Source organism: Haliotis cracherodii, unplaced genomic scaffold (genome assembly GCF_022045235.1).
Source record: "Haliotis cracherodii isolate W230 unplaced genomic scaffold, xgHalCrac1.p SCAF_13, whole genome shotgun sequence".
In the NCBI taxonomy this organism is placed as follows: Eukaryota; Metazoa; Mollusca; class Gastropoda; order Lepetellida; family Haliotidae; genus Haliotis; species Haliotis cracherodii.
This window is the reverse complement of record NW_027266268.1, coordinates 8,191,598-8,263,686: the sequence shown is the minus strand read 5'-3', so window position 1 is coordinate 8,263,686 and position 72,089 is coordinate 8,191,598. Positions and strand designations below refer to the sequence as shown.

The 72,089-nt window shown below is 39.9% G+C and overlaps 3 protein-coding genes across 3 annotated transcripts in view; 2 read left to right on the top strand and 1 right to left on the bottom strand.

Moving 5' to 3' along the window:
• The window catches only part of LOC139459436 (probable glutamate receptor), a 14,780-nt gene extending 9,860 nt beyond the window's left edge, over positions 1–4,920 (top strand). The window contains exons 6-9 of the mRNA XM_071240883.1: positions 1,613–1,700; positions 2,283–2,616; positions 2,910–3,127; positions 4,579–4,920. Of these exons, the coding sequence (XP_071096984.1) occupies positions 1,613–1,700; positions 2,283–2,616; positions 2,910–3,127; positions 4,579–4,920 (982 nt within the window). The remainder of the gene's footprint in view (positions 1–1,612; positions 1,701–2,282; positions 2,617–2,909; positions 3,128–4,578) is intronic.
• Positions 4,921–24,962: 20,042 nt separating this feature from the next.
• Positions 24,963–37,492, top strand: LOC139458832 (probable glutamate receptor). The gene is made up of 9 exons (XM_071240260.1): positions 24,963–25,029; positions 28,393–28,574; positions 30,367–30,518; positions 32,689–32,854; positions 33,623–33,723; positions 34,508–34,595; positions 35,085–35,424; positions 36,787–37,004; positions 37,163–37,492. The coding sequence occupies exons 1-9, from the start codon at positions 24,963–24,965 to the stop codon at positions 37,490–37,492; spliced, it is 1,644 nt and encodes a 547-aa protein (XP_071096361.1).
• Positions 37,493–42,948: 5,456 nt separating this feature from the next.
• LOC139458831 (U4/U6 small nuclear ribonucleoprotein Prp4-like) lies at positions 42,949–60,529 on the bottom strand. The gene is made up of 16 exons (XM_071240259.1): positions 60,363–60,529; positions 59,680–59,855; positions 59,007–59,083; positions 57,782–57,854; positions 57,201–57,325; positions 55,838–55,917; positions 54,674–54,767; positions 53,153–53,247; positions 52,054–52,112; positions 51,190–51,313; positions 50,562–50,654; positions 49,822–49,944; positions 49,239–49,346; positions 47,254–47,372; positions 45,777–45,826; positions 42,949–44,568 (listed from the first exon to the last, which is right to left on the bottom strand). Exons 2-16 carry the CDS (start codon positions 59,849–59,851, stop codon positions 44,410–44,412), a joined length of 1,551 nt encoding a protein of 516 aa, XP_071096360.1. The 5' UTR covers positions 59,852–59,855; positions 60,363–60,529; the 3' UTR covers positions 42,949–44,409.
• Positions 60,530–72,089: the final 11,560 nt, after the last annotated feature.

The following is a 72,089-nucleotide window of genomic DNA, read 5'->3' as shown; positions in this document are numbered from 1 at the left end:
CGGTTCGATGCTAAAAAGGTGCGATTGTAGGGTGTGTAAGAAACAGATTACTGCACTCGTGCCTGTCAGATACCATTGATCTTACAACTCGTTGTTACAAAGTGTATCTAAATCGCTTTCGCTCGTTAGATACGTTTTGAAACAACTCATTGTAAGATCAATGGTATCTGAGTGGCACGAGTGCAGTAATCTCTATTTCACGGATGCGTCAGATTTGGAATTTTTCACCACATGCCTACTATAGAACTTTTTTAAAGGTTTAGAAAGGCCTTGAATGGAGTAACCTTGATCAAACAATTTTTGAGCAAGGGTATGTATGTTGCTCTTTGAAGGCTTCGAAGAAAGGGCTTGCTCGCTTGTCCCTCAAAAGTTGTGAAAAGATGTACACACCAAAGGCTTGAGCTGCTGTAATAGTGTAAAGCATATTTTCGAAAGTTGAAGTCCTCTCTCTTGTCATACAGTCAAGTAGAGAGTTGTTTGTCACTCTGGCAAAAGATTCGCACTGACCACCACAACACATTAAGTTGATTTGTTTTGTACACAAATTGCTCTTGGTCTCAGAGTTATATTTTGAAAGTAACAAGATGAACTAAATTATTAACCAAGTGGTGAAACATATCGGTGCATATAATTCTGATTTTTGGACAGTGTGCGCATATCACTTTTCAGTTACACTATACACTTGATCGGCTGATTGTTGACATTCATTCGTTCATATTTCGATCACAAGAATACATTTATTGTATATGCTGGGAATGCAACCAAACAAAGGGAAGAAATTGAAGTAATTTTAATTTGTAATTGTATTATTATCTCATTCTGAAGTACTTTAGCAGAAAATCAATATCTCATTGTATATCTTAAATATACATATGCAGATGATAACATTTTCCCTCAAGGAAAATATCTGCCAGTCCACATGGTTCAGGATGACCGAAGGGATGTCGCTACACAGTTGGACTATTTCCCCTCAAATGGCATTATTGAAATTACAAACCATAAAACTGCAAAGAAAACAAACTGTGCATCAAACTCTCCTGAAGAGTACTGAAGTAAAGGTGACATGTTTGTATCAAGGACTGACACGCTTGAAATACAGTTTTTCACCACGCTTTGTTGTGTTAACACTTTCAGCATATGTAGTCCGTGATCTTTAAATGAAATGATTGAAGTCTAACTAGAAGTTGTCTGCTGCATATGTCTAATCTACCAAGCATTTGTGCTTAGACAAGGTACTAGTTCATAGAGTGAAATTAACGAGAGAATACGATCAATTTAATTTGTTGAATTAGCATTTTGTCAGTTATAATAAGGCGTTAATGTATTGTTAAAACAATAATACGGCATTTTAATGGGACAACAACATAGCATTTAATCGTTTACCTGTACTTGAAAAACAACAAGAATTTATCTTTTATAGCTAACATTATACCCTTGAGGGATCTTTCAGTTGCTTTAAAGACATCATTGTTTGTTTTTCTTCATTCATCTTCACATCACATCTGTGGTAATAAACAGAATAGTATACTCGCGTCAATTTAACGTTACTTTTGATTATTAAAAGCATGTCAAGTTTTATCACAAAACATCATAAGATGCATTTATTTTCAAGTTACAGAGTTATATCTCCAAGAGAAGATGACTGGGGCAAGAACATCAATGGTTCTTGGACAGGACTCTTAGGGATGCTGCAGAGAAGGGTAAGGAGTGGTGCAGATTAACAAAGTACAGCTCCGAACAAAATAGATCAGACAAATTAAGATCAGCTGATTTGAATGTGTGGCTTGTTGAGTTTGTATCATTGTAACCCCATGACATGGATGGTTACTTGTGCTGTACAGACTTAATTAACTACAGGCAGCTGTGATATATCCAACACATTTCCCACTCTCTGAGAGTAAAGGACAGGAGCAGATAGACAGCGATGCTGTTCAGTGAAGTTTTATTTATTTGCTAAAGTATTTAATCATAAACGCAATAAACTCAGGACAATATTACCTGATGTTCCTATCAAATGTCGCCAGGTGTTTCACAATGTGCAACTGTGTCTGAACACAAAGGTGTGGTATAAATCATCTGGAACATTTTCCGTTTCTTAGACTGATAGAATATCATTTTTATTCGTGAAATAATGATTATGATATGGAAGCACTCACTCTCGCAATCTCCTCCTTAATACTTTGAAAATCATAACAAGCCAACTGGTTTTAATAGTTTCATAAATGAAAATATAATGAAAACAATGTGTTCATTGCTGCTTGTAGAACACTTGATTGTTGTAGGAGGCTGACCTGGCATCGGACATCTTAACTATCCACATTGACCGCACTGCAGTTGCTGATTACCTCCTGCCTCCAATCGCTGAAACCAAACAAGCGATCATGTACAAGAAAGAGGACGATGTTGACGAGGACACATTCCTTCTCCGGCCGTTCCAACCTTTTGTCTTCATTATGTTTGGCGTGTCTCTGATTACATGTATGATCTTCCTGTCTTTCTTAATCTTAGTTCATGATAAGGACGAATTCCATTCCAGAAAGTGTCGAACAGGCGCCTGGACAATACAGACCATTACACAAACAACATTTGAAATTCTTGGGGCCACTTTAAAGCAAGGTGAGAAAAAAGTGTTCATATTGTCAGGTGAATTTTTTCAGATTCTGATCACCATTTTGACTAAATTGTCTATAGCCTGTGTTTATTATATATTGCATTGACCACGGTTTAGTGAATCCATATTAATCGGAACGGTACCGTTTCCACTGAAATCATCCAAAAAAACACATTTAATGATCAAAGACTCACGAATTAAAGATAATTGTATTAAATCAAACCAACAGGAATCTCCCCGCTGGTGGGGGTTTCACTGTGTGATACGAAGGGTGTTTTATGTACTATTTTGCATACAGGATCAACTGCAAGGTCATCACATACCTCAGAGAAGATCCTCGTGTGGGCATGGTGGATGTTTACAATTATTATCTCTGCTGTCTACTGTGGGACCATCATGACTACATTTGCTGTAAAATTAGAAACCCAACCGTTTTCTAACATGGCTGAGTTGGCAGCCAGAGAAGACTACAAAATAGGCTACGATGCATCAAGCATCACTGAAAACATTTTTCAGGTAAGCTGATCTACAAGGACAATGAAGTAAGACGAGTTCTATGGATGAACAACTTCTTTATTACAATTAGTGCAACTAGGTTGCTGAGTTTATTGATGGCTGAGACAAGGACAATGTTTCGAAATTTAAAGCTGTACCAATGAAAACATCAACGATCGAGGTGTAGTCATGTTTGCATATACCTTCTGTACTATTTCTTGTACACAATAATATATGCGAATCTGTAAGAAAATCCAGGGTTTTGATAAGCGTATGCCTGAAGAAATAGAGAGAGACACAATAGGTGTTATATCAGTTCAAGGATACACTGATCAACAAAAGCTTTTGCTCCTTGGTAAGCTATGTAATTCAAACCTAATGTATATTTTCAAACAAATGTTTCTAGTCCGACTTGGACAGTTTAGATATAAAGCAACACTAGTTAATAAGAACAAGTGGGACACACCAAATCACCTATCTTTAGCATGCTACATCTTGTCTCTAAATATAATTTGTCTGACGAGGTTAATGATTATATAGTGTGTTCAAATTTCATCAAGAAACGATTATGGTCACAACTCGTGAAAGAAAAGATTCACCTACACGAAAAACAATTACTAAACAATGCTCTTCTGAGCAGATTATCTCTGTCTAGATATCTAACAATACGATCTGGACGAGAACATAGGTTATGGAAACTTGCTCTCGATAGACCAGAATATTGTACTTCCTTAGCTAGAATAGTTCTCTCCGGTTCAATGCCACTAGAATCAAAAGGAATGTATTTGTGGAACAGTTGCGAATGATATAGTGAAACACGTTTTCATGTCATGTCAAAAGAATTTAAAAGAACGAAATAACATATTTGATAAAATCATTGATTTGCTTGATGTTAAAATATTTGTGAGACGATGATACCTTTCTGACTTTTCTGCTTGGCGGTTTACATAAACAACTTGAAGATGAATTAGAATACAATGTATGGGCAGAGAGCATGATAAATATTGGTGGTGCAGTTAAAAAGTGGGATGAAGTCATCCGAAGCTGCTTATACTAAACGATGTATATATTGTAAGCAAGTGTACATTTGTAAATAGCACATGCTAATTGTCCATATAATAACACCAATAATCAATATGTTACATATGTATATGAACTTCTTCTGACATATATGTAACATACATATGTGTGTGTGTGTGTGTGTGTGTGTGTGTGTGTGTGTGTGTGTGTGTGTGTGTGTGTGAATGTGTGTGTTTGTGTGTGTGTGCGCACGCACACTTACACTGTAGGTGTCTTTTTTTCACTGTATACCTTGTACTCTTCATGAAATGGAGGAAATAAAGAATATTTATTTGTCTGTCTGTCTGTCTGTCTGTATGTATGTCTGTCTGTCTGTAGTCATGTTTGCATACTTTGTGTACTATTTCTGGCACACAATAATGTATGCGAATCTTCTTTACCATTATTTTCAGAATTCACATCAGTCAGTTGTCATGGCAATCAAACAAAGAGTTCAAGATTTATCTGCCAGAGACCCTGATGTATTCAGCAGCAACGGCACCAAGCACCTGCAAAAAGTATGGGAGGGAAAATATGCTTATATACAAGACTCATTACTTATAGCTTTAAGTAATGCCAATTGCAAACTTAAAGTTATTGAAACCATATATGGAAGGGGTTTCGTGGCTTTCTATCTTCCAAAGTGGTCCCCTTTTAAACAAGATTTCCGAAACAGGTTTGTGTCTATAGATATATCTATTTGTGAAAAATACGACTGGAACGAATCAATCGTAGTCAGACTATCAAGGAAATAGTGTTGTAGATATTGTTCTGAATATATTAATATAGTGTTTTGGAGTGACTAAACGCCATCGTTTAATTGTATTTTAAACAGAAATGTAAACGCTTGAAACCCCAAACACCAGAAAATCTGAAAGCAAAGTTAAAATATACTGTATACTGGCAGATACAAGTGCTGAACATAAAGTTCAATAAATATATATATTTATTCAGAAATTAAGAAAAACAAATGTCTTTCAAGAGATATTCATGAAGACATTTCCTTGACTTTTACGTCGTGATTCCCAATTTGCACGTGCATATTCATGCACGGCACACAATTTGGATGTTTGCGTGTTTGCTTGCTGCAAGCACGATAGTAACACACGATTGTGTTCTTTAACGTGAACAGAACACAATGATAATTTAGCTATCAAGTACTCAAAAAACACTTTACTTTCATCGCAATAAGCACTTACGCAATGCCACAGTTTGCTGAAAATCAACGTCTACTTGCAAACCGGAAGGACGCAAATGGATTTTGCCAGACGTTTTATATTCATTGAAATACAATCTCATCTCTTTGGAGACGTTATCCACCAACATCATTTGTCACGGGAGGGCGTGCACGTGTGACCTCACACCAAACAAGAAAACCGTATTCGGTTGTTGCATCTCCTTTAATCGATACCAAACTGCCACATGATCAGCTCGGACAATTACTGGGTAGAGAACAATTAACGGCAGAACCGTACGCAACCGTTTGAGGTAGCCGAGATACGCCCAATTTAATTCCACGGCGTCGTCAGGCATCCCTAATTTTGTGTAGAAAGCATCTGAGAAGACACGACTGGGACAGAATATTAATTGGAGAACACAAGTCATCGTTAATGATGATTTGAATCGCGTACGTCTCGTTCTACTCTTTGTGCAAATGCAAATACGTAACGTCACATTGCAACATAATGCCCGTCCACATGTTGCACGTGTTGCAACAGAACATGTCTGGGATGAGATGGATCGACGCCTACGACAAGACCAGAACCACCCGGTAACGCTGGCGCTTTGGTTGACATTTGGAACAACATCCCCAGGCTATTTTCAATCATGTGGTGTCTATGCACCGCCGCTGTCTCACCTATATAAAATCAGTAACTGGTCACACTGGCTATTGACATTGTCACACCCCTGCTTTAAGGCGTGTCGCATTGTCTCGCGTTATCACGTATGCGTTGTGTCACTAAATTTGTTAGAATTTGACAAAACATTGTTCAGACGAATGACCAAATATCATGTTGTTATTTGTTACTTAACATTTACACAACTCTATATAAAGCACAGTTACATTTCACTGTTGGTATATTTTGGTCGATAGTATCCTCCTGTTGAATTAAAATGTTTGATCTTACCATCAGCATGTCCCTTCTCAGCGACCATGGCATCCTGCAGCGAACCTTTCAAGACTGGTTTCCATCCACTGCAGATAACGGATGTCCAGTAGAGGCTCACCCTAAACCCATGTCACTGATCAAGATCCAGAGTATCTTCTTTGCAGTGGGAGCGGGACTGGTCTGTAGTTCCATGATCCTGGTGGCAGAGATTGTTTGGTACAAGATGAAACAAAAACTATGTCAAAGATAAATGGGTTTGCATGCAGCAGTCATCTTTTTGTCAAAGTGGTTGAAGGGAAAGGGGAAAGCAATAAATTAGTTACAGATGAAGGTAATGTCAGGGTCATCAACTTGGAAGATCCGGGTTACAATTCGTCGTCAACAACCAATGCTGTTCTTTAAGAGGCGACTATACTTGTTGTAAGAGGCGACTAACGGGATCGGGTGGTCAGCCTCGCTGACTTGGTTGATGCATGACATCGTATGCAAATTGCGTAGATCGATGCTCATGGTGTTAAACACTGGATTGTCTGACCCAGATTCGATTATATACAGACACCCGTCATATAGCTGGAATATTGCCGAATGCGGCGTTAAACAAAAAACAAACGACGTCTACGACCTTCATCCCTGAAGACTCTCTTTGGTTCAAAGGTCACGCTTGCTGAAAACGTTCACAACATTTTCATAAATACGTTGGATAGAGATTTCGGTGTCAAGATCATATTTTATACATTTCTTATAAGTTAGTTTGACTGTGTGTATTACAGTGTGGTTTTAATCGTATGTTAGCCGTGAGCTGTCAACATATTATGTATTATTGTTTGGGTCAGGAGTGGACGTCTACTGTTGTATGAGCTGTGTTCTTGAATAGGGATTTAAGAAGGCTGTAAACGTTAAGACAGTCAATGAGAAATCTAACCTTGGTTGGACGGGATTTTTTTTATTTTTTTTATTTTTTTCTTATCTCATGGCGTGAGTTGCATTTGATTCAAATATTGTTTATGGTCCTATGGAATTCCTGTAGACTGAACATAGACCATGTATGTATTATCTGTAATGTTACATGGGAATATGTTTAGTAATATAACAGTATACTGGTGTATGAATATATGTGTTTTAGTATATAGTGGTCGCAAATGAAGTTATTATAATCTTAAATATCTCACACAAAGTCTTGATTTGGCCGTATTTTGACAGTCGTATTTAAAACAACCACAATCATATCATTGTGTACATTTACTTTTGATATTTAAATTGGTTATTCTGAGTAGTACTTGCTCAATGTATGTTGAATAACCGTGAGTAATTATTTTTTCTTTGCATGCTCCCATGCTATACATTGAATAACTGTTAGGGCAAAGACATCGATGTTGTGAAGATGTTGAGTGAGTGAGTAAGTAAGTGAGTGAGTATGGTGTAACGCCGCTTTAAGCCATATTATCACGGCGGGGGACACCCAAAACCGAAATGGGCTTCACACATCGTACCAATGTAGGAAATCGAACCCGGATCGTCGGCGTGACGAGCGAACGTTTAACAACTAGGCTACCAGACCACCGGATGATGTTGTGAAGCCTGACCCCAGAACAAAATACGGCCAAATGCGTGTAGTGGTGAAATCTACATTTGCGATCATATGTTGGAGGCTCACGTGAACAATGTACAGTGTACAGTGTACAGTACAGTGATGATGGACAGGAGGAAGTGACTTTGTGTTTATGGTGTTGATAATATTGTGTACACGTGATATTATAGATCGTTGACATACACCATACCTTGCGTTTGAGGTCTTGATGTACTGAAGTACTGATGTATTGATGTTTTGAAGTATTGATGTAATCATGGTGATGCATTAATGTATTGGCGTATTGAGGTCTTGATGTACTGAAGTACTGATGTATTGATGTTTTGAAGTATTGATGTAATCATGGTGATGCATTAATGTATTGACGTATTGGTGAACTAGTAGGATTAGTAGGTTTATAAGTATAGATTTATTGTATAAGTCACTGGGGTTAAGTAACCTTAAGTATTTTGAGAGTGATAAAGTAACAGAACTAGTGTGTGAAATTAGGTGACAATTGGAAGCTACCTGAGTTGGTGAGAGTGATAAAGTGACAGAACTAGTGTGTGAAATAAGGTGACAGTTGGAAGCTACCTGAGTTCGTGAGAGTGATAGAGTTACAGAACTAGTGTGTGAAATTAGGTGACAATTGGAAGCTACCTGAGTTCGTGAGAGTGATAAAGTGACAGAACTAGTGTGTGAAATAAGGTGACAGTTGGAAGCTATCTGAGTTGGTGAGAGTGATAGAGTTACAGAACTAGTGTGTGAAATAAGGTGATAAGTGGAAGCTACCTGAGTTCGTGAGAGTGATAGAACTAGTGTGTGAAATTAGGTGACAATTGGAAGCTGCCTCAGTTCGTGAGAGTGATAGAGTGACAGAAGTAGTGTGAAGTGTATGAAACAGGGTGACAGTTAGTTTGAAGGTAGCTAAATGGGTATGAATATGTAAGTTGTTACCTTATATAAAAATATATATCTTAACTTTATCTGATAACTTTATTCTTACTCCATATTAGATTGCGTTATTACTCCGTTAATACTTGATATATTTGTCAATGTATGGTCTGCTTTTATTAAATTTATGACACCACATGTTGTGTTTTATAAACCTTTCATCATGACTGTAGTAAAATCTTCGATAGACATTGAGAATGAATACATGCAACGTTTAGATAACAACGTAATTGTTCCCAAAATGAAGACCAATGTTAAAGTGAATTTCAGCGTTTCTGCTGAATACTTTTTGTCAAAACTCCTGTTGTGACATATGATTTAGCAAGAGAGATTCGAGCGTTTTATGCAGTTTTAAAACATTTTAATGTTTTGTTATTTATTGTGTGTGTATATATATTACAAACACGGAGAATCAAGATTTATGTCCAAACAAGGCTGCGGTTGTTCACAGATTACACGTCTTTAATATGATCCTTACAATGGTTGGGCATTCAGAAAAAAATGGCAACACTATCATGATCATATTCCATAACAAAAGCTAGAAAAATACATGTGGAAAAGGGATTATGGTCTATGGACATGAGACGTTAGCATTTAAAATAATGAATCCATAAATGTTCCTGATGAAACTATGGCAATACAGATATCTCTACAACAAAAATACATGATTAAGTGATAAAATAAAGTCATAAATAATGTGTTGTGTGTCCAGACCCGAGTACAATTAGAATAATTTCTGGAATCGCTTAAACGACAGTATTGATAATGCACACGATAGTACATGCGATTCAGTGATTGTCGGAAACATTAATGACTTTCTGCGATGGAACTTCAAGTTAATGATTTGTTTGGAAAAACATACGCAATTTGATAAATGAACTTTCGCGGTTTTCCAAAATAATGGGAAATTTACTAAGTTCGATTATTGTGAGTGAAAATGTTTTTTTATCGATCATTCTGGAGTGATTGATTTTCATGATTTGATTCGCTATCACAGGGGCACATATATGCCAGTGAAAAGACATTTATCAACCACATCGTCAATTATTAGAGATATATGTTGTAAAAGAAGAGGTGAATATGATAAATTCAACAACTATGTTTGAATCAACTGATTGGACTGTCCTTTTCAACAAAAGTAAAGATATTGATGAATCTATTGAACGTTTTTACTAAAATAATTTATCACTATATCCAAATTTGTGTTCCATTTAAAAAGTTGTGAATAATCAACCTGATGATAAACCAAGGCTTTATTCTGACTTAAGGAATAAGGAAAGGAAACAGGTTACTTATATTGCAACAACACGAAACAAACATAAAAACAGAACATTGTACCGAAAGCAAAGAAATAAAGTAAATTCTATAAAATAAATATTATGAAATGGAATTGTTTTATTCAAACCTAGAATAATTCTTTTCAGAATTATGCACAGAAATTAAATCTGCTTATGTTCTAATTCGTCTAACTTTTATCAACAATACAATACTTCATTGGGTGGGTCTACTGCAACCTACAGGCGACAGGTATATCTAAGGCTAGGATGTACAGTAGTGTCATCGTGGTAATTTTTTATTCATAGGTTTCGGCTATGAGAGCCGTTCCAGTTTCCACATATCAGAGGTGTACACAAAGTACGTGATCTAGACTACAGGTTGTCGAACTTTCATTGTTGTTGATGTCTCGGTGGCATTGTGGGACAGATCGCCGATTTTGTGTACTTGCGATTAGATGCCTTACTCTGGGAAGTGTGAGCTCGAATCCCGGATGGGACGCAACTCCAAAACGTACTAGAATTTGTACTTTGCTAAGAAAATGTTATCCCATTTATAGCATATATACCACTCAATGGTTTCAAAGGATCGGGTTTCATGATAAATCATCCAACAAATAAACATAGAAATATCCCAGTATTGGGATTACGTAACCACAGAGCCGTCAGTCACGGTCACGAGGTTCCTGATAACCTGTGTTTGGATGTATCATGACAGAATCGTTGCACATCATTATTCGAGAGCACAACAACGTTTGCTATTGAGGATTGACGATCAAAGGCATGCTTGAAACTGGCTCAACACTACGCCATATTGCAAACATCTTTGGTGTTAGCCAAAGTGTGATTAGCTGGGCATTTAATTGATACCAGATGTTTGGATCAGCTACCCAGTGACATGCAGGTGGTCGACAGGTTTCTCCTCACTGCGGCAAGATGTCATCAGTTCGTGACTGTCACCACACTCAGAAATAACCCGCGGAACGCCAGTGGTGTTAACGTTTCTATTCAGACACTGCACAATAGTCTCCGTGAGGCTGGTCTACCGTCACTGAGGGCAGGCATTATACTGACCCAACGTCATAGGTAGGCACGTTTCGGTTGCAGTGATGATGAAGTCAATTGGACAGACCAGGACTGGGCTCCAATACTTTTCACTGATGAATTGAGATACTGTCGAGACTTCACAGATCGTCGAGCCCGTGTATAGACAAATGTTTCCGAATTCCAACGCAGCCAAACATAACTGCTATGAAGGAGTGCCCAATCATGATTTGGTGTGGGATTAGTAGAGCTTGAAGAACTTATCTCTATGTCCTATAGTGAGACACATGTGGAATGAGCTGCGGATCACCCTCTCACAACAATCTGTTCTTCCGGCAACACAACTATACTGAAAATATAATACAATATAAACATGTATAGAAATAAAAATAATTTATTGCAATAACCTAAACTGACGAGGAAAAGAAACGTTACCGTCCAACATTGTTTGTTCCTAAAAACAGAACAGGACCAATTGTCAGGGAAGATACTTCTATTGTCAAAAGACATAAATTAATAACACCATTACAAGTTATGCCATGAGAATCAAGTTGGCCAAAAATGTACACTATTGCAGTTTGAGATGCATCAGTTGTGTGGATGAAGGGTTTGTTTTGGTTGAAAAGTGCAAGGATGGGGGCTATTGTGAAGGCTTGCTTTAGCTTTTCTGGTGCCTGTTGTCAATTGTTGAGCCATTCTTTCAGAAGGTTGTATAAAGGGAAGGCGACGCCAGAAAAGTTTGGTACAAATCTGTGACAACACAAGGTCAAACCTAAGCAATGACACACGTCATGGAGATTTTTAGGGGTTGGGACCTGTGTGACTGAATCTGGTTTTGAAGGATCGAATTGGATGCCATCATTGCTGAAGATATGACCTAAGTAGGTGACTTGTTTTGACGCGAATTTACCTTTGCTTGGTTTTAGAGTGAATCCTGCTTCTTTGATCTTTTGGAATACTGCCTTCAGGTGATTTAAGTATACTAGAAAATAGTATGATGTCATCTACATATATAAGAATGTAACGCCAAACACAGAGCAAAACACGCCCTTGGACAGTACCGACGAAGGATGACCCGTCAACAATGAAAATGGCTGCTGTCTTTTTAAACTTCACCCAACCGAGGGCAAAACACGCCATTGGAGGTAGTGACACAGTCTTCTGAACACTGTCCAGTGACTGGCAGGATGACTGTCGCAGTTGATGATGTCACCGTGATAATGCAATTCCTCAGATAGAGGATGCGTATGTAACATTTTCCTGGTTGGTGGTGACAGGATGTTTGGTAATGTTTCTTTTGTTCGTCAGTTTACATCAAAAGTTATGCTGTTTATGTTCATCGTTCACAATCTTAGTAAATGAAAAGTACATTCTTACAGTAGATGTGAATACAAACATATCAAGTTGACCAGTTCTCTGTCAATGGGAAGAAAACTCCACACTTGGATTGGCTACAGATTTTGTTGTACAAAATAGTTTCTTATTAGAAATAAATTGCTCTGTTTTAAAATCACGTACATTTGTACAGTTATTTTGTTTGAATGAACAGTGAGAAAATTGTAACATTCTTTCCATTGTGAAATGTGCCTTAAAAAGACATTCAGCTCTGTTTTAAAAAGAATAAAATGCCCCAAAACCCGCCCACCCCCTCTCATCCGAAATATCAAATGGTCCGTCTAAAAGTCCATGTTTCTGTATTTCTTATGTATCCACCATTTCTGAAAAAAATACATGACATGTCTTGGTTAACTTCTAGGCCCAAATTGTTACAATAACATTTTAACTCATCAAGTTTTCCTTAGGCCTATTACACCGTCATCAATATTACGTCATCTGCAAATAACAGCAGCATGATATTGTTTAGTCCATCACCAAAATACTTCTCAGTCCACATTTCATCATTTCATCTTCTAGCTCATTTTAAAAAATATATAAATAAAACAGAACTCAACATACATCCTTGGCAGACATTTTCCCATGATGCCTTTCATAAGAAGTACATACAATAGCTTATACCAATACCTTCCGAAAATCTATGATATCTGCATATAATTTGTGTTTTGGATTTCTCAAACACATTTTACATAAAGATTGAAGGACAAATACATATACATAAGTAAATCTTTAAAATCGATAAACCATTTCTCTCACGAGACATGCAGTAGTGCTTTTATTTTAACCCAAAACTTCTTACAATCGCCATCTGCAACTGCTGTACGTATATCGTCAGCGATCGCATTGTTGAAATGTTGGCACTTCTCTTTATGCAAAAGAGGGCAGTGTTTCTTAGGCTGAATATACCAAGTCAAATTTTCCTCTGTCGACATCTACGCAACATATTTAGATGCCATAAAAGTGTTCTTTTTGTGAGCTTACATTGATGATCAAACCATTTAGGTTGTTCATGCCTTTAACCATGTCGACAGTTAACTTTTAATATAATTCCTCATATGTTGCAAGAGCTACACTAGCATTTCAGTGGCAGCATTTACATTGAAATGTACTAATTATAGAAATTCATACACAAGTTTTGCTCGATACTTCAGATATTTCAGCTTCATTGAATTGTCCACGTCCAAAATCAACACATTTATATTTCAACAAATCGTCTCATATTACACCCTCATTATTTACAACAATGACAGCACTTGAATTTGATTACATTTGTAGAATCCAAGATACTGGAACATGGTCCGAGTCCGTTCTGGAATGAACAACGATATTTATGACAGATTGAAAGTTAGAAGTTAGTATTTGCTAGTACATAGTCAACCAGGCTTGACCCATTACTTGTAATACGCGTGGCTGAACCAGCTTCATCTCCTTTTCTCCTACAATTTACATCGTTTATTCTCCTCAACTTGCATACTTCCGATAGAGCTTAACCATACTTATTCACTACAGTCTTGTGTAGATCCATTCTCGTTAAAATCATCACAGCTAAATACAAATCTCTTAGAGGAAAGTAATTAATCGTCTTCCATCACAAGCCTCCTCCGTGGTCATGTGGTAGAGCGTCCGCCCAGAGAGTGGAAGGTCTGGGGTTCGATCCCCGGCCGCGTCATACCAAAAGACGTTAAAAAATGGTACTTGTTGTTACCCTGTCTTGCGCTCAGCATTAAGGGGCTAAAACAAGGACTGGTTGGCTCGGAGTCAGTATACTGTGTCTTAGTGGGGTATTCATGTTAAACTGCGGCATGGTATCTCAGTGGGCTAGCACTATAAATCGGCATCAGTCCGGACTAGTACAAGCAGCAACAAACACACACACACACACTCACACACACACACACACACACACACACACACACACACACACACACACACACACACACACACACACGTGCATGCACACCGCTATATAAGTGCAATAATCTTGGACCAATTTCACCTCACCTCACCTTCAATCACAAAACCGTCATTCGATCTAACTCTAGCATTGAGATCCCTCTAATAATAGGCTAGGATTCCAACTCCTCAATACCATCAGTGTCAAGGTCCGCGTATGACGGAGACTTTTCAGGGAGTATGAAACCCAATGATGAAATTATCCAAAACTTTTAAAAACACACAATTTTGCCATTCTGAGAATAGTCGCTCAAGTGTTCAAATGTCTTGCGTATACCGTATTCTCTTTGATGTGACATTAATAATCAGAAAACAGATTGACTGGTGTCACTCTGATGAGCAGTGCAGATGTCGTCATGTATCGGTCTTTGAATCTGGGTCACGGTCATCTTCCTAGGCTGTAACAGGCGACCCCTGGGTACTTCCGCAGCAGCTCCCCCTGGGCCCTCTAAGAGGCATCCCTCGCTAGGCCCCATGATGATCCCTGGTAGGTGGTAGTGAGCCGATTACTGCTCTTTCTGATATAATCATTTTCAAGGACATAGATTTCGCCATTTATCAATAGCATGTCATATGAGAGGTAAGCAGTCTCATCTTTTTTTTGTGCATCCACCAAATAAGGGATAAGCCCCGATCTCATCTTTCTGACTCTCTCCGTATAGTCGTACGCTACATATAACAACTCGTTTCCTTTAATTTTTTTCTCTGGCAAGTTCAGTGATGCTTACCTTGTCCTTTTCGGACAGGCACTTCTCAATAATGAACTTCTGTCTTCCTTGACTTCTCAGACGATGAGCTCGCACGATATCCATAGTGTCAGCATTGTCCATACTAAGGTTATCATGTAGAAAATCGCTCACTATAGCTAGTTTCTCAGTCTCCGCCCACTTTTCTCCAACGACACTCTCTATGCCATGAGTAATAAGATTGTTCCCCCGACTATGGGCCCTTCTTTATCGACAAGAGTTTCTAGTTTGGACATTTTTGTTTTAGTTAAACATTTTCAGACATCAACTTCGAAAATTCATCTCCAATTTCATTTCTGACTGTATCACGCTTTCTATTCGGTTTACCAATGTCCGATCGGATACGTTTCAAAACGTCAGTGGTGTCATCCACGTATTTGTCGAAATCGCTGTTGTTTGAATTAAAATCACTCGTGAACGCTAGAGTAGACTTACCAGTTGCCTTACTTTGAGCACTCCTACCCGCATTGCCCCGACCCCACGGGCCTGGGTTCATCGCCACGTCCGAGCATATTTGTAAGAGTCATGGTATGTATGGGGCACGGTCTACATACAGACATAAACATTGTCAGTGTCACCAACAACACATGACATCTTCCACATTGTCTTGTCAAACTGACTGGTGTACATTTCACCATGATCAGACAAAAACATCACTTGTAGAAACAAATTCAACATGAGCAATATCTTCAAATGTCTTGACAAAAAAAGATTCCGATATTCTTGGTTCTTTCAATAATCGACGTGAATTGCATCTACATGGTGTAAAACACCCGATACGGCCTCGCCAACATTTAAGTGAGTCTACCATGTTGCAAGTGAAATCAGTGTTTATCACGGGTGACAGGTGCGTGACAGCGATTGACAAGCGATTACCTTCTGATGATATGAGACTATTTCTTCTCCAAAATACATTAAATTGTAGTTGATCTAAACATACTCGTCACATGTGTACGCACATATGTTCTGTGAATCCCACACCGCGTGTTCGTTGTTATTGTTGGTTCGTATTATTCCATTTTGAACTATTTTCACCAGCTCGACGTGAACACGTCCGATCACGCCTCACACATGCGCACCTGTTGTGGCTCTTAGGCTTAACGAAACAAACAGCTGGAAGATGCGCGCAATTAGTGCAAATGGGAATGGCGACTTCTTGCCTAATTGTCCCATCTCTAAATTTAAACGCAAATGTTATCTATGAGGAAGTCCGCTTTTCACAAAATCTTTTCTCAATAAGAAAATTATTTTTTTCATTAAGTTAGCCATGTGTCGGCGACTGTTTTTAGGCAAGTAATGTGTTGATGATTTTGTATTTTTAGGTCAAATCCAGCCTTCAAGTGTATACTTTCTGTTGCCTGGCAGTTTATTTATATAATGACACCCATTCCTAGGGACAGTCACCATGGTACAATTTTTCCATATCTTATCATTGTTACGTGCATCCACCATATAAGGGATAAGCCCCGCTTTAATCTTTCTGACTCGCTCCGTATAATCGTTTGCTACATGTAACAACTCGTTTCCTTGTAATTTCCTTCTGGCAAGTTCAGTGACGCTTACCTTGTCCTTGTAGGACAGAAACTTCACAATAATGGGCTTCTGCCCTCCTTGACTTCACCTGTTGTGGCTCTTAATAATCTAATTAGGCATAACGGAAAAAAACAGCTGGAAAGGGAGAATCATTGGTGCCAATGGGAATGCCTACTTCTCGCCTAAATGTCCCATCCCCAAATGTAAACACAAATGTTCTCTCTGAGGAAGTCCGCATTTCACAAATGTTTTCTCAGTAAGAAATGATTTTTTCATTTAGCTTGCCATGTGTCGGCGACTGTTTTCAGCCCAGTAATGTTTTGAGGATTTTGAAATTGTTTTGTAAAATCCAGCTTTCAAGTGTTTACTTTTGTTGCCCGGCATTTATATAATGACTCTCATTCCTAGGGACAGTCACTATGATACCATTTTTAATATTTTGACAAACTTCCACACTTTTTAAACACAACTTTCTTTTCTTTTGTTATCAAGTTTTACACTTAGTAAATACCTACTACACAAACTGTTTGTTCCCGAACACATAACTCTTCTGATTCTCATTTCGTTTAATCAATCAGGCACACACTCATGTTATATTCTCTATTCTCTATGTCATGGCAAATGGTTATTTACAATTTCATTACAACTATAGAGATACCCCAACATAACGTTGAAGACTGACGCATGACTCCATAACGTGTCTTGGCATGATATCTATCAGTTGACTTGAATTAACATCTGGCTTGAATTGCAAGATGATGAAACCTTCAGATTATTTAAACCCCATTTCAGGCTTTGTTCTCACTCAATCCCCGTATAGCAGCATCAATAAACATTGTATTAATTGTTTATCAATCAAACTAAGTAATTGTAGATGGAATCTAATTGATGCCATTACAGCATCACATTCATCGACACTGCATGAGCTTTTTTCTTCTTCTACATTTTAAAAAGCAATATGGTAATATCTCCCATTTCATAAAAAAAATGTTGAGTGTGTAGATACGTACATGACTCGATGATGAAGGTTTATGGGAATTTAACAAGTTCTCCGATACGGTGTACCACACCAAACACACTGATTCTTAATACCCCCAAAGTCATATGGTGAAGTGTTTACAAGCCAAAAAAAATATATTGTAGCGAGTAATCCAATACCATTTATCAAGTAAATAATCTTCGGTAACCAGGCAACCGATTCTTCGTACAAGACAGTTGGAGTGTTTCGTTAATACAGATATTAGGTAAATGCAATGTAATCATTGAATATTAATTGGAAATCATTATCATCATAGTCTTTGTCAATACTTTTAACTTTGAATCAGCGCCAGTGATAACCTACTGCATACTCATATGTCTAATTATGTCCTGTTAAAACAAGACAAGTAAACATGTATAACGAAAATGGCACAACACAAGATTTGGAATACATACAATGTCAAGATCGTATTTGCGTTGTTAATGCATTGTTAAACGATCAAATTGATTGTTCATATGTGTGGTGTTCTCTGTCTTTCCTCAATGGTAAGAACGTATTTGCTTTTCTAGTGTATTGTTCAGCGATCAAATTTATAATATATATACTACTCAAAAGAGGTTAAAGAACACCCCCAATTGGGAGGCAGTGTGTTGCAATACGCACCAGCCATGACAGATTAACTGTATTCATGTGAACAAATTGGGTGTTCCTTAACTTCTTTTGAGTAGTATATGTTGTATTCTCTGCCTTTCCTCCATGGTAAAACTATTCAGAAGTTTTCAATCACTGAGGACAGGAAAAACACAACGCCATGCTGGTGCATCTTCTGATTTATCTGAACTGGCAGTCCGTTCTTGTCTTACGTGAGCAGGAGCCAGGTGAGTCATTTGATGCAAATGCAAATTATAAAGAAATGTCAAAGTAAGCTTGGTATCATACTGCTTCATTGTGGTATTAGATATATAACACCACTGTGAAGCAATATAACTTTTTTTGCGATCGCAAACCTTGCACATTTTGGCAGCATCTACCAAGAACTCACTGAATATTACCTTCGCTTGTCCACTTGGAGCACGATGCTATCCCATGCTATGACCTTGACATGGACTTTTCAGTCTTCCTCACACTGGCAGCTACTTTTGTTATAATAGAATGAAAACTGTGTGAGTGGTGGGGGCCACGGATAGAGCAGTCACATGCTTATCCTTGTGCCATCACTGACGTGTGACCACTTTGGCGAGCAAAAGATCAACTTTATTTGAATTCGAATACGAAATGATGTTCCCAAATCATGTAAAATTAATTGTAGAAATGAAAAGTAGAACTGGAATATCGTTACTAAGTTCACAGAATTCCGTGTAAAACGGTGTCATCACTGACTTCATAACACTGGCGAGTTAAAGAAACTGTATCAAAACCAACGTTATTAGAATTTAGGTTTTACTCCGCTTTCAGCAATATTCCAGCAATATCACGGCGGGAGACACCAGACATGAGGTGCACACATTATACCCATGTCGGGAATCGAACCAGGGTCTTAGGCGTCACGAGCGAACGCTTAACCACTTGTATACCCGACCGCCCCAAATGACCATCTGTCATTATGTTTCCCTGTCAATGTGGAACGAACATAACTAGTAACTCAACATTTTGTGTATGGACTACACACTTTCGGTAAGGGGGGGGGGGGGGGGGGGGGGGGGGGATAACTGTTTAAAGACAATTGTTCCGTCAAAGCGTCATGTTCACTGCAGTGAAATATCAGGTGTTTTGTACTCTGCATTGATAAGATGACCTTTCTCAAATTTAGAATTCTCAGTCCTTCACCCTGAAATATACCCAAAAAATATTATATTTCTGAACTGTAGCACATAACAACTGAGATCCATGTGATAGATAAGTTCCAACTAAACTAAAAGAAAATTCAGGAGCATGCATGTGTCGTCTGAATGTGTCAATTGATGGGTAGGAATTACCATATTGTAACACAATTCTATGCTACGTGTTAACGTTCACAAGGCCACTTCTGGAACGCCCCAGAAACCTTTTCAATCCATGCATGTAGTATAAGTGGTATTATTCATTTTCTACATACTTAGGATGTTTCATGTATTTCAGACTTACACTTCAGCCACTCGTTGGAGACATCAGGTATTTCCAGTATGGACTATGACATCAGCTCCTTCACAGAAGAGCACCTGCTGACAATCCTGGGAGATGTGGAGAAGCTGCTCCAGCCTCGCCTCAATGTAAATCTCCTCTGTGACGTCACTGCCACTGTTTCCGTCTTACGTCAATTGGTACGTCAAACAATATGTATATGTATACGAATCCTTAAGAAAATAGATTTCCGGCAACATGTCCACGCAAATGTTTCAACAGGTGAGTGAGTTGTGTTCGACGCCGCAGATGTGTGTCGCAGCCCTGATCCAGAATCCATTGTCCTAAGGTTGTGTTTCATGTTCATTTCAATGTTTGTTTGTATCACGTTCGTAAGGTATACTTAAACATCTATGCAAAACAACACATTTGGCTGACAGCCCACCAGTGCTCCTTGGTTTCGTATTCAGTAATGTCAGTACACTATTTAGATTACCATTTGCTAACAAAAAGGTAAGTGAGTGAATGTTGGTTTATCAGACAAACGGGAATATTTTAGTCCCTTGGCTCAGATCAAGCAGTGCATGGTGGCATAAAGATATGATATCAGTACCATGGGAAAGATTGGCAGGGGTGGATTCTACTGGAATGTCCTTCGTCAATAAGTATTATGCTAGCCCCTTGGCTCAGATCAAACAGTGCATGGTGGCATGAAGATACGATATCAGTACCATTGGAAAGATTGGCAGGCGTGGATTCTACTGGAATGTCCTTCGTCAATAAGTATTATGCTAGCCCCTTGGCTCAGATCAAACAGTGCATGGTGGCATGAAGATACGATATCAGTACCATTGGAAAGATTGGCAGGGGTGGATTCTTCTGCAATGTGGAAACAAAACTATTGTTCTATGTTCCGGCAATGTGAAAAAAACTATATAACGGCGTATGTAAGACCCCCGATTGGTATATCTGGACACAACTCTGTCCATCGCATGCCTGCCTACAGATAACAACTTAATACAGTGAAACTTATTGTTAGAAACTCATGGACCAATTAATCGTTAGGACAATTGAAGAGGTGTTTTACTTATGTAGACTTGGCAGAACTGATCACAGTGAGTACAGATTATTTGACCTTTTGAGTTGACACTTTTGTGCCTGTGAAGACAGTCAAGATCTATCCTGACAACAAGCACTGGATTACAAAGGAGTTCAAATCTTTGCTAAAAAATAAGAAGCGACGATCGGGAAAAAGTTAAATGTGTTCAGAAAACAACTGTGCGTGAAACTATCAGATGTAAATCTTGTAAAGCTAAAGTTGAGAAACAGTTCGCTCTGCTCGGAGTTATGTGAAAGCTATTACAGGCACAAACAAAAATGGTAATCTAATGATGTACCTGATAATGAACTGAACACCTTTCATACACGCTTTGATAAGTTTGATTCTACAGAGGAAATTGAAAATGCGCATCAACCACTACCTAACTATGATAATCAGGTCCTAACAAAAAATGATGTTTTTAGTTCTTTTTGCCAACTCAATGTTTGCAAAGCCCTTGGCCCTGATAATCTGTGCTGGTTTTGTTTTGAAAGTGTGAGAGAAAAGTTTTGGGTTTTTTTAAAAACAATTTATGTACTTCCTGTTAACAATCAATCAATCCCTCTTCTCTGGAATACACTAAATGTCATACCCATTCAAAAGAAAACATCTGTTCAGAATATATATCTCCTGCTGCCTTGACCTCGGCTTCCATGAAATGGGTGGAACGTATAATTTAAAAAAAATTACTAACATAGGTCGAACATATTTCAGACCCTCTTCAGCTTGCTAACAGTGTACAAGACGCGCATCCTTCCTTCTTGCACAATATCTATGTAACCAATATGTCAGGATGTTGTTTGTAGATTCTTCATCTGGTTTTAATACCACTCAACCTCATCTGTTTCTGAAAACACTTGTTGATACTAACGTAAACTCGAACATTATTTAATGGTTGAATTCATTTATTGTTAACAGACCACAGTTTGTTAGTGTAAATGGGGCACGTTGATCCACAGTGATGACATCTACTGGGGTACCACAGGGCTGAACGTTTTCGCTAATTTTATTTATTCTGCAAACAAATGATTGTTTTGGTGCTTCTGACAACTGTTTACAATTAAGTTTGCTGACGACGCAGTTCTCTGTGGCCTTATTAGAGATTAAAAAATTAATTAGCAATTCTACAACGGGGTGCGAGGAAATGTGTCAAAAATGTGGCTTAAAATGTATCCAAAACAAAGGAAGTGATAAATAACTTCAGCAAAAGTAAATCTCCTGTAACATTCAGAATAAACATGTAGAAGTCTTTGAGGAATATAAATACCTTGGCACTATTCTTGATTCAAAATTTATTTTTAATTCAAATACAGATATAATCTATAAGAGGGGTTTAACGTCGCGTCCAAGATTATTGCACCTAAATAGCGACGTACATGCACGTGTTTGTGTAGCTGCTTGTACCAGTCCGGACTAATGCCAATTTTATGGTGCTAGCTCACTGAGATACCATGCCGCAGTTTAACATGAATACCCCACTCAGACACAGTATACTGACTCCGAGCCGACCAGTCCTTGTTTTAGCCGCTTAATGCCGAGTGCCAGACAGGGTAACAAGTACCATCTTTTAACGTCTATTGGTATGACGTGGCCAGGGGATCGAACACTGGACCTTCGCTATCCGGGCGGATTCTTTGCCACTAGACCACCGAGCCGGTCTTATCTATAAGAAAGGCCAGCAGAGACGGCATTTCTTTCACTGCTTTAGGCATTTTTACATAGATAAGACTCTTGTGAAGTTGTTTACAAAACATTTAACTTTCTTGGCTGGTGTCAAGTCTGTTCGCAATAATAACAAAATATTCTAAATCATAAAAACTGCTCATAAAATCATTGGCTATCTATCTGACGACATCGACAGTTTTTACGAGCATCAAATTCTTAGAAAGTGAGAAAAATATTAAATGTTTTATTTTTACATTATGAATATCTCCCTCAATGAAAACATAAAGGGCTCGGCTATCTTCCATACGAGCCTGCATTCGTTTGTACAGCAGTTTCAGAAAAGTAATGTATCATGTCCCCCCATTTACTTTCGTAACTTCTTCACTTAGCAAGTGGGGGGGGCACAGGTGTCCCAGTCGTGTAAGGCGCCGCGATTCGCTGTGCAGAGTTGCGTCCCTTGGGCACGCCAGAAACATATGATTGTGGGTTCGAATCTCGGTTCGCTCCGATTATGTTTCTAGGTTTGTCAACACCATACCCGTGCTCGTTGGTTTCACCAAAGTGGTAAACGTCACTTCGGGCTTTCTGTCATTGAAACATTGTTTGTAGGCATTTGTCTTTATGCCTATATGATAGTTACGCCAGTGTCTTGAAATGTTTAGGTGTCGTTTGTGAGAGATGGGAATACCTTTTTCGACGATAGAATTTAAGAATGACAATTTATGATCAGAGGTTATTACGCCGGTATATTTGTAAATGTAAATATACTATATGAGGAATAAACACAATGTATTTAGCTCACTAAGTTTCTCTAAAAAGATATTTATTCCTAAAACATGCCATATAACATTCCCAAAACACGTGATAAACTCTATTTCCTTGCCAGTCTCAATTCCTTGGAACAAGATCCAACTCATCGGTGGACGTCTGTAACGTGTCACGGGTTCTAGGGGTCGGGACATCAGATGATTTACCTGTACTCCTGGACAGCAACATTCAGGTGGAGAACGTGGCGCTGCTGGAACTTCAGTCATGTCAGGTGAGCTATAGTTTCAACGTTTCTTTGGTGGACAATAACCTCAAAATATGGAATGTAGACAACACAATACATAAATTCAGAGTTATCGAGACATTATTATATAACATTGGACACCGTTGGGATTCTGGGCACAACATATCCCCCCATATCCCATTCTTGTTGAAAGCAAATGAGTATAGGGTATAACATTGTGTGAGCTGCTTAATAGTGCGTTTTGCCAGTGATGTTTGCCTGGTCCCTAGTATTTAACAAGCATGAAATACTCAAATCCCCCGCCCATATGACATGTCCGCTTGTGTGCAATGTATAAGCTCCTGTGAACTATGTTCACTGGACCTTTTTGTAAATGGTCTAATTGCAGCACTAAAAAGGTTATTACTGGTTTATGGTAGAATAAGTAACTGTATTTGTAGTGAGCTGTGTTATTACTTAAACAATTATGAGAGAAGTGAGGGAGTTCTTACTTTACTTAGAAGATCATTGAGAGCAGGGGTCACCATGAGGTGTACAGAGAAGTAGAGCACCAATCATCTGATGATCTGAGTAGTATACTGGAGTCTGAATGCTACAGCACTGGCATGATCAGTAACTAAGTCCAGTGTAGCTCCAACACAGTCAGCTGGAGAGTGAATCAGATTAGTCATTTTCCGCACATTAAAGAAATATTCAAGTTACAGTTTTTCACTCAGATTACAGTTGAAATCCCCAGTAACTAGGACATGTTCACATGCATGCACTGGCATGATCAGTAAACAACAAGTCCAGTGTAGCTCCAACACAGTGTGTAGATAAGTACATTACGCATTGATGAAGGTTCATGTGATCAACCAGTTTTCCGATGTAGTTTATCAACATCAAACAGTAGTTCTGAGTACCCCCTAAGCCACAATGTGCATTGTTTACTAGCACAAACATTTCGCAGTGATCCTTCCAATACCATAGCATTTATCAAGTAAATAATCTTCGGTGACAAGGTAACCTCTTTTGCCTCCGAGACAGTTGGAGTGAGTTGTCAATACAGTTATTATGTAAGTGCAACATAAATCAATATTTTCATTTATTTGTTAAAAAGATAACATTGATTCCATGTCGACCAGAACATTAAATCCACTCTTCTGCCCAAGCATGTCATGTTAAAACAGAGACAAATAATCATACATAGCGAAAATTATGCTAAACGAGATTTTAATTACATCCAATGTTCAGAACGTATTTGCTTTGCTAATGCATTGTTAAACAATAAAATTGTTATTTAAATATATAGTGTTTTCCTTCTGTCCTCAATAGTGAAACTATTCAGAAGTTTACCATCGTCGGGGGCAGGAACAACACGACATCATGCTGGTGCACTTTCTGATTTCTCTCAACTGGCAGTCCGTTCTCGTCTTACGTGAGCAGGAGCTAGGTGAGTCATTTTTATATGTTTTTGCATATTTGAAATTACATGTCAAAGTAAACTTGGTATTATATGGCTTCATTCTGGTATTAGATATATAACACCACTGTACTATAACATGATTTTGCGATTGCAAACCTTTCACATTTTGGTAGTATCAACCTTCAGCGCACTAAATATCAATGTTTTCTCATCAACATTGCGAAACATGTTATACGTCAAATTTTAATGTCTGAAACACATTTGTCCAGAAAATCTCTGTGTTGTGGCCAGTCAAAGGTGTTTACAAAACTCAACATGCTTTTTTCATGGATATTTACGAATGAAGGAAAAATGAAAAACAATTGTTTCAAAACTGAAAGTTTAACTCTGTCGCCTGTTGGAGATTATATTTTGTTGGCTCAATACTCATAATTTTTTGTTTTGCAAATACATAAAGGTGTGTCTACAAATGTCATGGGTCATTTTAACTTAATTAATGTTGGTAGTATCAACCTACAGTGCACCAAATGGCAATGTCCATTTGTTTTGCTCAATAAACCTGGGGAGCAGAATATATTCCAGTTGAAGTCAAATGTGATCTTCTGGATACTGATAAATATGATGACGTGTGAAGATGATCAAATAATGATTGTAGGACTGATTGGCATCCCTCTGCTTCATAATAATACTTGCTTCCTACTGATGTTAACATAATTGTTTGCAAATTGTATGAATGGGTCAAACTTATGTCTACAATTTCACAAGTGAGAAACATGTTCAGTGTCTTATTTGGATCTATGGATAGAAATGCAAAATGACGGCAGACTCTGTGCCAATCTGTACGACAACGTGGAAGATTTCGACTTTCCAATCGTGGATTTTCCCTTCATGTCGAGGAACACACCATCCGCTCTTGCTTAAGGGGTAAACATTTCTCATTTGTTTAGGTACCTCCCATGCAGCATGTACTTTGGGTTCAAAGACACATTAGGCTCACAATTATGCTTTCAATCAAGGTTCCATAATCAGAGGCCTGGTTACGTCATTTTAAAATTGTTTATGATAGACATTCAGAGGAAATTAGTAATAATGTCCCTTTTCAACTTGAGGCACATTGCTATCCCATGCAGGGACCTTGATATGGACCTTTCACTCTTCCTCACACTATCTGTTACTTTAACTTTGTAATGACAAATATGAGAGTGGTAGGTGCTATCGGTAGAGCAGACACATGGTTATCCTTTTCGCCAACACATGACTTCATGTCATCACTTCTTATACACTGGCAAGCAAAAGGAACTTCATCGTTTATCAGAATAAAATTTATTAGAATTCGGATTCGAATATGAAGTAATGTTATTAATCATGTAAAACCAACAGTAGAAATGAAACGGGTGAAGATAAAAAATCGTAAATTAAACTGAATTCCATGTGAAATTACTTTTAACGTTATAATAAAAAGGGACGGGAAGACTGATTACAGGATGCATGTGGGTATAAAAACAGCTAACAACATTCGTCAATGCATAATGAGTCCAGAACTCAACAGTAGCATAACATGTTTATCGGCAGAACGGTGGTCACTTTGGTTACACTCGTGCAAAAATCACCAGGTTGCTCTCAGACAGGGCAGACAGTAGATCTTATGAGTACAGACAGACCACGTGTCTCCTTACCCATCGATAAACGTTATTTTCATATTGTTGTAAGCCTGTTTACTGTATCCAGAACCCTGCGTCACAATGGTATTCGGGCCAATAGACCTTTCCAATGCATACGTCAACATCAACGTCAAAGAAAGGGAATACGGTTGAAAGTCGTGTGTGTGTTTTTTATGAAAACAGGTTCCAGTCTTCCGAGTAAATAGTAGAGTACGGGTGTATAGACGTCGGAAGAAAGCTCTTTCGTTGTTGTACCATCTGGAGGAGGCAACATTATGATATCTGCTGGATTTGTGTTCAGGAAAAACTGAAACTTGTGGTGATGACTCGTCTCACAGCACATCGTTACATCGACTCAGTATTGCGTCCAGTTGTGCTTCCACTCTCACGACAGAACCCACGGATCCTGTTTCAACATGACCAAATACAACATGAACGTCTTGCTCCGTCGCTTTCAAAAACCGTGTCCTGGCATGTCACAAATTGAACACCTCTGGGGACAACTTTATCGTCAATCTAACCCTTCTGCAAACACATGCGACTTAATACAGGGACTCTAGAAAGAATGACGCCAAATAAAGCATGACGAAATCCAAAGGCTAACGAACTCATCTCGTCTTTTTTGTCAAACCTGACATGTAGTTTGGTACAGCTTCTTTTGCTGATCAGTGTATTTTTCATCACTCTTTTGCATTTTACGACATATCGAATCTGTTTCAGTATGATTCAGCATGATAATTATGTTGCTATGAAGTTTCGAATAATTGTATTTATGGCCCATATGGTACAGTTACATACTATTGGTACAAAAAAGGTATCCTATCTTGCTGGCTTTCAAATGGCGAATACTTGCCTTTTCTGCGATTGAATGCTCAGACATGTATTTGACGGAATGTTTGAATTTACTACTGTTAGTAGCAAGAAACCTTCATTTTAGGGGGAGAATATAGACAATCAATATATACTATATATAGAAACAACCAATCTAATATCAGCCCAGCCAAACCTTTGTTAGATATCAGATTTAGTGTTCATGTGTGTATCTGGTAACGTTTCGTTAATTATATAATGTTTACAAAACTGTTACATATCACTGTAACATCGTGTCGGGTGCAATGTCGATATTATATTTCAGAACTCTAGGACATCATAATGGAGGTCAGTGTAATGTATAAGTTCCAATTAAACTATCTGAACCTTGTATATTTTGAAAAGTGTCACTTTTACTACTAGTGAATTCAGGAAATGCATGTGTGTGAATTTGCCAATTGATGGATAGGAACTACGATATTATAACACACTTAAATGTTATGTATATGTTATGTTCGTCAGGCCAATTCTGGGGCAAAGGTGGCGCTGTCGTCTACGGCGCCGCAATTCGCTTTGTACAGTTGCCTCCCTTGGTGCACACCAGAATCCTATGATTGGAGGTTTGAATCCTGGTTTGCCCCGATTATATTTCTAGGTTTTTCACCACCATACCCGTGCTCGTGGCCTTCACCAAAGTGGTAAATGTCTGAGACCTGCGTAACTTTGTGCTTTCCTCCCACATTAAGCTGACACGCCGTGCCATAACTGGACTGTTGTTCACCGAGTCGTTTACCCAAACTCGCTCATTCACAAGACCATTTCTGGAACGTCCCAGATACCTTGATACCAGAAATCCATGCATGTGCTGTGAGTGGTGTTATTCATGCCCTACATACTTAGCTTGCATTATGTGTTTCAGACATACACTTCGGCCACTCGTTGGAAACATCAGGTATAACCAGCATGGACTATGATACCAGCTCCTTCACAGAAGAGCACCTGCTGACAATCCTGGGAGATGTGGAGAAGCTGCTCAAGCCTCGCCTCAATGTACTTCTCCTCTGTGACGTCACTGCCACTGTTTCTGTCTTACGTCAGTTGGTACGTCAAACAACATACACAGTTACGTTTCCTTTAGAAAATATTTTTCCAGGAAGATGTCCACGCTAATGGTTGAAAAGTTGAGTAAGTTGTGTTTGACGCCGAAGATGTGTGTCTCATCCCCGATCGAGAATCCATTGCCCATGGGTTCTATTTCAGGTTCGTCTTGCTATTTGTTGTTTGTCAGCACCATGTTCATGGGTTTCACCAAAGGTAAACTTGAACATCTATGATCAGAATCACTGTTGGCTTTCCACCCACATGAAGCTGACCCGATGTACTAAATTGTGAAAAAGGATTTGTGTTGTGTTATCTTTTACTTTACTCTATTAGATGACCATATCTATCAATGAGAGAACATGATATTTTATATGTTCTATGTGACATACATTAATTTCACCACTGCGGTGTATATTCAAGATTCTCCTTTCGAATTCAGTGATGTCTGAACACTATCTAGGTCACCATTAGCTTTCACAAAAGTAAGTAAGTGAATGAGTTGATTTACAAGGCAAACAGAAATACACCAGTCCTCTGGCCTAGAGCAATCAGTGCATGGTGGTATGACGGCCATATGTACGTAGCATGGGAAAAATTGGCAGGTATGAAATGTACTGTAATGTCATTCCTCAAAACCCCTATTACTTTAATAAGGTTAAATGTAACGTTATCACAAAAGAGGAAAAAATGAGGTACCAAAAAGTTGTGGGTACTGTGATCATTATATTTTGACACTCACAAACGTAAGGTAAGAACTATTACAGTTGGTAAAACGTGGTCGTCTATGTGTTTTCTTTTAATATATAAGTTTCTTGGCACGATAAAGCCATTTACGGATAAATATGCAAATACAAAAGTTCAGGAGGTACAACTGTCGTTTATCCGCCGATTGAGTCGCATTGAGACAAATTACCGGATAATTGTTACCATTATCAAAATAATACCGGATCAGTTTCTAACAAGGATGTAGCTGAGATATTTTACACTTTGGAAACAGTGCAAAAACCAAAGTTAGTGGGAACGCTAGTAGGATCAGTTTCCATGTGTGTAGGCTTCATCGGCTCGTGGTCTGTTCAAGAATTCAACAGTTGGATTTGGCCGAAATATTTTATCTTGTTTTATTTTGTCACTGTGCGGGACATTTGACTGCAAATGGTAAGACTATGAAGGTCACGCAGACGCTAAACACACGTTGTGATGACTCGCGCAGCTTCGCTTTGGCAAAGGCAATAACTATGGTGGGCTGACCAACTGGTCTCTGACACTGAAACATTGTGTGTGGACAATTGTCTCTTTTTGGGGCACGGGTGGCCCAGTCGTCTAATGCGCCGCGATTCGCTGTGCAGAGTTGCGTCCCTTGGGCACGCCAGAAACCTATGATTGTGAGTTCGAATCCCGGTTCGCCCCGATTATGTGTCTAGGTTTATTAGCACCATACCCCTGCTCGTGGGTTTCACCGAAGTGGTAAACGTCTAAGACCTGCATCACTTTGAGCTTTCCTCCCACATTAAGCTGACACGCCGCAATATAACTGGAATACTGTTTAAAGCGGCGTTAAACCCAACTCACTCACTCAATTGTCTTTTCGCCTTTATGGTAGTTACGCCAGTGTCTAACAAACTTTCCATGTCAATGTACCGCTTGTAAGATATGACAATACTTGCTTGTGTGTTTTGGAATTGTACACATCCTATATTAGGAATGAACTCTAAGTCTCGCTAAATACTATGGTTCTTCCTAATACAGGCTATTTACCATCCCTTAAACACGTGATAAACCTTTTTTTCGCCAGTCTCGATTCTGTGGAACAAGATCAAACACATCGGTCGACTTGTGTCACGTTTCACGGGTTCTGGTGGTCGGGAAATCAGATGACTTACTTGTACTCCTGGACAGCAACATTCAGTTGGAGAACGTGGCGTTGCTGGAACTGCCTTCACGTCAGGTGAGTTACAGTTTCAACATGTTTGTTTGATGGACCATTACCTCAATACTTAGAATGTTGACAACAAAACGTTATTTCAGAGCTGTTAAGCCATTATTATATAACATTGGACACCGTTGGGATTCTGGGCACAACATATCCCCCCCATATCCCATTCTTGTTGAAAGCAAATGAGTATAGGGTATAACATTGTGTGAGCTGCTTAATTTTGTGTCATCGTGCCTCAACGACCCAGAGCTTTGCCAGTGATGTTTGCCTGGTCCCTAGTATTTAACAAGCATGAAATACTCAAATCCCCCGCCCATATGACATGTCCGCTTGTGTGCAATGTATAAGCTCCTGTGAACTATGTTCACTGGACCTTTTTGTAAATGGTCTAATTGCAGCACTAAAAAGGTTATTACTGGTTTATGGTAGAATAAGTAACTGTATTTGTAGTGAGCTGTGTTATTACTTAAACAATTATGAGAGAAGTGAGGGAGTTCTTACTTTACTTAGAGGTCATTGAGAGCAGGGGTCACCATGAGGTGTACAGAGAAGTAGAGCACCAATCATCTGATGATCTGAGTAGTAGACTGGAGTCTGAATGCTACAGCACTGGCATGATCAGTAACTCAGTCCAGTGTAGCTCCAACACAGTCAGCTGGAGAGTGAATCAGATTAGTCATTTTCCGCACATCAAAGAAATATTCAAGTTACAGTTTTTCACTCAGATTACAGTTGAAATCCCCAGTAACTAGGACATGTTCACATGCATGTTGCTTGGAGAGATCCTGAAGTTTCTGCATGAAATCAGTAAGTGAATGCGACAACCGTGACACTTTTGGGGGAACATACACACAAGCAATGCAGAACTTGCCAACAAGCAAGGAAATGTATTCAATACTGATGACATAACATCACATAGCTGGATACTGTTCTTGAAACATGTTGAAACATACCATGGGTAGTGTCTCCTGGATAGACTTGATATCCTGGCAGGTCTCTTTCTTTGTAATCATGAACCACTCCAACAAACTTATCCTTCTTCACATCTTCGAAATGAGCATTGAGGGATCGAACAATCAAGTGAGCTACCTTGAGTCCATCACCATGAATGTTCTCTTCAGGGTATGTCCAGGTGGACAGTCTTTCATTCCGCAATCTAGTCATCTCATCAAGTGCTTTTTTGTTTTCTACTATTTATGTGCCAAGTTTGGTGAAGAAATATTTTACGGTTTCAAGATGTGCTCTGGAAAACGAGGACTGCTGCCATTTTCAGTCTAAGTCAAAGTGCCAGGGAAACTCGAAAAATATTTTTTTCAAAAAGCCTACATAATCAAATGCACCAGTTTTCCACTAGACCTATTCATGTGCCAAGTTTGGTTAAGATATCTCTATTGCTTTTTGTGTTTTACTCCGGAAAACGAGGACTACCGACATTTTCAGTCTAAGTCAAAGTCGTTGCCAGGGAAACTCAAATTTTGTTTTTTAAATCCCAAAGTATTAAAAGGCACCAGTTTTCCACTAGACCTATTTATATGCCAAGAAGTGAAGAAATATTGTACGGTTTACAAGATCTGCTCTGGAAACGATGACTACTGCCATTTTCAGTCTAAGTCAAAGTCGTTGCCAGGGAAGATCGAAAAAAAATTTTTTTTCAAAATCCCAAAGTATCAAAAGGCACCAGGTTCCCACCAGACCTATCTATGTGCCAAGTTTGGTTGAGATATGTCTCATGGTGTTTTGTGTTCTGCTCCGGAAAACGAGGACTACTGCCATTTTCAGTCTAAGTCAAAGTCGTTGCCAGGGAAACTTTTTTCAAAAATTCCAAACTATCAAAAGGCACTAGTTCACCATTAGACCTATCTATGTGCCAAGTTTCATTAGGATATCTCTCATGGGTTTTTTTGTTCTGCTCCGGAAACGAAATGTGACGGACGGACCGACGGAAGGAAGGAAGGAAGGACGGACGGCACCCATTCCTATATCCACCTTCCACTTTGTGGCGGGGGATAATAAAGCCTGGAGTAGCTACAGAACCACAAAAAGTCAGTGGTTGAACTACGCCATGAGGAGTCAGATGACACAAAATCTCTAATGTTACATATGAAGGGTTTTTTTTCTGGAATCTCAAACAATTTTCATCTTAATTAAGTCAATGTTAAACTCATGCATGTCTGTTTGATCCCAGGGACATTCTTCAAAGGCAAGGTTGTGGACACTGATGTTTCAACATAATGGACGTGCTTTCACAGACGTGGCTCTCTCCAATGAGACAGTGACAAATCCTATGGACGTGTTCCCCAATGTGAAGTTCGGTTACAATGGTCGGCAACTTACTGTCGTCATGAAGGTAGGTAGCTACAAATATTATTTCCTAAGTAAATGGAAATTAAATTTAATGTCAGTGGCATTTACTGGATGTTAGTAATGAAAGAACCATGTTTCACAAGGCAAACAATACAGAAGAGCACACATTGCCATGTACCACCTATCTGTAGTCCGAAGTTCTTCCGTCATGTGTTAAGCTGCATGAACGGGAGTAATCCACAAGCAATATACGTTTGCTTGCTCTTTTTATTGAAGACATATTTCCAAATAAGAGATATAGTTGCAATACGTTTACCTTAGTCTATCCCTCACCTATAAAATAGTTAAATGTGTACATGTTTAAACATGCTTAAATAAGTATGACTGTAACATCTAACCACCTCTCCATCAAATCGTCTTCTCCGGATCATAGTGTGTGATTTGTTAAAACGTGCCCCTTAGGTCATACAATTTACTGACCCGTGATGAGCCGGGGTAGAATATGTCTTCAGCAACCCATGCTTGCCGTAAAAGGTGACTATGCTTGTCCTAAAAGGCGACTAACGGGATCGGGTGGTCAGGCTCGCTGACTTGGTTGATGCATGTCATCGATCCCACTTGCGTGGATCGATGCTCATGATATCAATCACTTGAATGTTTGGTCCAGACTCGATTATTTACAGACCGCCGTCATATAGCTGGAATATTGCTGAGTGCGGCGTTAAACAACCAACCAACCAACCAACCAATCATACAATTTACTAGTACCTGTCATTTCTGATGTGAACGTGCCCGACCATTGTAATTGCAGGACAACAGCTTTGGCTATGGCTACATAACAGTGAATAAGCGGAAGGTGTTTGGGTTTCCATTTAGTGTACTGAACCTGCTGGCAGAAGCTATGAACTTCAGGTGAGTTTATGACTGATGTATAATTATTGAAACCTCTGTTGCACATAGCAAATGACATCTGCAGCATAAAAATGTCAAAGCTGGTCCCCTCACCTATAAAAATGTTAATTTTTAAATAAAATGCTTAAACAATTAGGATTGTAACACCGGACCACCTCTCCATCGAACCATCTCCTCTGGATCATCGTCATGATTCTATGTGATTTGTTACAACGTGCTCGTCAGTTGTTATGATGTACCTGTCATTTCTGTGTGTGAGATAAAATTTAACGTCACATCGGCAATAGTTCAGCCATTTAGTGACAAGAGAAAGTTAAGCATTAAAAACAAATATGTTGAGACTGTCGCCGAAGGACAGTAGACATAACTAGATTATCACAGATTGTATCTAAAAGTAGTCTATGAGTATGTAAAAGAATAAACTATGATTCAACAAAACAATATGAAAACGGGCAAAAGGTCGCCAGCAAACAAAGTTTGGCCCCCATACTAAAGTACGGTCGGAAATGCTGTTTACCATTATAAAAGAATAAAAATGTTCACAGACTGTTACTATTGAAATATCGAGTAATCATCCTCTTATTACTTCTGTAGTAAAAAAAGGAATATAACATTCGCTTCCATTTGATATGTAGTTTTGTCTTAAGTTTGGTATTAAAGTGAAACTTGTGTAATGTCCTATAGTTATCATTTACCCATGTATCTAAATACTTTAACGTTACTTTTGATTATCAAAAAGCATGTAACGTTTTATCACAAAATATAAGGTGCATTTATTTAAAAGTTACAGGGTTATACCACCGAGAGAGGATGAATGGGGCCAGAACATCAACGGCTCGTGGACAGGACTCTTAGGGATGCTGCAGAGAAGGGTAAGGGTTGGCACATAGTAACAGACTCCAGGTCTGGACGGAATAGATCCCTAGTTTCCCAACAAATAAATTCAGTTCCTATAAATGTGTGGCTTGTTGATTTTGTATTATTGTTTCCTAATGACATAGGTTGTTAATCATGCTGTACAGACTCAATTAACTACAGGCAGCTGTGTCCACATATCCTCCCAATGCGCAGGTGTTTCTGTACCCAGATATGTGGCACAAACCATTTGGCATGGGGTGGTAACTTAAGCATCATAGACTCACATACAATAATATTTTGTATTCCTGAAATATGCTAGTTATGACATGGAAACACTCGGTTAATGATAACCCCTGTATTCTTTTCCCTGATACCTATTGACCTTATTCTTGTCATTTTGGCAATCACAGATGAGCAAGATATTTGAATTATATTCATGAATGAATATATTGTATAAACAATATGTTTATGCGGATTGTAGAACAAATAATCGATCGTTGCAGGAAGCTGACTTGGCACCGGACATCTTAAAAATCCACAGTGACCGCACTGCAGTTGCCGACTTCGTCCTGCCCCCAGTAGCTGAAACTGCACAAGTGATCCTATACAAGAAAGAGGATGTTGTTGACGAGGATATTCTCCTGATACTTCTACGTCCTTTCCAGCCTCACGTGTATATTATGTTTGGCGTGACTCTGATTACATGTGTGATCTTCCTGTCTTCCTTAATTTTCGTTCATTATAAGGATGAATTCCATTCCAGAAAGTGTCCAACGGGCGCCTGGACAATGCAAACCATGGCACAAACAACATTTGAAATTCTTGGGGCCACTTTAAAGCAAGGTGAGAAAATATGATATTGTCAAAACCTTTGGTTGCCATTAATTATTTGTTTTCCTTTTTGATGAAGTGTTCATATTGTTTGTTTCTGATTTATCTTGTTTAAATGATAAAAGTTTAATCAGAGCTTATTGTAAACTTAGAATTTCATTGCATAATTTTAATGTAAATATATGTCGCTGGTCCAAAGACGGTGATATTGTGAACTCCATTTGTACAAACTGTTCATCCGGAGAAGTAGAGGATGAATACCATGTCTTACTTATATGTGAAACGTATTCCAATTTAAGGTATAAATTTCTCCCCATGTTGCAAGGTACTTTTAAAGACCGTCAGTTAAAGATAAATCTGCTAAACTCTGAAATTCCTGATATGATCCATGCTGTTTCTGTATTCTTGAAACATGTCTTTAAAAATGTCTTTAAAATGAGGAATGTGTAACTTGATTTATAATCTGATCATGTACATCACGTGACAGTGCTAATATCCAATCTGCATTGTACTATGGGCCTTGATGCCTAAAATCCTGAATAAACTGTCTGTCTGTCTGTTTCTGATGTGGGGCGGGGGATATATAAATCAGAGTTCGTCCGTCCGCCCGTCCGTCCATCCGTATGCTCCACAACGGGGACAAATATTCTCAAAAACTATTTAAGTTTACACCCTGATAATACTGGTCATGGTCTCAAATGAATTAGAAAATTGGTGTCTTCAATTCTTTCAATAGCTGGGAATAGTGATAAGCTGTTGTTTGTTGTCATGTTGTCTGTTGCGTTTACCTTGCTGAAGTGAATCCCAGTGAATGGTAAAGTGATAAAATACTACGGGAAAGAACATTTATGCATTAATAAAGACACAAGGGCACTAGGTAATGTTCCCTGTGATAAATAGGACCGGGACGTTCATGGTATGATACGAAATGTGAGTTATATATAGAGAATCTCACCCGAGTGTCTTTTGATATCAAATATATCAACACGAGTTGATAAAAGTGGAAAAATTCCGAGGCTTGCCGAGGATTTTTGCCACTTTTATCAACGAGTGTTGATATATTTGATATCAAAAGACACGAGGGTGAGATTTTATTTATCATCCAACATCATTCTTTCAACTGTTTTAATTTGTAGACATTAATTAGCAGTGTCTCCAGTGTAAAAAGTACTGCAAACAGCTTCAGTAGCAGAGCCATTAGTGATGTCATTTGATTGTGACGTCATGGTAACCAGTGACATCACAATGGTCTGCAAAGCATTGTGATGTAATGTCATTGCAGCGATATCTACAGTGTAGATATCGCTTGGTCTCATCCAAGCGATATCTCCTGTGGGAGCCAGTTTTGGATGATAAATAATGTTTTGCATATAGGATCAACCGCAAGGTCATCACATGACTCGGAGAGAATCCTTGTTGCGGCATGGTGGATGTTTACAACTATTATCTCTGCTGTCTACTGTGGGACCATCATGACTACATTTGCTGTAAAATTAGAAACCCCACCATTTTCTAACATGGCTGAGTTGGCAGCCAGAGAAGACTACAAAATAGGCTACGATGCATCAAGCGTCACTGAAAACCTTTTTCAGGTAAGCTTAACTACACTGATAATGTTTCGATATTTAAAAATGTACTAATACAAACGTCAACGATTGAGGTGTAGTCATATTTCCATACTTTGTGTACTATTTTTGGCACACAATAAAGAAATGATATCAAAGCAAATCTTCTTTACAATTAATTTCAGAATTCAAAGCAGACCGATATCATCACAATCAAGCAAAGAGTTCAAGATTTATCTGCCAGAGACCCCAATGTATTCAGCAGCAATGGCACCAAGCAACTGCAAAAAGTCTTGGAGGGAAAATATGCTTATATCACAAGCTCATTGATTACAATAGTAAGCAATGGGAACTGCAGACTTAAAGCTATTGACACCAAATATGGAATGGCTTTCGTTGCTTTTCATCTTCCAAAGTGGTCCCCTTTCAAACAAGAGTTCCAAAAAAGGTTTGTGTCTATTGACGTACCTATTTTGGAAAATTACGACAGGAAGGAGTCAATTGTTGACTGTTAAGTAAGTTTTGTAGATATTGTTCTGAATATTTAATCAGAGTATTTTTTTTCGGAGTTACTGAGTTTTCCTCCACTTTGAAAATTTGAATGGAATTAAAATAAAGGCCTCCTCTTGACTTAAAATGTTTAACCTTTTCATCATCAGCATGTCCCTTCTCAGCGACAGTGGCATCCTGAAGCGAACCTACCAAGAATGGTTTCCATCCATTGAAGATGACGGATGTCCAGTAGAGGCCTACCCTAAACCCATGTCACTGATCAAGATCCAGAGTATCTTCTTAGTTGTGGGAGCGGGACTGGTCTGTAGTTCCATGATCCTGGTGGCAGAGATTGTTTGGTACAAGATGAAACAAAAACTCTGTCAAAGATAAATGGGTTTGCACGCAGCAGTCATCTTTTTGTCAAAGTGGTTGAAGGGAAAGGGGAAAGCAATAATTAGTTACAGATGAAGGTCATAACACCTTGGGTATTCCTCAGATGTCAAGGTCATTGGTTGTCAGCACAACAGGTCAAGATCTACATCTACGACCTTCATTCCTCGAGACCAATTTGTGTTCAAAGGTCACGGTTGTTGAAAACATTCACAACATTTTTTTCGAAATACGTTGGATAGAAATATGTGATCTTTATAGATTTGTCAATGTGTGATCTGCTTTAATTCTATTTATGACATTACATGTTGTTTTATAAACCTTTCAGCAGGACTATCAGAAAATATCCTATAGTCATTTAGAATAAAGACATGAAAGGTTTTATTGATAACAGCGACTGTTTTGTTTACAAAACGAGGACCAGTGTATCAGAGAACTTCAGTGTTTCCACTGAATACGTTTTGTCAAAACTCCTGCTCTGATACGGACTTAGCAAGATAGATTCGAACGTTTTATGTAAACTAGTGTCCAAAAGAAACGATACCAACTTATTTTCAAAATTGTTTTTTACTAAGTGAATTGTCAAGTATGAAAACATGCCAATTCGTATTGCACATCCCAAACACAGCATAGTCGATAAAAAATACCGGGAACACGTGATCACTTCCGGGAAAAAACGTAAATTTCGTGAAAGTGACATTTCCCTCTCTAGCATGTTCTGCACGTGCAGAAAAACTGTATAAAACGGCTGATCAGACACGTTGATATCACAGCAACAAAAAGAACACAAGATATGCCACGTTTGACAGCCATCGAGAGAGAGAGAGCCGTTCGAATGGTCCAACAAGGAGCGTCACACATCGACGTCGCCAGAAGGTTGGGCTGCGCACGCATCACTATCACCAGGTTGATGCAGCGGTTACGTCAGACAGGTCAGACGTCAGACAGGCCCAGGAGTGGAAGACCACGAGTAACCACGCCCCGTGAAGATCGTTACATCCGGGTATTACACCTGAGGAACCGCACCGTAACAGCGACGTCCACGGCGGCTACAGCACTGGGACACAGGATGAGTCGACAGACCGTCTACAGGAGACTACGGCAGTATGGTATCCGGCCACGATATCCCTACCGCGGACCGCTCCTAACGCCTCGACACCGGAACAACAGCCTGATCTGGGCCAGGCGAGTTCGACGTTGGCAACGGCGGGACTGGGCACGTGTTATGTTCTCTGATGAGAGCAGATTCCTCATCTTCAGAAACGATGGACGGCAGTTTGTATACCGACGATTTGGTGAACGTTTGGCGCCTAACTGTTTCCAACAGGTCCGGCCGTTTGGAGGTGGAGGGTTAATGGTTTGGGGTGGCATATGTGGTGACGTCAAAACGATGCTTGTCGTAATTCGTGGAAACCTGAATGCACAGCGTTATCTTGATGACATCCTACGGCATGTTGTGGTGCCCTTTATTCAGCAACAACCTCGTGGACTCCTTTTCCAACATGACAATGCAAGGCCACACACAGCAAGATTGACACAGAACTTCCTTGCCAATGCCAACGTACAGGTTTTGCCATGGCCCGCATGTTCACCGGACATGAATCCCATCGAGCACTTATGGGACCACCTCGATCGGCAAATCCGACGTCGCCGTGTGCCTCCAGTCAACGTCCAGGACTTGGAACGATGTCTCCTCGAGGAATGGCAACGCATCACTCCCAACGTCATCAGACGTTTGACGTCATCAGTCCGTAGGCGTGTTCTGGCATGTATTGATGCTCACGGTGGACATACCCGCTACTGACTTGACTTTGAGACGTGTGGTGTGACATTTCCCGTTGTTTCTGTGATCAGTGCTCTAACGAAATGTTCATTTTTCGACCCCACCCATCTTTTAAGGCTTGTCATATTGGTTGTACAGATTTTATTGAAATGAATTTTTTGTACAGATGTTGTGAAAGGATTTCTCAAAAGCATAACACCAATCCTAAACTTCTGCATTGTTTAGTTTTTCTTTTATGTCGTTGCAAACAGGTGGTATCGTTTCTTTTGGACACTAGTTTACATATAAAAAGTATTTATGCTTTGTTTTAGTTTTTGTAATTTGTTATTTATTATCTAGATCATAACTATTTTATTTTGTCCATTGGGACAGGTTTATGTCCAAACAAGGCTGAGATAGAATAACTGTCCTTAAGCTGACCCTTACACCAGGCGGACTATCAGAAGTGTTTACCACATGTGAAAGTTTGTTTCGAAACAAAAAGGATCAAAACAACAATGACATTGCAATGTCTGATTAGGACAGTTGTGTGTGTGAAGGGTGGGGTACAACAGTACCTAACTAACCCTCAGAGCGATACTTATCCAACCACTGTCTTATTGTGATTCAAGTGCAGGAAACACTGACGACAGGACAGGAGCTATTAATCTGGCGCCTTCTGTCACAGCGTTCTTTATGATGAGGTTTGCATAATCTGTTCAAATTGTAGTTGATCATCTAAAGATTACAAATTACTATTGTAGCTTGCCCAAAGCCCCAACACATCAGACGGTGTACAAGTAGTATGCCACACATAGTCAACTGCATGGACGCTCCTATCAGGTAAAATAAACTACTTATAGCATTCATCCTCTATTCTGTCACTTTCCCTTGCATTATAGTACTGCGAGGGACTGCTACAAATACATTGTTACCATGGCAGATAGGAGCGGCCGTACAGTGAGGTCTTTGTGGTCATCACACCAGCACCTCATTGGCCTCCAAACAAATCATATTCCGACCCTGTATGATTGGTGTTATTATTGTTCTACAATGTTTCAGGAGTCGGATTCATCTGATAAGCTGAATAACAGTTAGAATAAATGATACAATATGCAAGCTTTATGTAAGTGATAAACATTTAAACAATAGATCAGTGATTTCAAATTCACACTTGGCTTTACGCGATATAATGGATTGAGGAAACAATGAACGACAGTGATTGTGATGTTCATTAATCAGAAGACCTGAGAAGATCCGGGGTAGAATGGGTCTTTAGCAATGCATGTGAAATGTAGACACTTTTGTTGCTGGATTTGTAGGAATATTGCTCGACATGAAGGGAAAGTTGATTACTGGAAAGTTGAAGTCATCTAACTCTTTAAACCCAACACATTTACTTCGTCTCTGTAATCTGGTACTGTTTGTGATTAATGTTTGTTTGTTTTTTAACGCTGCACTCAGCAATATTCCAGCTATATGACGGCGGTCTGTAAATAATCGAGTCAGGACCAGACAATCCAGTGATTGACATCATGAGCATCGATCCACGCATTTGGGATCGATGACATGCATCAACCAAGTCGTCGTCTTTTATGGCAAGCATGGGTTGCTGAAGACCTATTCTAAACAGGACCTTCACGGGATGAATACGTGGGAAGTTGCTCTCTGTGATATAACATATTACCACATTTGACCAATATAAGTACTGTTAATTGATAAAAAAAACGTCATGCCATATCTGATGGATATTATAAAGTTGGTTGGTTGGTTGGTTGGTATGTTGTTTAACGCCACACTCAGCAATGTTCCAGCTATATGACGGCAGTCTGTAAATAATCCAGTCTGGACCAGGCAGTCCAGTGATTGACATCATGAGCATCGATCCACGCAATTCGGAACGATGACATGTATCAACCAAGTCAACGAGCTTGACCACCCGATCCCTTTAGTCGCCTTTTACGACAAGCATAGTCGCCTTTAACGACAAGCATAGACGCCTTTTAGTATGCACACTTAATGATGAATATGTATGAAGTTCATGCGGCCTATGTCCATCTCAAGAATGTCTACCAGGGGGCGCTGTGCATGATGGACGGCTACACACTTCGGGGCAGTGATGGATTTGGATTACACTAAGCTGGGCCCAATGGAACTCTGACTACCTATTCCTATGTATACCTGGCACAATAAACCGCTGGCGATTATGGGAGCAATGGTTTTACCTCACAGAATGGGATGGAACAAAATCATTCTCACCCATATCTATATATCATCATACAAACATGGATGAACCTAGGCCCTTATTTTAAAATTTGTGTTATTGTTGTTTTTTCTTGGCATTGATTGGCTGTAATAAAAAGCTAGGAAACAAAAAAGTGTCCAACAACGTGAACTTCAGGAAGTGAAACAACCAGTAGGGAATTCCCCTGGGAATGGGTGCAGGAAGCAGTAAAGAATTCCCCTGGAAATGGGTGCTGGAAGCAGTAAAGAATTCCCCTGGGAATGGGTGCAGGAAGCAGTAAAGAATTCCCCTGGGAATGGGTGCAGGAAGCAGTAAAGAATTCCCCTTGGAATGGGTGCAGGAAGCAGTAGAGAATTCCCCTGGGAATGGGTGCAGGAAGCATTAGAGAAATCCCCTGGGAATGGGTGCAGGAAGCAGTAGAGAATTCCCCAGGGAATGGGTGCAGGAAGCAGTAAAGAGTTCCCCAGGTAATGGGTGCTGGAAGCAGTAAAGAATTCCCCTGGGAATGGGTGCTGGAAGCAGTAAAGAATTCCCCTGGGAATGGGTGCAGGAAGCAGTAGGGAATTCCCCTCGGAATGGGTGCAGGAAGCAGTAAAGAATTCCCCTGGGAATGGGTGCAGGAAGCAGTAAAGAATTCCCCTCGGAATGGGTGCAGGAAGCAGTAAAGAATTCCCCTCGGAATGGGTGCAGGAAGCAGTAAAGAAATCCCCTGGGAATGGATGCAGGAAGCACTAAAGAATTCCCCTGGGAATGGGTGCAGGAAGCAGTAAAGAATTCCCCTCGGAATGGGTGCAGGAAGCAGTAAAGAATTCCCCTCGGAATGGGTGCAGGAAGCAGTAAAGAATTCCCCTCGGAATGGGTGCAGGAAGCAGTAAAGAAATCCCCTGGGAATGGATGCAGGAAGCAGTAAAGAATTCCCCTGGGAATGGGTGCAGGAAGCAGTTGAACAGTTTTAGAACATTCTGAAAAAATAAATACTGAAATTCAGGAACACAAGTCCCATCATTGAGAACAGATGTACTGTGACACACAACATGAAAAATCTTCTACAAAATAAAATATTTATTTTGCACATGACATGAGAGGTGTTTGTACAATGACAATGAATACAATATATTCAGTACAGTGCTGGTGTAACAAGAAGCTGAATGTGACCCCCAACAAGTCACTTCCTACTGCAGGGCAGGGACAAACAAGACCACTAGTCAATATATTTTTCCCTTTGTCCAGCCTTTTCTGTAATGCTATAGCCTTAAATGAATCAAGTCTAGATTTTCCTCAGGTTCAGGAATCTCACTGGGGCTCGGTTTAATTTAATTTAGTTGTTTGTTTCTTTGCAAATACTGTATTTCAGAGACGTAGCATTAGTCTAGCGGGGCTGCAACCAGTGTTTGAAATAAAAGAAATTGCCAGGCTGCCATCAGGACCTACAGACTTTAGAAGCTGTGGTCCCTGACCAAACTCTTTGTGACAAATACAATCGACATGTGTATTTACTGCAGGCCAAAAGGAGCCCTACACATGTCTGGGTAAGAATATAGGTCCCCAGCAACCCATGCTTGTCACATACTTGATGGATCAGATGGTCAGACTCGGTGACTTGGTTGATTGCATGTCATTGTTTCCCAACTGCGTTGATCAATGTTCATGATGTCAATCACTAGATTGTCTGGTCCAGCTTGATGATTTACACACTGATGTCATATGGCTCTACCGCAAGCATAAGATGCTCGTGACCTATATTCTTACCCGAAATCCCAACGGGTCTGCTCACCTTGTCAAAAGTAACATTCTGTTGGTTTTACATGGGCAAAAGTGTAATTCACAACTTCAAGGTATTTTCCCCCTCCTGGTGGCTTATAATGGTTGGTCTACCTGACTGACAAGTCAGTTGGTCTTACAGAAAGATACACAGGTGGAACAAACATACAGCATAGACAAAGTTATACAAATAGCGCAGTTGAAGTCCATTGAATTCAATAAATTGTTTAATGTGATGCACCTCCAAAATCCTGGAACTGCAAATAACTTGACATATTTTTATCGTCCGAGTACTTTAGAGTTTCACTGTATACCTACTTGATTTGATAGGTAAGTGAGTATGGTTCTACACCGCTTTTAGCAATATTCCAGCAATATCACGGTGGGGGACATCAGAAATGGCCTTCACACATTGTACCCATGTGGGGAATCTAATCCAGCCTTCGGCATGATGAGCAAAAGCTTTAACCACAAGGCTACCCAGTTGCCCCTGATTTGGTAGTAATTTAGGAACATGATACAGCTTTTTAAGCAAAAAATACCATACTGGCCAACCAACATCTTGCTGATTTTAAAAAATATTTCAGAGATAGTTGTATGCCCCTGTACTTTTTTAACACTCCCTTATCTGAAAACTGAAAGAGCTGAAACTCGCAAAGTTTTCAAAGCTTTCTTGCTAATGCACTTTGGTACAAGATGACATGTAACAAAAAACATCTGTTCACAATTCGCCATTGGAATCCAAGACCATCATCTGGACACATCCACAGAAAGTGTTCTCACAAACCACCCTGCATCTCCGACACCCACAGCTTAAATGTCCGATCATAGGAACACGTGGCGATGTACTTGAGGTCGAGGGAGACGTCGAGGCCCATCACTTTTCCCTCGTGGCCTGCCATTGTCTTGAGAGGGGCCCAGTTGGGGCTGGCCCATATCTGTAACAGGGAGAGAGTCTTTCAAATGTGGGTCAAGATTCATGTCAAATTTACCATGGTTAAACCTACAGGTTACCTAGTTTTACATTGAAAACACAGAAGTTTATCTCAATTCCACTATGACAAATTAACACATTAACTCCTTGGTCCTAGCAATGATATTGAGTGAAAGGGCAATGGTTAAGTACAAAGTTTATAGTGGGTTGTCAATCTGATTTAAGAAAACACCTAGAAAAGCCCTTAAACAAAACATGCTGCATTTGCACAAACAGTGAGTGAGTGAGTGAGTGAGTGAGTGAGTGAGTGAGTTTAACGGCGCTTTTAACAGTATTCCAGTTATATCGCGGCGTGTCAGCTAAATGTGGGAGGAAAGCCCCAAGTGATGCAGGTCTTAGACATTTACCACTTCGGTGAAACCCACAAGCACAGGTATGGTGCTGACAAACCTAGAAACATAATTCGGGCGAAACCAGGATTCGAACCCACAATCATAGGTTTCTGGCGTGCCCAAGGGACGCAACTCTGCACAGCGAATCACTGAGCCTTAGACGACTGGGCCACCCGTGCCCCCTGCACAAACAGATTTTTCATATCATAATATGTCATCCACATATACGACAGATATTGAAGTGTGTGGCACAGCTACTTTCTAAGCTGAGATGATGTGGACCCCCTAAAGATTTTTCGTTTTTCACCGCAAGTCGCTCGTAATGAAATGTTTTGTTTGTTTGTTGTTTAACGCTGCACTCAGCAATATTCCAGTTGAATGACCCTGGTCTGTAAATAATCGAGTCCAGTGATTGACATCATGAGCATCAATCTACGCAATTGGGATATGATGGCATGCATCAACCAAGTCAATTCCATTAGTTCCCTCTTACAACAAGCAGTCGCCTTTTGCCGCAAGCATGGGTTGCTGAAGACCTATTCTACCCTGGACCTTCACGGGTTATGAATCAAATGTGGGTCGTGGGGACCTTGTAATCATGCTGCTTTCACCAGCATGGTGTGTCAGCCTAGTCAGAAGATAGAGAGATTGGTGTTAGCACTGCAGAACAGTGGTATAAATTTGAACATTATTTTGACACTGGTCATTTATAACAGGAGGGGAAGGAAGATCATGATAAAATGTCACATAAAATGTTCGTTTTGTTTGTTATCAAGGTTCATAGTTGGAGGGGTTTCCCTAAACAGGTGAGCTACTGTACCTTGGCAGTGTTGTCGTAAGATGCTGTGAGGAGGTAGTTCCCATGTTGAGCTGTGAAGAAAATATCAATATTAAAAGACAAATGTGTATCCAACAGAAATGCTTGATCATTTCTTAATCTGTTTGACACATTGTGGAAGTGGGCACTTAATACTCAGTGAAGACAAAAGCAAGACCACTAGGGATTCATGCTTCCCCAGAATCTCTAAGGTGATGTAGGCAGTCAAAGTTTGGTCAGGCACACAAACTACTATGGTTTGGTTTGGTTGGTTTGTTCGTTTACGCCGCGCTCAGCAATATTCCAGCTATATGACGGCGGTCTGTAAATAATCGAGTCTGGGCCAGACAATCAAGTGATTGATATCATGAGCATCAATCCACTCAATAGCGAGCCTGACCATCCTTACTGCCAGAGTTTAATGCAGGTGTCATATTTTGATGACATTTAGGGTACAGGGGTCCTATTTGGCTTGGAAATAGCCAAAGGGAGACATACATGGGATATTTAGGACATATTCTGCCCCAGAATCCCCATGCAAAAAATGAGTGAGTGAGTGAGTGAGTGAGTGAGTGAGTTTGGTTTAACGCCGCTTTTAACAGTATTCCAGGTATATCGCGGCATGTCAGCTTACTGTGGGAGGAAAACTGAAGTGATGCAGGTTTGAGACATTTACCACCTTGGTGAAACCCACGAGCACGGGTATGGTGCTGACAAACCTAGAACCAGAATTCGAACCCACAATCATAGGTTTCTGGCGTGCCCAAGGGACGTAACTGTGCACAGCAAATCATGACGACTGGGCCACCCATGGCCGGCCCCCCATCCAAAAAAAAGCAAGGGATACAGGAGACCTATTATGCCTGAGAATCCCAATGGAGCAATCTCATTAAAATCAGATCTTAGTTCTCGCTACTGCTAAACAAGATCTGAGGACATCCCATTAGGGGTCACGTCAGAATGACTTTTCATCGACCAATCAGAACATCGCTTACCAGATCATGAAAGTGACAGTCGGAATGTGATTTCTTATCATGCAACCTCGAAAACTTTAACACAAGGTATTCTGAACGATAGTTGCAGGCTTAACGACTAAATACATACAATCTAGACCATCTTTTAGCCCTTCCAGAATGTTCTTTTGTTCAGGTGTCAATTTTTTTATTGAGAATTTGTCAAAATATGTATCGAAGCGCAGTTGCCAATTTGAAATTAGTGCCGTAAAGCACGAGAAAGTTGCCTTCTGAAGAGCTAATGTCGACTTCTTGTCAGTCATTTCATTGGTCGGTCAAAGTTCGTGCAAGGTCGGTCTGACGTGACCCGTAATGGAATGTCCTCAGATCTTTGTTTCGCGGTAGAGAGAACTTAGATCTGATTTTAATGAGAATCCCCATGGAGACAACAGCAAGGGATACAGGAGTCTGCCCTGTAATCCCCACAGACTGACACAAAGAAAGGCTGTTGGTTGATGGGGACTCACGTTGGAACCTGACGGTGGAGATGAGGTTGGTGTGGGCGGGGATGGTGTAGTTACACTTGCGCTGCCGCAGGTCCCACACCTTGGCTGTGTTGTCTTCGCTTCCTGTAGCCACATGGAACCTGGGACACATTGACATGACATACAATAACACTGTGCTGACTAGATGTATGTGTTACACCCAATCTGTGCAACTGCCCGTTGTGTGCATTGGGCAGGCCGTTTGCCCAAGGTGTGCATTGGACACTGACATGTATAAGCTTTAAAATCTTATTCACAAGCGTCAAAAGGACAAAGTTATTTTATAATGATCTATTCACCGAGTTATTTCACAAACATCTGTTCACTGAATTGTTTTCACACACGAATGCATCAACATTAAATCATGAATTACTATTAATATGGTTTCATAACTTCTGTAAAACACAAATAAAATATGGCTCGAAAATAATGTCTGCCCAAATGTTGACTTTAATGTGCACCAAATAATCATAATAATGTGATCAACCATTTTTATTTTGTTAAAATTACTAAACTATGTATCTACTCACAAAATTGTATTTCCTGCTTACAAGCATGGGTTGGTCTATGTATAATTATAGCTAAAATGGATAGAATTATCATTAAACCGCACGCATGTTATCAAAAATGAGCGGGCCAGTGTAACCTGATAATGCACTCATATTGCTTGACGACGGGCCATTATCACGCTCGTTGTTAGGTGACGTCATAGGATAGGGATAGGTGACGTCACGTTCAATCGTGACGTCCTTTAGTTTGTTCTATAACGTTTCCATATTTGTATAAGTGGGTCAGTGACATTCGTGTTGATTGCAGTAAATGTTTCAAAACCGACATTGTTGTTTCTTTTAATTTGATAACAAATTCCATCATTTTTAGCTATAATAACGGTAACGCTATTTTTCAGGGCATTATCATTTGCAGAAGCCCTCAGTGTTATCAACTGCCCTTCTTCGTCGGGCAGTTAATAGAAGACCTTGGGCTTCTGCATTTGATAATGCCCTGAAAAATAGCGTGACCCTTATATTGACATATGGTATATTGTTTGGATATCAATTTGCCTGAATGAATGAAACAAGTTATCCTTTTAAAAGGTGTTCATCGTATTACATTCAGTTACAATTAGTTTCTCCATCTGCATGTATACAGTGGGGCTGTGTATTGGCAAGCATCATGTACTGCCATACATGTATATTGCGATATGGGTATCTGTATTGCCCTACATACTGCGATACATTGGGAGACATGATAGACATTGATGGTACATACAGAGCCTATATTCTACATTCTACAGTAAATATTCCTATGGTCAGCCACCACCATTTTGTATTCAATGATACAGGGGAATAACAACCTGGGAGAAAAATCACTGGACTCTCGTCAATAATGTCAAATGGAAATATCATATGTGAATGAGTTTCTGTGTAGATATTAAGTTAAACAAGACAAATAAAAAATTAAAAAAACACAGAAAAAATATTGCAATAGGTATCGTCTGAAAAGTATATTGCACTGTACTGGTGTACCAGAAATACCGTGTATTCCTAGTGCACAGAAGAATATTTAGCTGTAAACTGACCAGAAAACATATTAATCTGTCATAACTCATGGTCCACATTGCCAAATGGCTAGAAGAGACCCTATGTTTGTTTGTTTAACACAGCAATATTCAGCTGTATGATGGCAGCCTGTAAATATTCAAGTGAGACCAGTGATTGATGTTTATGAGCAATGTCCTTTGCAACTGGGATACAACGACACACTATCAACCAGGTCACCAAGTCTGACAACCCGATACATAAGTCTCTTAATGCAAGGGGTTGCTGGGGACCAATCTGAACCATGGAAAGGCACCCCTTGACTTTGGTTAAAAAACAATAGCCACTTTATAAATGGCCTTTACCGACCTGTTTTTACAAAACCTGCCAGCACTGATGACACAGCTGGCATGTTGACATGTTACTCACCCGTCAGGACTGAAGTCCACAGAGAGGATGGACTTGAGGTGGCCTTCCATGAACATCACACACCGCCCTGTCCGTAGGTCCCACACTCGCCCATACGCATCCAGCCCCCTAGCAGGAACAAGTACACAGATTATGCCACAGGTTCAGAAGCTCACCTATATTATGTACTACAACCATGGTGCTGAACTACATCCAGCAGGGATCTATTCTGTCCCAGAAACCCTATGTGGGTTGGAACATAACGAACAATACAAATTCCTGAAAAGTTGTTGAGACAAGTATTGCTCCAGCATTCTGGAAAGCATTGCATTTCTGTTTCTATTTTATTGTTTAATGCCGCACTCAGCAATATTCTGAGATGGAGTACAAGGTTTGCATACACCGTGACACGATCACTCCATTGTTCTGGAAGGCGATGGTGTACAAGGTTCACATACTCTGTGACAGTGAGTGCACCATCGTTCTGGAAGGCGATGGTGTACAAGGTTTACATACCCTGTGACGGCGAGTGCTCCATCGTTCTGGAAGGCGATGGAGTACAAGGTTTACATACCCTGTGACGGCGAGTACAAGGTTTACATACCCTGTGACGGCGAGTGCTCCATCGTTCTGGAAGGCGATGGAGTACACAGGCTTACTGTGGCCCTCCTGGTGCAGGATCTCCTCCTGGGCTTGCAAGTCCCACAGTCGCCAGGAGTTGTCAAAACTGGAAGACATAACACAGGCAGGTTATCCATACTGCATCTCACTACCTCATTAAAACTCATGATTCCTTTATAAAGGACAGATACTTATTTCCCCTAAGCCTGGAAGTAATCCTTGTCAACATCAACATGTTCTCTGGTCACTAAAGTGCAGGACAATTTTCTAGGAACATGTGTCAATCAGGGCTCAAATAGAAAAATGTCTGAAAATGATAAATTGTTTCTTACATGTCTTATCTAAAATATCAACAACAAAAACCTAAATTGGCAAAAGGCATACTGGCAACATATCAAGATAATCACTTATACAGTTTTATAGTTCTGCTTCTGAAATGAACAGCCCAGACCCAGACAATGGACACATACAAACATATCAGAAACTCAAAATTCTAAACATGGAGATGAGAAACATGCAGCCATAAAATGGATGCTCTCAGGATAACAACCACTGATTTTCCTGGTAAAGAATTTATTATTGATACTACATAGCTGGATTATTGCTGACTGTGGCATAAAAAATCATTCACTCACTTTCTTCACTGCTAGCACAGAAACAATTAAACTTGAATGCACTCTTCATACAAGTGACGTGTTTATTCTTGAAATACATAGGTCTTACCAGCATGTCCCGAGGAATCGTCCTGAAGGGTGGTAGGCCAGTTTTGACACTCTGAACGGTGCGTGACCTTCAATATCAGCAATAGGTTCATCACTGAAACAAACACAGACATGTTTTCTAACACAGCATAGATACAGGAGTCACAATCTCATACATGGTTTGATCTACAGATAATGTTGGAGGGAATCCAAAAGTGATACACAGACGTTTACCACTATGGTGTTGACAACAATGATCATAAATGAGGTCAGTCAAAGACAAAGCTCAGTCTCAACAAAACTCAATGGCAATTGTCAAAATAAGACTTGCTATATATTGAACAGACTAGGTTCAACAGCGTGACACTACTGCCCGGTCCACAATACACCAAACAGTATGGCAGAAGCATTGCTGGGTGCGGCGTCAGGCAACACTTACTTCTTCATGCAGATTGTGCGAGTGGTTGGGGCTACCGGTAGGGCAGAACAAGCGGAACCTTTTCACGAACAACTGGCGTCATCACTGTCTTTCAGTGTCCCATTCATTAATTTTCATCACTATTTTGCCTTTTACGCCCAATGGAATCTCTTTCAGCATAATCAAGACTGATCATTCTCTGGTGGTTACATTTTGAATATACTGCACAAACCTGACTAGGTTCCAGAGCTTGACGGAACCGTCCTGTCCACATGACGCCATACAGCACACGTTGTTGTCGAGACCAATTGTAGCATCAGGGTGGAACACAATGGCACCCACATGACAGTTGTGACCTAAACAAAAATCAATTTCCGTTTTAAATAGTTAACTGTCAATACAAAATGGAGTGCATATTCACCAACAGAATATGATGTACCTTAAATCTTTAAATTAATATGCAAGTGAAATTAATGCAAATAATGTGAGTCATCTTTTCTTGCATGTCTAAAAACAAGAGGGCCTCCTGTCTTATCCCTTCAGGTAAATTACAGGTGTAAAACAAACTTGGTCAATAATTATTTTACATGAGTACACTAATAAGCGGTGCTCACTGCTGTTTGATTGGATAATGGTTCGAATAAATACATCAGGGTAAACCTCATGGAAGTCATTTTCTCTCATTGAAATTCCACTGGGGGTTGGGGGGGGGGGGGGGGGGGGGTGGGGGGCCAACAATATTGAGTCATATTTGTAGCTAGGGGTCAGCAGTTGCATTAATTTAGTGACACATTAATTTGAATAATTACAGCAATTCATTTAATAGATTGTATTGATAACTGTCAATGCGACAAAAATATCTTATTTTAATCCATATCAGCTACATAAAAAGACATAAGCAGACTGTCGATTAATAGTTCGGGAATTTGTAGTTTATTTCCAAAACTATCTTTTCAAGCATTGGCATGAAACAAATATACTGGTACACATATATTCAAGCGGCATTTGAAATCTAAGAATTTTTCATTTCAATGTCATTAATCAGTAAAACGCTGCAATATGTACAAGTAGATACTCAGTGTTAGTCATGGCCTACCTCGCAACTGTCGGACCAACTGACAGTCTGGAATGGACCACAGTTTACACAAACCAGACCTGAAATACATCAAACAGACTTCATTATCATCCTGACTCTTGGCTATCTTAATATCAAAACATCAAAACTGTCAGTTTGGTATTTGCTTTTATTCACACAAAAAATCCAACTGGCCAGCCACCACCTTGTGAGTGATTTGGCAGATCTGGACTTGTATAACCTCCAGCATGACGAGACAAGGGAGTTAACTGACTCAAAATGTCCAGTTTCCACCCTTGTCGAACGAGGCTGGAATTTCTGGGCTGGATCGTAGCGCCACCATTGGATATTACGAGTTACGGCCTGCCTATGCTCCTCCTACTGACCAATCTGATTCCACCTTGCATATTGCTTCAAACAAATTGGCGGCGCCCAGGCAAGACGATCTGATCGATGATCAAGATCTATATTGTAATAGAATGGGTCTTCGCGAAGTGCATCAAATCACTACCACCTTGATTAAAAACTTATGACGGTACATATCCTTTGCAAATTCTGCAGTCAACTGTAATCTGCACGTTGAAATCCATGTTTACGAAGTGGATGTTGATTTTGTCACTCTTTAGTCCAGACAAAATATAACTCCATAATACCAGCCTAATGTGGGAAGGGTGGGAAGGGTGGAAACTGAGCTTTAATAGTCAGTTAACACCCTTGCCATGGGAATATGGCCCTGAAAAATCCATTTCTAACCTCTGTAACCATGGTAACAAACAATGTGAGGGAGAGAGTTTGGTGTGTGCCAGTACAAGCACGATTGGTCTTCATGTTGGGAGATAAACCCCAGTTTTCAGTATGAATAGCTTTCCACCACTAGGCTACACCATGACCCCTAGAAACAGTTTAACACGTTTAAAGGTCAGGCAATAAAAGAAAGTATAATAAGTCGGATGGAATATTGTCTGAATGTTGTCATATCCCGTATGTCAAACATATCAATGATTTCTAGATGCTTCGTGGCTGCCTGTTAATGTGAATTATTGTAAGGTACATCGAGTAACACTGTGAGAGTCATAAATGAGATTAGTTCAACTGAAATGTACAACTACTGAAAGGTTACCATGAGGCGACAGCAAGCATCTGGGAGTCAGGGCTGAACTGACAGTAGGACAGTGGTCGGTCATCACCGATCTGACTGCAGTCATTCGTCACGGACTGTAAGGAAGAGGAAATCTCAATGAGTGTAAGTGAGTATGGTTTTATGCCGCTTTTAGCAATATTCCAGCAATATCACGGCGGGGCCCACAAGAAATGGGCTTCACACATTGTACCCATGTCGGGAATCGAACCCAGGCCTTCGACGTGACAAGCTTTAACCACTAGGCTACCCGACCGCCCCAGAAAACTCGATGAATGATAGTGGTGTAACAATAAAGTGATACAGTACGTATCTTGATACAAGGCCATGATACAATACAACGATTTGCAACCAATGTATTGCATACATACAAGACATTACATTACAAGTTATATCAGTGTAAAATTACATAAACAACAGACATAAATGCTAAACATGACTGTTCAACAATACTACTCATGCTATTCTCTAGTATTGCCCAGTTCGCTATAAAGAGCATAACATTCACAGTGCCCTCTAGCCTATATATTGCTGCCCTACAGTATCCCCTCCTTGACCTCTGAAATTCCAAAACAAAAGCATCAGGGTTGTGCTTCACCTACAAAGAAAGAATATCAACAAGTACTGTATCAGGATATGCATGGGTATTGCACCCATAGTATCGGGATATGTATCCTATGGCAACCACACCATATCATACACCTCTGGTGAAGCAAAGTCTGTTTTTAGTCTATAAGTAGAGTGAGTGACAAAATGTCTTTGTACATGGTAAACAATATTCCAGCCATATCACAGCAGCCAGAAAGCAGAAAAAGATGTAGACACTCCACCAGACATTGACCCCCCAAAGCAGTAGGGATGCTTGTTTTGTTCTTGTGAATGCAAGCTGGTGAACGCAAGCAGGGTCTAAATGGTCCCAACACATTTATTTCAAAGTGCAAGTATCATGAAAAATAGTAACAGATGTTCTTACATCAATATGTAGCAACAACACAATGGCCGAGAAAAGAAATGTGAAAACGTAAACATAGACCTGTAACGCTTGATTAAGAGTATGTATTTATAGGTCTGTATTTGTAACAACCCAAATGACCTTAAAAACGCGAGTTCACGAGGAGGCATAGCTTAATTAGCACGGCCGGCCAGGCCTGCAAGCTGATTGGGTATTACCACCACGTGGGTACCAAACATACGCGATTGTTTCATTAGTTGTGGTGAGACTTTCGTCCAACAAGACCATAGTGGCATATAGAGAGCCTCTGACAATAAAGGCTCTGCCTCCACTGTATTTTCATTTCAGCCTTTGAAATTGATAGACAGGACAAAAGTTCAAATGAAGCTTATTTACGCACCGCTTTCGATGTTTTGAATACAATATTTGCACTAATGGTGTTAAGATCTATCCAAATCTGCAAAGTTGTATAAACCCATAAGACTTGCATTTTAATATTGTGAACAAAAACAATAACGTAGACGAAGACATTCCACAGAATACAGTCTTACCCTAATTCTTTTCTGTAGTTCTTGCATCTGTGCGTTCTTCTGTGCTGTGGGAGTCAATTTGTGTGCGCGTTCTCTTCCAACCCTCTCCTTCGCTCTGCAACATACCAATAACAGGGGCTTACAACATTTGCTCTATACAGTGATATTAGGAGCATCCCATACAGTGCTCTATCCAGTGATAATACCCGTGCTCGTGGGTTTCACCGAAGTGGTAAACGTCTAAGACCTGCATCACTTCGGGCTTTCCTCCCACATTAAGCTGACACGCCGTGATATAACTGGAATAATGTTAAAAGCGGCGTTAAACCCAACTCACTCACACTCACTCACTATCCAGTGATAAACCCCTACAGTGCTCTATCCAGTGATCATCCCCTACAGTGCTCTATCCACTGATATTAGAATCATCCCCTACAGTGCTCTATCCACTGATATTAGAATCATCCCCTTCAGTGCTCTATCCACTGATATTAGAATCACCCCCTACAGTGCTCTATCCGCTACCCCTACAGTGCTCTATCCACTGATATTAGAATCATCCCCTACAGTGCTCTATCCACTGATCATCCCCTACAGTGCTCTATCCACAGATATTAGAATCATCCCCTACAGTGCTTTATCCAGTGATATCATAATCATCCCCTACAGTGCTCTATCCACTGATATTAGAATCATCCCCTACAGTGCTCTATCCAGTGATCATCCCCTACAGTGCTCTATCCACTGATATCATAATCATCCCCTACAGTGCTCTATCCACTGATATTAGAATCACCCCTACAGTCCTCTATCCAGTGATCATCCCCTACAGTGCTCTATCCACTGATATTAGAATCACCCCTACAGTGCTCTATCCAGTGATCATCCCCTACAGTGCTCTATCCACTGATATTAGAATCATCCCCTACAGTGCTCTATCCACTGATATTAGAATCACCCCCTACAGTGCTCTATCCACTGATATTAGAATCATCCCCTTCAGTGCTCTATCCAATGATATTAGAATCATCCCCTTCAGTGCTCTATCCACTGATATTAGAATCATCCCCTTCAGTGCTCTATCCACTGATCATCCCCTTCAGTGCTCTATCCACTGATCATCCCCTACAGTGCTCTATCCATTGATCATCCCCTACAGTGCTGTGGCAGTGATTCTGGGCTTACCTTGGTATGGAGTAATCAGACAGCCAGTACCGGGCATCCTTTAAGCTCTCCGTACCTTCATGGTACCACGTGATATTCTCCTGAAAACAAATACAATAGTCTTCAGAGAAAAACAACTTAAGGTCTGAAACCTGAAATATCCATTCCTCATGCTACTTTAATTTGATAATTAGCTGTGATTCTGATCTATTGACATCATGTCCTATTTGGTGACATGATCTATGGTCAGTGATAAACATGCCCAAACGCCCAATGCAGTACAAACTTATGTCAGAAGTTTTATGTGCCTCTTACTGATTTCAGAAGAAAGTTATAGCCCCTGGTTCAAATTCCTGTTTGGGAAATATTACATAAAGTCCCATGCCTCTAGCTGCCTTCATAAGAAAGTTTTTGCACTTCTGATCTAATGACCTTGACCCTCAATTTCAGCTAATCATATGCTTGATTATTTCTAGATGGAAAAATGGGATGGTTGATTGCAGAAGAAGAATAACCTTAAGAATGGCCCTTACAACCTTGACCACCTTATATGACCTTGACCTTTTATACAGGGCTACTTTAATGGATGTAACTATGTTTGCAAAGAGTCATCAACAGGAAAAATGGCAGCCAACACGAAGCAAAAACGCTGAATACCTCATTGCATTGTGTTTGGACAGTGATCAGTCATCAGGAAGTTACTATATTTAGATACTTGTGAGGTGTGTAAAATTCCTGTCCGGTATCCCATGGACGGTGATAGCATATTACCAAAATTTCTGTAATTTTCTATGTTATGAGGACTATGTGGAACTTTCCAATAGCTGGTTAGGCTGTATATATAGTGGGACAAGAGCATGTTTCCACATCCCTCACACATTTTCATTGCTTCGAAACCAGCTTTCATGTGAGGATTGCTCATCATTCCTGATTCCCTGCCTAGCCCATCTCGAAAGCTTGACCACTGTCGCCCCTAGGTGAATATATATCATTATCACAGACCCTTGATATCACCACTGTATTATCATATTTGATACTGACCACTGCCATCATATTATTTATTGCTATTAAATATTGTACTACCACTCTATTGTGTACTGCCATTGTAATTGCTGTGCAGTAATTTGTATTGATTTGTAAACCTAGTTAATTTTCTTTTATTTATCTAAATTAATACACTTGTTGATTGTATACCGCTTGTTGGTTGTTCGTAGGTTTCACACCAGCTTCTTGTATGTACAGATTTCTGGGGTAACATATTGTTTTAATTTGGTAATCAACACATAACACATTAAACAGATAACTAATGCTTTGAGAGTAATCGGACCAGAAAGGCTCCCTGATGTTGCTATCCTTATTAAGACTTATGTTTTATTCCTCCAACCTCTTCTTTCTTCCTCTGTTCCTGCAACTTTTCTTCCTTCTTCTTCTTGACGGCATCTTCTCCGAGTCGAGCCAACAACTGGCGCAGTCTCTCTCGCCTCTCAGCTGGACCCTCGCCGAACAGACCTGGGAGAGAAGAGACAGTCAGTGAGTGAGTGAGTGAGTGAGTGAGTGAGTGAGTGGGGTGAAGAATGAGAGCAAGAGATGTAGTGAAGGTGAGGGGAACGAGTGAGCAAGATGAGGGGGAGTTAGGAAAAGAAGAATAAGAGAGCGAGAATGATGGAGTGAGAGGGTGAGTGAAAAGAAAGTAAGAGAGACACACAGAGAGGGGGAGTTAGTAAGTGGAATGAGAGAGAGAATGAGGGAGTGAGGGGCTGAGTGAGTGAAATGACAAAGAGTGAGAGTGAGGCAGAGAGAGAAAGGGGTGTTAGTAATTGGAATGAGTGAGTGAGAGTTAGTGGAAAGACTACGCCAGTAAGACGGTGAACGTGTGAGTGGAATGTGTGAATGAGAGTATGGGGGAGAGAGGATGAGAGAGTGAGAGGCTGAGGGAGAGGGACAGTCAGCCATACTAGTACTCACATATCGGTTCTCCCAACTGTCGCAGGTTGGCCTTAACCTCTGAGTCATCTGTCGACACCTGAATCTGACGAGCCTGACATGGGAAAGAAAATAAACAAAACACAGATGTTATTATGTCTTAGTATAGGATGCTAGCATCACCTGATAGTCTACAGAATTGCCAACTTTACAGCATCACATGACTTCAAGTTGGTGGGGGTGTAACCATATTTTTTTAGGGGAAGCTACATTTTGCTTAAGCGACGCTCTGATTGGTCGGATGAAAGGTCGTTCTGACGTAACCCCTACTGGGATGTCCTCAGATCTTTGTTTAGCGGTAGCGAGAACTAAGATCTGATTTTAATGATAATGGAAAAATAAAGTAGTACCAACGTTTGTGATTGAAAATCGGAGAACTACACAATAGATAACGATACAAACATTGTGATAAAAAAATAATAATTAAATATTCATATTGTTAGAAAACATTGTTTGCAGAATAGTTTTTCTAATCATGCAACCTCTAAAACTTAACACAAAGCTACTGTTACAGGCTGTATGACTGATTCAAAATACTTTTAAAGGTATAGTCTGGAATGAAAGTCCCCATTTTAAAAACTAGTGCCGCAAAGCTCAAGAAAAACTGATTTCTTTGTCATGTTTGTGGCTAAAGTCGACTTCCTATCAGTCATTCTGTTGGTCGGTCAAAGTTTGCAAAAGGTCGTTCTGATGCAACCTGTAATGGGATGACCTCAGTGGTAGCGAGAACTTGTATCTGATTATAATGTGATTAAGGTAATCTAAGCATGTGATTAATCCCGTTTTGTTTATTCAAAGCATTAATTGTTTATTGTTCAGCAAGTTTTTCTCTCCATCCGTTGTAATATACAGCTACTAGCCGACTCGTCTCGCATCAAAACACAGTGCTGTGTACTCGCGGGCACACTGATCATTGTGTCGAATTACTGTGACTGAATAATGAGTGATTTCGGTAATTTGGTGCAAATTAGGTGTGTTGGAGTGCGAGACCGTCGGATTAACGGGTCTAAATAGCACTGATTTAATCGGTTCCCATCATTAGGGTTGGATAAAGCTGATTGTTGGATTAAAGAGTGTTTGACTAACGAGACTTGACTGTATATTCCCCTCCGGAAACTGACTCCAGAAAATTGTCATCAATTGCAAAACTATTGCTATGAAGGCCAGAAATAATCACCCTGGCATAAAACATGGATGTGACACTTACCCGTTTCCTCTTCTCAAACTGAGCCAACACCTCTGCCTGACTCTCAGCCTCGGCCTCATCTATGTCAAAGTGTCCTCCTACACAGAAGATGAGGGCATGTTTATTGATATCTTACGTGGTGATATGTGAAAGTAATTTTGGTGCCGGTAGAGACTGTTGTAAATATATTTGTAGTAAATGTCACTTTGTCAGTATCAGCAAATGATTGAACTACTGGTGAAACAATATATTAAGAGTCATCCCATTTGAACAGTGGAATCCAAGGCATTTGATTGTCTAACCAAGCAATGTCTTTTGCCCATAAACAGAAAAAACATGTAGGTCAGGCCCACTGTTTCCTGATTGGCTCATAATAGGGTGGGTGGGCTTTGGTAGCATTATTGGGTTGTACATTGTCACTGATTTGTATTGACTGTTGCATGTGTTGTATTGTCATTTTTGTGTGTGTTAATGTTTAAATAAGCAGTCTGTGAACATGGTCAACTTATTGTTGTTGGCTTATCTATTTATAAAAATTGACTTCATTAGGTGGTGCATTAACATATTATGGGGGTATAAACTTTAAAAAATCAGTGTCCACACTTGGTATGAATCAGAAAACAACATACAATGATCAACATTTTTGTTTAATGTTCATCATGTAAGGTCTGAAGATTTCCTAGCCATGTGTTACCTTCAGTGATGTTGATGTTGCCAGCTTCAATGCCTGCCTCGATGGCATCACTAGCCATGGAGCCTGAAGTGTCATCAGTGTTAAGGCGACGTCTCTCCTGGTCTTCCAAACTTCCATAATGCAACACCTTCGACCTCTTTGGGACAGGAAGATCCAATTCGTCATCGGACATTTTACTGACATGGAAAAAGTTTTTGTGAGTGAATATGTTGGATTCGGTGAATCAAATCAGCCATAAGTATGTCAAAGCAACATGAAACTTTTGAATTGAAAGTGAAAGCAAGAGGGCTAATGCAGCTTTAGGAACATTGAATAAAAACCTCTTGAATGTTATTAAGTGTGTGGCACTCTTTGTCGAAACAACACAAGCTTGTTTATGAATGATGTACGATAACATTCTCACTAAGACATTCAACCGTACTGAACCACTGATAGATCAGTATACCGCCATAAACATGTTCAAAACTGCATAACCCAGAATTTGAAGTTCAATAGTGTACATAATTTTCTTGGTTGTAATGACGAGACGTATATCCGCCTGGTACCATCAAGGTTGCTTCTAACACAAGACCGATGCATCCTTGTCATACGACATATCCACACACGGAAAGTTGTGATACGCGAAAACCGTGGTAGAGTTCTCTGGAAAAGCAATAAGCATATATTTTGAGATGTTTACTCACGTATTTATTGATTTAGAAGATATAAAATATAGTTGAGTTTGGTTGTTTCTTAGTGAGTTTCCATGGCATATATCAATTGATTGTCGTTTAAGTTAATGCTTCTCAGCTATCACATTAAATCATGATCAGAACGCGTTCGTGTGTCGTTTTCATGGGCGCAGACATCTTTGTTCTGAAATCTCGACTCTTCTCGCGGTAACTGGAACAAATATGAGTAGTACGACTTATTACAGCTTGGTTACTTAATATATACTACACCAATATTGCTTTCAGTGGTTGGTGATTAGACTTAGTAACATTAAAAAGATCATGTTGATATATAAAAAAAAGTTGTAATTTACAAAGAATGATTGTCAACAGTATAATAAATATACGTATTTTCTTTTCCTGTCGGAATAGTTTGACTGACACCAACTCCACACTGAAACTGGAAAGGATTTCGTGCAAGTCTGCCAAAGTTTAAAAACAACACAGCAAGGGGACAAATTGTTACAAGTCTGCTTGAAGGACTAAACCTTTTCAACAGCCGTGACAAAGGCCCGAGCTTTCAATAATGTTAAGACGCAACCCAACACGAATTGAGCTAAAAATTAATGATCTCGAGGAATATGAAAATATGAAGAAAGAACTTGAACAGAAGAAAGAGCCAAAATCTTTTCCATTGGAGAGCCCTACTCCAGATTCTTTGGAAGCTAGAACAAATATTAATATGGTTCATTCCAGGATTGGATTCGACCCGAAACCACTTCCCCAACCGTCAAGACTTCCTATTCATTTCCAGTGTTGATGTGCGTCAGATTTCAATTCGTGGTAGATGGAACTGTGATGTGTGGGCCCGAGGTGTTGCAAAAGTGAAAAAAGCTGTGATGTTTTTTTTATCTTGTTTCATTTATCTCATGATCATATTTAACTCGGTTTCTACTGAGATTTTCCTTTGTTGGAAATAGATAATCTCAATATTTTAACAAAACAGTGAACATGACACCAGTTGCACCAAACAAATGAAAGATATCCAGTTGCTTATTCGCCGCTTATTCTATGTGTTAGATTGGTTATTTTGTGACACAAAACTCAAGAGAAAATCCCATGGACCCAGGAAGGATCTTCAGCCTCATCAGCAAGAACAGGACAACCAACTTCATTCAAGGAAAACAAAACATCATGCTTTTAGAACTGACATCTAAAACTAACGCTAGTAACAGAAGACATAGTTTCATGATTCCCTCAGCTGATAAACAATGAATTCCTAGTGACAGTAAATCTTTACTGCACTTATCTGTGTCATGATGAGTAAGCAGGTGTTTTTACTAATTGTATATTTATTTGACAGCATGGTTATCTTTTTTAGAAAGATACCTTGCTGATGTAACTCATGTACATAGCACTATCAACTGTTAAGGTTTTTGTGTATGATGCTCTATACATGCTATATGTTGCCCAAATGTGTGGATTATTGCTAATGCATTTCATGCAAGTCTCATGCAAGAAATAAAATGGATAAGATTCCTTGTTTTTGCTACCCATTCATTAGCCCCGGTTCAGATGAACTTGTCTTAACACGCTGAAGGCAAAAGACACAATTCCTAATTGATATAGCCCCAGGAGCAGTGTTCCCTCTAAGTTTACCACAGGACATCATTGGTGTTGTTTTTCAATATGTATTGCATATAAACTGTTGATGTTGCACAGTTTATCTCAGGCTGTCGTTACATCAGCCTGCACACCAGCTTGCCTGCCTGATATGTGGCCTGTAGGGGCCCAGTAATCTTTCAAACCCCATATCCATATTTTCCATGACTAGTAACATTTTGTAAACTGTAGAGTATAAACATGCAATTCAATACGAAGAATGCGCTCAATGAATCTCTCTAATCGCTATTTTTTCCCTCTCAGCTAAGCAATCAGTTACTTTCTTTGTCTAAATATGCGCTAATCAGAACAGTGAAGTACAGAGTAAAGGACAGTTTAGCATGTTTAGTAGGACTCCTATTGCACTTGTAATTGGAATTTCAATATTCAGTTTGTACTCCTGAAATGAGGACCAGTAATCTTTGCTGTGGGATAGTGTAAGTGAAAGGTAACTAGCCCCTATGGCCTGTTTTATTTTTATCCTTTTGGCATATAATGCAGGTGGATATAGTCATCATCTGGTCTTGTCGTTCAATCCGTCTGTCGGTCTGTATTTTGTTTCCGGAACATAACTTGTAAAAGATTTTTCATCCAAACTTGGTACATGTATTAACCAGGGACTACTCTGTGTTAAAAAGGCTGGCTTTAAGAGGTTCTCATTAGACTGAAGAGGTGCCTTTTGCTATTTAGACATTTTTTCGAAATGAATCTTTTTCCTGTTTTCACGGAAACAAGTTAGACGTAGCTGAAAGGGGGGGAGGTCTTGTTTCTGGATCAAAACAAACTAAAAAACTGTTCAAGATTTTTCATACAAACTAGGTAGATGTATTAATCAGGGCACAAGGTTGAATCTTTTGCTTTGGATTTTTATATATTTTACTGTTTCCATGGCAACAAGTTTGACTTTGACTCTGTTCATAGTGTTGTGTTTGTCTGGACCATATCTCTGAAACTGATAAATATTCTTTCATGAAACTTTGCACACACAAAGACCATTGTGTCAACTGGTGCCTTTTGCTATTTAGGGATTTTTTTATTTTTTTTTAAATTCCTCGCCACAGCAACAAGTTTGACACTGACTCTGTTCATATTGGTGTTTACCTGATATAGAAAGACAAAGTTCCGAATCTCCATTCCATGGTTTTGTTTTGATAGCTCAATAACTACTCTTGTATACAGAGAGATAGATTAGTTAGAAATTATTTCATCAAGTTGCTTTTACTGTAACAGTCAGATGATTTGTCCTTTGAATTAGTGTGGGCCAGGGGGGATTTTTCATCTTCTGATGACTCTTATTGAAAGCAATTTACTCCGTGAAACATTGGACATCTATTCCGGGTCTCTATGAATGAATATTGGAGATAACTTGTTGTCAACCGATACCTCAGGGCATATGGTGTGATGAACCCTGTGTGTGAGCCTATGTACCCCTTGATAAAGGTTGATAACTTATATCGTCCACAGCTGCAATCCACATCTTGGTCCAGGGGAGGTAGTGCAATACCTGCAGCCAGTCTTGTCCACTGCTGCACTTGATATTTTCCTTGTATAAATCTAGGGTAGTTGCCACACTACCTTAGTTTAGTGAAAGAAACATCCCTTGAGTACATCTCCACCTCGGGGCACGGGTGGCCCAGTCGTCTAAGGGCGATTCGCTGTGCAGAGTTGCGTCCCTTGGTCACGTCAGAAACCTATGATTGTGGGTTCGAATCTCGGTTCGCCCCGATTATGTTTCTAGGTTTGTCAGCACCATACCCATGCTCTTGGGTTTCACCGAAGTGGTAAACATCTAAGACCTGCATCAATTCGGGCTTTCCTCCCACATTAAGCTGACACGCAGTGATATAACTGGAATACTGTTAAAAGCAGCGTTAAACGGAACTCACTCAATCACTCGTCTCCACTCCATGGCATGGATGGCTGCTAATTCAAATTCAGGAGACAGCTTGAAAGAATGAACAGATTCACCAGTGCAGTAGGATATTAAACCCAACTGTGCAATACACATGATACATTATGTGCTGCATTTTATTACACTGTTTATCAAATGTTATATTTGAGATAACACTTTCTTAGTAAAGTACAGATTCTCATACTTTTGGAGTTGAGTCCCGTACAAGATTCCAACCCACACTGCCAGAGTAAGGCACCTAATCCCCAGCACACAAAATCAGTGATCTAAAACACTCAGCCACTGAAGAAATTGTGATCCAAAATATAGCATTTCTTACCTTTGATCACTTTCGAAATTGCATTGTGTTCATACACTGTGTATCATTTTACAGATTATTTTAAAAGTCTTTCCATTGTGATACACATCTGTTGAACAATGCCACCACAGTTGTGAGACTCAATTCAATTCCGTCAAAACCTCGATGTTTCAACTTTGATGTGACATTGTTGCAAGGTGTTTTTCTTATTTAATAAAATCAGACACAGTTTTTTATTTTAAAAATATCTAATCTTTATACAAAATCCCAGGACCCCAGATAACATCAATGTGTCATTTGGGGATAGTACATTTAGGCAAGAAGTAGACATCTTTATAGGAACCAATTGTGCTCTCCTCTTTACTGATCTGTTCCTAATACATACAAATTGGAATTCCCCCTTGGATTGGCAAAATCAAAACAGGAATTTGGTCAAGGTGTTCAACTTGAGCTTCAGGGTGGAAATAGGAACCATTTATGGAGAAAAAACACTTAAGCTTCAGGTATGTTGATGATCTGATGTCAAATAATGGTCAAATAGCCAATTCCTATTCCCCATGTGAACAAGAAACAATAGACCAGTGAAACTGCATCACCTGTATTAAATTTAGATCCATGTGTAAATATTCAGTGTGACAAAGTATTCACAAGACTTTATGATAAGAAAGATGACTTCAACTTTCTGATAGTAAACTTCCCCTTTATGTCAAGCAATATTCGACCAGCTCCAGCCTTTTGTGTCTACACTTCACAACTTTTCAAGCATACTCTTTCTATAAAGATTTCAGTGAGTGTCATATATATCTCTTGCTCTCAAGATGTTTGACCAGGGTTGCAGAATACCAGGTCTTAGTAAGGCTTTCAAAGGTTTTATGGTAGATTCGTGGAAGCCATTTCAAATTTAACGCATCTGTGAACAAAATGATGTTTTGACTTGTATCTCTTGTACCGGGCGACTTCCATTTCAGACTACGCTTGAAAAATATGTTGACCCTGTTCTCGATTAAAATTTTGAAAACTGAACAAACAAACATTTTGGAATGTCTAATATATGGTTGAGATTGTATGACATTGCTTCCCACGTTCTGTGCAACGCCTCTTCTGTTCAAATGTTTATCCCACGGAAGCGAGAGATAGATATAAGATTTGGACGGAATCAGTCGTACGGGCCGTAACTGTCGTTCGGAATACCCGTGATAACGTTTTCGAGGATGATTTGCATGATTAGAAAACACATTCCGACTGTCACTTTCGTGATCTGGTAAGCGATGCTTTGATTGGTGGGATGAAAGGTCGTTCTGACGTGACCCGTAATGGGATGCCCTCAGATCTTTGTTTAGCTATAGCGAGAACTAAGATCTGATTTTAATAAGATTGGAACTATCTAATGGATACATTTTCTTTGTTCTAAATTAAATGTTCAGTGACCCAACTATCGAAAAGCCCAGTTCCGTGCATCGGTGTCCTTCCATTTGTCCGATACCCAGTTGTCAGACAGTCGTGGTTGAGTACCCTTTTTACTCAAAGCTGTGTTACCCGTAAGAAAAATGGGCTAGTTCCACTCATACCCTAGTTGCCAAATGCTGTACTATACATATAAGACGAAAGAGATAAATTTATACATCTTTTTATGATTTTATATACTTCATATATTTCGGCATAAAAAATATAGCACATGTGTATAAATAAGCCAAAGAACTCATCATCAGTCATCAAAACACAAGAATATAACTTTAGAAGACACACAAAGTTAATGTCTACATTAAAATCAGCCGAGCCTCACAAGTTTCCCAACAGCGTCCAAATATTGCAATGGAGTCTTGATGCCTTGCTCCAACTGTTCCTTCAGTCTGGTTGCCGTAAAAGGCGACTATGGTTGTCGTAAGAGGCGACTAACGGGATCGGGTGGTCAGGCTCCCTGACTTGGTTGATGCATGTCATCGATTCCAATTGCGTTGATCGATGCTCATGATATTAACCACTGGATTGTCTGGTCCAGACTCGATTATTTACAGACCGCCGTCATATAGCTCGAATATTGCTGAGTGCGGCGTTAAACAACAAACCAACCAACTTCAGTTTGGTAAGACGGTTGTTGATCTCGCGATAGATTCTTTTATGAGGATGAGGACCAGCACCAAAGTCAAACTGTAACACCTTTATCCGGTCCGCTTTCTCTTTTCTTTTCATGAGTTGATGTCGGCTTGAAAGACTGGCATAAAACGATTGTTGAAGCCCTCAATGCAGTTGTATTTGGTCCGAATGTCACCACAGCGGTATGCGAAGCAGAGGGTCATCATCCACCCAGTTAGTAACAACGTGATTGTTGAACCTCACAGAAGACGGCACATCTTGGACTTGATGAATAGGAAGGAGTAAGGCAGAGGCACGATGGATCCATTTCTCAACCTCTGGATCATCCCGATAAGTGTCGACCAGTCCAAGGACCTGGACCTTGTGCATAATAGAAAAAAACAAACCCTTCACTTCTGCATCAGGGAACTCGATCTGGACAGCCCTGCCAGCTGCCATCTCAAAATCTGTCGGGATCGTTTTTGGAGACAATGGTTGGTTTAGGATGCGCTGAACATGTTTTTATAAGCCATCCCTACTACACTGTCTGACAAATGGAGTATCTAACATATGCGGTATTTGACAAATGGTGTATCACCCGTGAACCAGTGCCCAGTTCACGAAACGAAATTGTGAAGGGATCAGAAGCGATTATCAAAGCATTTCGCGGTACCGAATTAACTTATGGCCTCGTCGGCATTTCTCTTCTCCCTACCTCTCCCTAGCAGATTATATAAGTAAAAATAAACAGAGTTTAAAGAACAAAGTGAGATGAAGTTAGATCGAATTTGAGTACATTTTGTCACTAGCTTCCGGAAAGTGTCACACTAACGTCTTATAACATGTGTCGGTTATCAAGAGAGAGTGAGTATGGTTTTAAGCCGTTTTTAGGAATATCACGGCGGGGACACCAGAAATGGGCTTCACACATTGTACCCATGTTGAGAATCGAACCCGGATCTTCGGCCACTAGACAACCCGACCGCCCCTTATCAAGAGAGAGCAGTCCGCATGCAGTTGAAGCTAGTGTGGCTCAAGTGTTTGGCCACCGAGGAAGGAGAACTACAGGGACCAGGATCGCAGATTCTCAGACCTGAATAACTCAGTTCCAACAGCAAACCCTGACAACTCTGGACTACCTTGACTGTGTCAGCCAACTGGACAATTTAGACCTATGACTTTCCCCCCGCTAAGTGCATTTCCGTAAAAACTCTATAAAACTGTATCATGATGGTAAAATGTACGAAACAGTTTAATGTGTTTAAACTATATAAGTGATGTCTTTTATCTATACATTTGTTACATTAATTCCCTTAACCGGCGACACTACAGTGAAACCCTGATAAGAAGAGACCCGTGAAGAATAGGTCTCCAGCAACCCATGCTTGCCGTAAGAGGTGACTATGCTTGTCGTAAGCATCTTCCCGAGACAAGTGAGTTAACTGACTATAAAAGTCCAGTTTCCACCCTTGCCGAACTAGACTGGTATTAGGGAGTTACATTTTGGCTGGACTAACGAGTCTATGCATAGTCCAAACAAAATCGCGCAACGAAATCGAAATCCGGTTCGTAAACTGTCATGCAGATTTCGGTCGACTGCAGGATTTGCAAAGCATGTGCACCGCTAACTCGTTGTCAACAGATATTTTCTCAATCTTTTCATGTTTTTAATCAAGGTGCTCACGTGATTTGATGCACTTCGCGATGTAAGACTCGTTCTATCACAATATAGATCTTGGTATCGATCAGATCGTCTTGACTGGGCGCCACCGTTTTGTTTGAAGCAAATGCAAGTGATACGAGAGGTGGAATCTGATTTGTCCATAGGAGAGGCATAGAAGGGACTTTGCTCGTAACAGCCACTGGTGGCGCTACGATCGAGCCCAGTAATTCCAGCCTAGTTCGGCAAGGGTGGAAACTGGACTTTTAAAGTCTGTTAACTCTCTTGCCTCGGGAAGATGGTCGTAAGAGGCGACTAACAGGATCGGGTGGCCAGGCTCGCTGACTAGGTTGATGCATGTCATCGTATCAAAATTGCGTGGATTGATGCTCATGTTATCAATCACTGGATTGTCTGGTCCAGACTCGATTATTTACATACCGCCGTCATATAGCTAGAATATTGCTGAGCGCGGCGTTAAACAGACAAACAAGGGACTTGGAATCAATCTCTACTTACGGGTTTTCTAGTTGACCAACTACGACTTGCCATTATTCAATCATACCTCACATTCTGTAAGCATTGTTACACACACGTACATTGATATGATACCCAAATAATTGCTAAAATAACACTCATGAGATTTACAATCTTTATTTCAATCTAATCCTAAATAAACATTTCATAAGTTTTGTCATCGTTTCTCCAGAGCACACCTTTGATGTTTAGTATCTCGTTACGCTAACAAAAGTTCATTAGTGAGATAACTCAAGCAGGTTGTTCTGCTTAAAGGGTTCTACTTATCAGGTATCAAATACTGATGCTTATATAGTGAGCTTTCCGGGACCAAAGGAAAGATCCCCAAAAGAGGTTGTTCCACTTAAAAGGTTTCTACTTAGCTAGAAATTCACTGTATTTGTCTATGTCTGGTTTTCTTTACACAGCACCAAACTGTCGAAAGTACCTGGTGCAGTGATCCTCTGTTGCCACTGAACTGTCGAAAGTACCTGGTGCAGTGATCCTCTGTCACCACTGAACTCTCGAAAGTACCTGGTGCAATGATCCTCTGTCGCCACTGAACTGTCGAAAGTACCTGGTGCAGTGATCCTCTGTCGCCACTGAACTGTCGAAAGTACCTGGTGCAGTGATCCTCTGTCACCACTGAACTCTCGAAAGTACCTGGTGCAATGATCCTCTGTCGCCACTGAACTTTCGAAAGTACCTGGTGCAGTGATCCTCTGTCGCCATTGAACTGTCGAAATGCCTGGTGCAGTGATCCTCTGTCGCTACTGAACTGTCGAAAGTACCTGGTGCAATGATCCTCTGTTGCCACTGAACTGTCGAAAGTACATGGTGCAGTGATCCTCTGTTGCCACTGAACTGTCGAAAGTACCTGGTGCAATGATCCTCTGTCGCTACTGAACTGTAGAAAGTACCTGGTGCAGTGATCCTCTGTCGCCACTGAACAGTCGAAAGTACCTGGTGCAGTGATCCTCTGTCGCCACTGAACTGTCGAAAGTACCTGGTGCAATGATCCTCTGTTGCCACTGAACTTTCGAAAGTACCTGGTGCAATGATCCTCTGTTGCCACTGAACTGTCGAAAGTACCTGGTGCAGTGATCCCCTGTCGCCACTGAACTGTCGAAAGTACCTGGTGCAATGATCCTCTGTCGCCACTGAACTTTCGAAAGTACCTGGTGCAGTGATCCTCTGTCGCCATTGAACTGTCGAAAGTACATGGTGCAGTGATCCTCTGTTGCAACTGAACTGTCGAAATGCCTGGTGCAGTGATCCTCTGTCGCCACTGAACTGTCGAAAGTACCTGGTGCAGTGATCCCCTGTCGCCACTGAACTGTCGAAAGTACCTGGTGCAATGATCCTCTGTCGCCATTGAACTGTCGAAAGTACCTGGTGCAATGATCCTCTGTCGCCACTGAACTGTCGAAAGCACCTGGTGCAGACATCCTCTGTTGCCACTGAACTGTCGAAAGTACCTGGTGCAGTGATCCTCTGTCGCCACTGAACTGTCGAAAGTACCTGGTGCAATGATCCTCTGTCGCCACTGAACTGTCGAAAGTACCTGGTGCAGAGATCCTCTGTCGCCACTGAACTGTCGAAAGTACCTGGTGCAGAGATCCTCTGTTGCCACTGAACAGTCGAAAGTACCTGGTGCAGTGATCCTCTGTCGCCACTGAACTGTCAAAAGTACCTGGTGCAGAGATCCTCTGTTGCCACTGAACTGTCGAAAGTACATGGTGCAATGATCCTTTATCGACACCGAACTGTAGAAAATACTTGAGTGCATAAACTCATGACCAGCACCGAACTGTCTAATCACAAAACTGTTAGATTTTCGACACTTCCCACGACGTTTGCCCGTCCTTCCGCCCGCCCGCTTCACAATGTGGACACATTTTTAAAAAACCCGTACTTTTCAACTTAGTGCATATACGGTGTGAATGGGAACAAGTTTATCACATATATCTGATTTTTTTGGGTCATTGTTTATGTCAATATATTTATCTTTTCATCAGTTAACTCGTGTTATATCTTGTGTAGAAGTTTCAGGACAAAATCAGACAGAACCTTGTTTTAATATAACTGGTAAGAGGCACTGGACACTTAAGAAAGCTGTTTTAGACTGTAAAGAAATTGGGAGGATAGCGTTGATGTTGTTAGGGTATACATACTTCATCTTCTGATAAAATCCACTGATTAGCACATTACTAGTTAAACATCTGGCTTCTACTACCATGGTTACGAGATCAAAATTATGTATTTAGTTTTGTACACACTGCAAATGCATCTGTTCATCTCTTTACAGAACTCACCACTGAGTTGGTTGGTTGTTGATTTGTTGTTTAACGCCGCACTCAGCAATATTCCAGCTATATGACGGCGGTCTGTAAATAATCGAGTCTGGACCAGACAATCCGGTGATTAATATCATGAACATCGATCCACGCAATTGGGATCGATGACATGGATCAACCAAGTAAGCAAGCCTGACCACCCGATCCCGTTAGTTCACCACTGAGAGAACAATTAAAAATAACAACACTTACAATAAAATCGTTTCACTATTGTTTATGTTCAATGTGTTTACTTCAAAACAGAAAGAATTTGAAGAGAGAAAAAGAATAAATAAAATAAATAGTACATTGCCGTTCACCACATCCATTCCTGAATGAAGCTTAACTAACCAGGCATATCTTCCATTACCATTCCACAGCTGTATAGCATCTAGTACAAATGATTATTTATTGAAAGGTGAGGATCCTCCATTTTTGCATCCCTTGTGATGAAAGAATGACCGTCAAGCATGTCCTGCTTGAGTGTTGATTTTCCATCACAAGTTCTCGTCACGATGTGGATGAAATATTGCCGATGTGGCGTTAAATTCTAACTCATTCAATCACTGTAGTTCATATATTACTATCTTGAGGCTGTTATTTTCAATGAGGCTGCTCGTACGGATAAAACACAAACCACAGGCCCACGAAACAAACGAGACTCGTGTCAGGTTTGTGATGAGGTGAAATCCCTACAATCAGAGACCAAATATCGGTATATAGTCTCTGCTACAATTACCGTAATCGACGTAATAAGCGCCCACGGCGATACTTACTAATATATTGGCTAGTGAACAATCCCGATTAGCACCCCTTCCGATTGATCAATATACACAAGACTTATTTATTCGTATATGATACGCTCCCTTAATTATGGGCAATTCAATTCTCGAAAATATGTCTATCGTGTATAATACCCACAGATTCTTTTTTATATCATTTCAGGCTGTCAGGATAAACCACAAAATTTACAATCTTTCAACTCTGTTTTTTATCTCACCAACATTATATTCTAATAAGAGCCCCCTATTTCTAATTTTAAGATCTCCCTGGGCGCTTATTACGTCGAATACGGTAATTATTTTGGGGTGGGCCTGGGGTTTGGTGTCACTGAAGACCTTTTCTGTCCATCGCCATATACTTATCTGAAACGACGTTAAACTTTTAATGCCTATTTGGATTTTGTTGGGCATGAATTGATATCGGCTCGGGCCAAGGCATTCATGATCTTCTAGAATTTACATGTACTAACCAGTTGCTAACATTCTCCATTTCATGTTGCGTTCAATCTTACGTTTCATCT

Bases quoted from the DNA above. Each gene is read 5' to 3' on its own strand.
- LOC139458832 (XM_071240260.1), top strand. From the start codon at position 24,963: ATGCTGGTGCACTTTCTGATTTCTCTCAACTGGCAGTCCGTTCTCGTC. The intron at 25,030-28,392 runs GTGAGTCATTTT...TATGTGTTTCAG, and splicing joins CTTACGTGAGCAGGAGCTAG to ACATACACTTCGGCCACTCG. The intron at 37,005-37,162 runs GTAAGCTTAACT...AATTAATTTCAG, and splicing joins TCACTGAAAACCTTTTTCAG to AATTCAAAGCAGACCGATAT.
- LOC139458831 (XM_071240259.1), bottom strand. From the start codon at position 59,851: ATGTCCGATGACGAATTGGATCTTCCTGTCCCAAAGAGGTCGAAGGTG. The intron at 59,084-59,679 runs GTAACACATGGC...TCTTCTGTGTAG, and splicing joins CAACATCAACATCACTGAAG to GAGGACACTTTGACATAGAT. The intron at 57,855-59,006 runs GTAAGTGTCACA...TTCCCATGTCAG, and splicing joins AGTTTGAGAAGAGGAAACGG to GCTCGTCAGATTCAGGTGTC.